This window comes from Peromyscus maniculatus, chromosome 17, assembly GCF_049852395.1.
Source record: "Peromyscus maniculatus bairdii isolate BWxNUB_F1_BW_parent chromosome 17, HU_Pman_BW_mat_3.1, whole genome shotgun sequence".
Taxonomy (NCBI): domain Eukaryota; kingdom Metazoa; phylum Chordata; class Mammalia; order Rodentia; family Cricetidae; genus Peromyscus; species Peromyscus maniculatus.
In genome coordinates, this window is record NC_134868.1 from 62,147,585 (window position 1) to 62,211,171 (window position 63,587).

At 44.5% G+C, this 63,587-nt stretch overlaps 1 protein-coding gene, 1 long non-coding RNA gene and 1 pseudogene across 4 annotated transcripts; 1 reads left to right on the top strand and 2 right to left on the bottom strand.

The window, feature by feature from the left end:
* Nucleotides 1–6,360: 6,360 nt before the first annotated feature.
* Nucleotides 6,361–12,057, bottom strand: LOC102921182 (zinc finger protein Pegasus pseudogene; annotated as a pseudogene). The gene has a single exon (XR_013045436.1). The product of XR_013045436.1 is annotated as a zinc finger protein Pegasus pseudogene (transcript).
* Nucleotides 12,058–26,042: 13,985 nt separating this feature from the next.
* On the bottom strand, nt 26,043–28,605 carry LOC143269126 (uncharacterized). Its single transcript, XR_013045492.1, has 2 exons — nt 27,102–28,605; nt 26,043–26,429 (listed from the first exon to the last, which is right to left on the bottom strand). It is a non-coding gene; the product is annotated as an uncharacterized LOC143269126 (long non-coding RNA).
* Nucleotides 28,606–35,821: 7,216 nt separating this feature from the next.
* Arglu1 (arginine and glutamate rich 1) lies at nt 35,822–58,350 on the top strand. 2 transcript variants are annotated; one of them, XR_013045437.1, is made up of 4 exons: nt 35,822–36,217; nt 42,345–42,570; nt 44,366–44,933; nt 57,535–58,350. XR_013045437.1 is itself a non-coding variant. In XM_076553763.1 (4 exons), exons 1-4 carry the CDS (start codon nt 35,877–35,879, stop codon nt 57,697–57,699), a joined length of 816 nt encoding a protein of 271 aa, XP_076409878.1. In that variant the 5' UTR covers nt 35,831–35,876; the 3' UTR covers nt 57,700–58,350. The 2 variants fall into 2 exon arrangements, 1 of the variants encoding a protein (XP_076409878.1); XM_076553763.1 differs by having other exon boundaries at nt 35,831–36,217; nt 44,850–44,933.
* Nucleotides 58,351–63,587: the final 5,237 nt, after the last annotated feature.

The window sequence follows — 63,587 nt, forward strand, 5'->3', positions numbered from 1 at the left end:
AGGGCTTCTTACAGAATGTGGGAGACAAGTAAAGAGACATGAAAAATATGTTAACAAAATTCATGTCTGTTTAATTACCACTTTAAAACTAATGCATAAAGAATGTAATGAGCAAGCAATATTGGTGTTAATAGCAAGAATTTTCCACAAAGATGTGAGTACATATATTAAGGTAAGCAATGAATTCCAACCAGGATAAATAAGGAGAAATGCATGCCTGGGTATATCATAGCAACCTCAAGAACCCCAATAACAAAAAATAGATTTAACAAAAAGAACCAGATTTAAAAAAAAAACAAAAAACTTAATTTCGAGCTTTTGATTTACAACTTATGAATAAAAATTATGTATATTTACAGTGTATATATATTGTGTTGCTTTAATAGATGTATAGACTGTGGGATCATTACAGCAATAAAATGATTAAATACCCATTGGCTTACAATTATATGAGCATGTGTGGTTGACAAGAACGTTCAACCTATTTTTTTTAACTCGATTTGTAGACCAGGCTGGCCTCGAATTCTGCCTGCCTCTGCCTCCCGAATGCTGGTGCCACCACTGCCCGGCCAATCTAGGATTTTTAGAAAACAATTTCATGTATACAGTGCAGTGTCAGCTATAGACTTCAGACATTAGATATTGAAATTTCAACTCATTTCCTCCTTGGAAACCACGGTCACACTCTGCCTCTATAAAGTATCTCTTTTTTTTTTCCTTCAAGTTCACAGAATCCTAAGTCACCTGTGAAGAGGGACTCTCAATTGAAGACTCACCTTGATCAGAGTGGCCTGTGGACATGTCTGTGAGAGGCTGTCTGGATTGATGATTGATATGAATAACCCAGTCCACTATGGGAAGCACCAAACCTAGGAAGGAGGGCGTGGGCTCTATCAGAAAGCTAGCTGGGCAGCAGGCAGAGAGTGGGCCAACAAACTGCATTCCTTCGTGGTTTCTGCCTCAAGTGCCTGCCCTGCTGGAGTTCCTGCCTTGACATCCCTCAACAACGGACTGTGACCAGGAAGGCTGAGCTGGTGAAAACCCTTCCCTTCCTAAGGTGCTTTCCGAGTATTAATCACAGCAACAGAATAAAATAGGCTAACATATATCATATCGTGCAGTGTTTGTCCTTCTGTGCCTTAATCACCTCACTTAGAACTGTATCCTCCAAGGTTGCCTATATTGTCATAGATGAGATTATTTTCCAAGGCCGAGTAACATTCCACTGTGTATGAATTATATTGTATACATACACACATTTCCTTCGTCCACTAATCTGTGGGTGAACAAAGGTTGATTTCTATATCTTAGCTATTATCAGAGTACAGCTATCTCCTCAACACACAAACTTCATTTCTTTAGGGTCTACACCCAGGAGTGCTGTGGCTGGTTCACAGAGCAGCTCCATTTTTAATGACTTGAAATACCTTACCATTCTCCATAATTGCTGTGCCAATTTGTATTCCCCCGATAACTGTACAGCAGTTCCCTTATTATTACATTCTCACCAACGGTTACCTTTAACATTTTTTAATAACAGGTGTGAGGCAATATCTCATAGTGGTTTTCATTCTAACTTCCATAATGATTAAAGATGTCAAAAATGTTTATATATGTGAGCCATTTATATTCTCCCCCTTCCTGGGTCTCCCCTTTCTCTTCTGCCTCTTTTATTGAGTGAACCCAGGGATTCACAATTGCAAACCCTCTACCACTTAGTTACATCCCTGGACCTCTGTGTTATCTTTTGGAAAACATCTCTTTTTTTAATTGTATTATTTTCTCACTGCTGTAATATTTAAATTTAACCTATATTCTAAATATTAATCCCATATAGGCTTTGCCCATTTTTTCTCTTTTTGTCTGCATGTTATCTCCACTCTCTTCGTAGTGCGGGAGAATTTTAGTGTGATGCAATCTCATTTGTCTGTTTGTTCTGAGTTTGTGGGTTCATATCCCCCCAAAATAATGATTGCCTAGGGACTAGAGAGATAGCTCGGTGGTTAAGAGGACTGGCTGCTCTTCCAGAGGACCTGAGTTCAATCCCCAGTGCCCACATGACAGCTTGTGTGTAGCTCCCTATTCCAGGGGATCTGGCACCCTCACAGACATACATGCACTAAAATAAAAAGATTGCCCAGACCAATGTCAAAAAGCATTTTTCATAAATTAGCTTTCAATAGGATTTCAGCTCAAACATTTTAACTTTATCCATTGTAATACTTGAAATTTTTACACAGTATGAGGAAAAACTCCAATTTTGTTCTTCTACATGTGTATATCAAATTTTTTCAGTAAACTTAATTGAAGAGAATATTTCTCCACTGATTCTGCTCAGTTACTTATTTAAAATTAGTTGACTCTAGCCGGGCGGTGGTGGCGCACGCCTTTAATCCCAGCACTCGGGAGGCAGAGGCAGGCGGATCTCTGTGAGTTCGAGGCCAGCCTGGGCTACCAAGTGAGTCCCAGGAAAGGCGCAAAGCTACACAGAGAAACCCTGTCTCGAAAAAAACCAAAAAAAAAAAAAAAAAAAAAAAATTAGTTGACTCTAGTCCAAGTATTTAATTCCAACACTTGGGAGGCTGAGGCAGGCAGATCTCTATGAATTTGAGGCCATCCTGATCTACATAGTGAATTCCAAGCCATCCAGGGTTACACAGTAAGACTCTATTTCAAAAAGAAAGAAAAAGAAAATTTAATAATGACTGCTTTGGGGCCTGGATAATTGGCACAGTGGTTAAGAGCACTTGTTCTTGTAAAGGACCCAGGTTCAAATCCCAGCAGGCACATGGAAGCTCCCTGCTTCCTCAGGTACCAGGCTTTCACATGTACACAGACATATATGCAGGCAAAACACTCATACACACAACATAATAAAGTAAATTTTAAAAAATTATTGCTTTGAATCTATGGATCCTTTTGGGTAGTATAGACAATCCAATTCCAACCCAATTCATATGTCATTTGTTTGTGACTTACTTTCTGTCTTCAGGTTTTAGGTTACCAATCAAGCCTTTATCTGGACCAGGGATGGAGCTCACTTATGTGATAGAGCTTCAAACACACAAGGCCTTAGACCAACCCCCAGCCCTGGGAAAGAACTCTCTTGTCTTTTTGGTTAAATTTATTTCTACAATTATTTTAATATATTACTGTGAATGGAATTTTTTTCTTGATTTCTCTTTCTGATAATTCATTGTTGTTGTAGAGTTTACAATGATTTGAGTATGTTTGTTTACTACAACTTTAGAGAACTTAATCATTAGTTCTAACAGGTTTGGGAAAGACAGCCTGGATGTAAAGTGTTGTTGCAGGCAGTGGCTCTTAGAATTTCAGGAGATTTCTCAGTAGCAACAATGGAGTCCGGGTGGCAGAATCAAATATTTCAATGATAACTGCAATAACTATCAACCTAAAAATACCTTTCAAGAACAAAAGCAAAATAAGAATATTTCTAGGCAAAGCCTGACAGTTTACCACTGGCAGATCCTCTGTGGAGCCTAAAGACAGCAAAAGGTGACTCAGAATGTGAAATTTGGTTAAAGCTGTGGTGGCACACACCTTTTCTCTCAGCACTCAGGAAGCTCTCTGTGAGACCAGCCTGGTCTACATAGTGAGTTCCAGATAGTCAGGGCTATGTAGAACTCCACCCTCTCTCTCTCTCTCTCTCTCTCTCTCTCTCACACACACACACACACACACACACACACACACACACACACAAAAAAAAAAAAAAAAAAAAGAAAAAGAAACTGGAAACGTAAGAAAACACCACGCAATTAAAAGAACTGAAAGCAGTTCCCTTTCTATGGCTGAGTCCTCCACTCCCTCCACTTTACTGCCAAGTCACAGATTGACTTGGGACTTTGGTAATCTAAGAACATGCAACCAAACTTCTGAAATTAATCTTTATCCCTTTAACTGGTTTATCTTTCCCTGTTCATATTTACTTGCTAAATTAAAGCTTTAATGTGAAAGGCAAGGTTTCAAAACATTAAATCTGGAAGTTGTTCATGACCTTGAGGTTAGGAAATGTTCTTTAAAATAAAGACGGTGATGAACAAGTGTTGTCAACTGTCACTTGGGCATACCTGTGAGGGGTTGTCTAGACTAAAGTTAGCCTCTGAGACCCATCTTAACCGTGACTGCGGACAATTCCCAGGAGAGGGGAGCTTGTGCTGTGTAGGTAGAGCAGTTGGGCTGAGAACTAGCATGCATGTACTCATTGTTCTGTCTGAAGGCAGTAGTGTGACCAGCTCCCCATCCCTCTTACCAGCTAGTCCCTCTTCTATTCTCATCCCTCCCTTCTTTCTCCCTCCTTTCCCCTCTTCTTTCATTTATGGTCCAGTGAGTGTTAAGACTGTTTACATGAGCGTGGATGAGGTTATTTCCAACAGCATAGGTAATTCACCAGTGGCTATACCAGTGAAGAACATTTCTCTCTTTCTGCTGATCAGGAGCTAGCCTAGAGATCCTCAGAGAGAAGTGAGGCCTTGTGAGCCTCTCCCCCAGCAACTGTTAACTGCCTCATCCTCAGGGAAGGGTGAGGCCTCATGAGTCCCTTCTTCCCTCCACGATAGAAGGTGATAGACCCGATCTTGTGCAGGTCTAGTACAGATAATCAGCTACTGTGAGTTCATGTGGGCAACGGCCATGCCATACCAGGTAGAGAGCACTCCAGAAGTTGTTCTCTGACTTAGACACTTACACACACACACACACACACACACACACACACACACACACACACACACGTATATGCACACACATAATTTTTACTAACAGAAAAAACTTAAAAATCTAAAAATAATACAAATGTTCTTCAATGGTAAAATTATAATACCGATATATTCAAACAATGTTATCTTATACCCCGAACATAATACAGCTATATAAATCAACACAACAAAATCTCAGGATTCTCTACTCAGGAAAAAAAAAAAAAACTAGTCCTATAATACACACAATAATAGTACGTTTTGTTAAGCAAACTAAAAATGTGTAGTTTGTAGGATGACACACAAATGTGGGGAAACATCTATGAAAGCATGGAGACGATTTTGTCACACTAAATTTAGAAACGTGTTTGTAACTGTAGACGCAGGCAAAGTGGCACATAAGGACTGCTAAGATGTTAACACCGTATTTTTGACATGACTTTGTTATGATTTAGACCTCGAAATGTTCATGTGTTGAAAGATTGGTACCCTGCTATTGGGAGATGGTGGAAACTTCAGGAAGACGGGGTCAACTAGGAGGAAACACAGTGGGGTGTACATGTAAGGGGATATTGGAGCCCTGGCTCCTTCTTGTCTCTTAATCAATTTTTAATAAACTGTTACCTATTCTTGTAGTTGCTTGGAAGGGCTCAAGAGTTGTAGTGGTAGAGGAGCCCAAAGAGGCTTAGCAGGAGGGCTGCCAAGAAGACAGAGTCAAAGGTGAACAGTGGGAGCCAAGGACAGATTCCCTGGGAGGTTGCCTGAAGCTCTGAGTCAGACATCTCTAGGAGTCCTACTGAGAGCAGCCGCTGAGTAAACACACAAGAATAGACAGCAGCAGCAAGATAGGGACGGATCAGGAGACAAAGAGCTTTGGGCAGGGAAGGGGCCAGACACCTGTCTCTACAACACGGCCCTAGCTTTTCAGTGTAAAAGCAGATTCCCAGGAAGCCACAGAGTGCAACCTCAAGACCCCCACATGTTAGAGTCAGGTTCACCTAGAGCCTTGTGGTACCACTCCAAACTGTGCAAAAGAAAAGTATGAGTGAGTTGTTTAGTGAAAGGTCAGGACATATATAGCAAGAAAAGAGAGCAGTCAGTCTACAAAATCCCTGAAGCCTTCAGGAATGGGCAATTGTACCTGGTAAGTAAAAATCCCAGTGTTGGGGCTGTAGAGATAGCTCAGCAGTTAAAAGAGAGCTGACTGGTCTTGCCAAGGACCTGGGTGAGTTCCCAGCATCCACATGATGGCTCCTAGCCATCTGTAACTCCAGTTGGACACAATCCAATGCCTCTTCTGACCTCCAAGAGCTTCTGAACAAATGTGGTGCACATACACACACTCAGACACACATATATGCACATAAAATATGTAGTTTTTGGTGTGCAGCTTTGGCGTGCAGCAATAGTCCAGCATTTACAAGGTCCTAGGTTCAGTCTCCAGCACTACAGGAAAGAGCTCAGGACCCATAAGAACCCCAGTACCTTAAATAAATGAATGAATGAATGAATGAATGAATGAATGAATGAATAAATAAATAAATAAATAAATAAATAAATAAATAAATAAATAAATAAATAAATAAATAAATAAATAAATAAATAAATAAAGTTAGTGCCTCCCTGTTTGTGTTAGGAGAAAGAATGAGCAAATACAGAAGATGCACAAAAAGAATTTATTCTCTACGAGATCACCTCCCTTTTCCAGCTGGTCTTGCATATTTATATCAAGTGTGTTCATCATCTACACACTGTTTCACAACCTTTCTTTGCATGCAAAATACAAGTGGGTTTTACTGGAGCTGGTAAACACACACCTTGCATAAGCATTAGAGGTGCCAAAACTTACAGTTTAACATAGTGCATTAAACAAACCCCTCACTTTAGGCTGTTTGGGACTGATGATATTTATGGTCTTTTAGTGTTTATGAAAACCTAGTAAACCAAAATGGAAACAGTTGTATTTCTCAACTTACTTTACTCGGGCAAATTTCTAAAAGATAGGTTACTTAGTTAAAAGAGATGCATTTTTAAGACTTGCTGGGGTCCTTTGCCAGTTGCCCAGCACAAGCTTTACTTTCCAGCCAGCTGCCTACAAATGTGTTTACTTGCTCTGACTTTCAACCATGTCTTTGTCACGTTTCACACTGTTTTCTGTTGATTTACATGTCTTAGCACTAGGGAAACAAACTACATTTGTGAGTATTCTGAATTTTCAATATGAAAGAAGTAAAATGAATAAGCCTTGCTGAGTGGCAAGATGTGAGGTGGAAGAAAGCAGAGCATGGGATTCACGCCCTGGGGTGAGCTGGTCTCTGGCAATTGGCATCTGAAAGAGGCAGTAATGGGCTGGATGTGGTGGTTCATGCCTGTAATTCCAGCACGATGAGGTAATTGCAGACTGAAGTAGGATTACCCTCAGTTCCTGGTCAGCCTGGGCTACAGTTTAAGACCTTGTTTTAAAAATCAAAGAGGGGTGGAAAGAGGGAGAGGAAGGAAGAGAATAAACATCAGGAGTGGGAAAATGTACAAGCAAGTTTAGGCAATGATGCTCTGGACAAGGGAGGCTTGAGGCATTAGAAGGAATATGGTGGGGATGTTCAGTGAACAATTTCATACCCAGGGGCTGGGAAGTCAGGCTCACGTGAACTCAGGGCTGGAGGCAGGTCTGTAACTCAGCACACAATCCGCTAAAGAGCCTGGTGAGCTGCATAGGGGTCATGAGTGGAGGAGCAGTGGGTCTCACAGACCAACCCACAGAGCAGAAAGACTAGGAGGGAATCAGCCTTCAAACGCAAATGTCATCCATTACAGTTAGCAGGAGCTTTTTATTTTTAATTTAAATTTTTTTTTCATTTTACATACCAACCACAATGTCCTCTTGTTCAGCTCCTCCCCCATCTCACCCCCCATCCATTCCTCAGAGATGGTAAGGCTCCCATGGGAGTCAACAACATCTGGCACATCAAGTTGAGGCAGAACCAAGCCCCTCCCCGCTGCATCAAGGCTGAGCTAGGTGTCCCTCCATAGGGAATGGGCTCCAAAAAGCCAGATCATGCACCAGGGATAAATGATGGTCCAACTGCCAGGGGCCCCACAAACTGCCCAAGCCACACAACTGTCACCCACATTCAGAGGGCCTAGTTCGGATCAGTTCTCTACCCTGAAGTATAAATAGTAGTGAAAGGGGATTCTTTGACTTAATTATTTTTTACTATGGTAGATAAATTTCAGTATAAAAATAAGAGACTTTAATGCTTTAAATGTGACTCAATTTCCTAAATGTCACTTTCCTCATTTTAATGACCTCAGTGCTAAGGACCAACAGTGGGGTTATGTGGGTGAAGAAATTCAGCATCCCTCAACAACCTGTTCTAGTTTGTGAGTCCATTCAATCTTACTCAATAGCTTATTTTGGCACTGATCACGTAATACATCACCAAAGCAGCTAAGGAAAACGTACAAAGTACTATCAGGTAGGTAGCAATCTACCATGTATGTAAAGTAGATGCTGTGCTGCATTCCAAAGGAAGTACAAATAAACAAATCCCAATACATGAAGAACTAGGTAAGCACAGGAAATCACTCTTGAACTGTACCGAGCTATAAAACACAGGGTCCTGGAACTCGTGTTTCATTCTCCTCTGTGCCTCTGCCTCCTTAGGAAGTTTTCTTCCTTAAAAAAGAAAACAGTACACACCTTTAATCCCCATACTAGGAAGACAAAGGCAAAGGGATCTCTATGAGCTACAGGGCAAGCAGGTGTGCACAGTGAGTTCCAGGCCAGCCAAGGCTACATAGTAAGACCTGACTCAAAACAAACAAAACCAAACATGAAACAAAGACAGACACTGGTAGACTTCATAAGCTTGCTGGGCTCCCTTAGCAATTTACTGCTATAGCCCAGGATGCTTTAACTCAGACATGTACTTCTTCACAGTTCTGGGGACTAGAAATCTGACAACACAATGCAGGGAAGCCCAGTCCCTTCCAAGGCCTTTGCCTTTGGCTTACAGGTGTTAGTCAGCCTCTCCCTTTCTTCCCTGGCCAAGCATCTCTGCAGATCTGTGTCCCTATCTCCTTCTCACAGGGATATCAGTCATATCAGATTAGAACTCATCCATGTGACCTCATCTGACCTGGGTCCTCTAAAGACTTTATGTCCAAATACAGCCACGTTCTTAAGCTCAGGGAATTTCAACATAAGAATTTGAGTGAGACACCATTCAGTCCCATAACATGTGTTAAGAATTCAATGAAAAATTCAAAAGAAATCAGTAGCTCTTAACTCCACAGTTCCCGTTAGAGGGCTCCTTGAAGGCCCTGGAGACTAAGGAGCTTGAAATGGGCCAGGCTTCTGTCAGGTCATAAAAGGGGCACAGATGTGGCCCTTAAACACTGAAGTCAGAGCTCACAGAAGCCCGCCTGAGGTGGAAAAGCGGCCGGAAAGAAGCCATTCCTAGCCTGGCTCTGGGCGGTGAAAGGAGTGGGGCAGCAGGTGCCTACTGTGCTGTACCTGGAGTTGAGGGCTGCCAATACGAATGTGGTCTGTGGAATATGAGGCAGGACTACCAGCTCATCTCTTCTGTGAGTACTCCCTGGAATAAGCTCTGCTGCTGCTACAAGACAGGAGAACCTACCTGATGTCTCCACACTAGGGAGCCTCCTCCAGTCAAGGTGGTGCCTGCAATAGAGAAATGATTATCATGGATTCTATGGGCCCTCGGTGCCCAGGCAGTGTAATCCAGGGCTGGGGCTCATCCTGTGCCTTCAGTTTGTCAGCAGCATTCGTAAAGGCCCAAACGAGGAACACCCAGGAAGCAGGTCAGCTTAGCTTTAGTGTGCCTGCTCAGAAGAGTCTCATTCTCAGTAAGAAACACAGAAAGTAGAAAATCAGATGTTCCCAGAAGCCTGCAGGAAGCTTTTGTGGCTGCTGTATCAAAGCAGCACACACATGGCAGCAGTGGTAACTTAATCTACACTGTCCTAAAGGCCTGAAGTTCATAGTTCAGGCAATGCTAAGGTCACTCACTGCCTTGAAAGGGCCTGGAGAATGGCTACAATTTAAAATGCATGAGTTCCATTGTACCTCTTTTTTGGTCATCAAAACAATGGGAAACACAGAGTCTCACTACAGTTAACAATCTCAACAAACACCAGTCATGTCTCAATGAAGAATTTAACTGAGAAACTGAAATTGCACACACTGTACAAAAATACTGTTACCTTTTCCTCTGGTTTTAAAAAATAAACAAAGCATAAGCAGCTCAATGGGTTATTAACGTATCTCAATTAGACACTGACTTCACAGGTATTTTAAAATGAGACATTGACTCCATAGGTATTATAAATAGTAAACAATTTAGGCTAAAGGAAACTTGGTCCTGTGTTTCATTTCTTTTCAGAACTTTCACCTATCTTTATAACTTAAAAAAAATAATTCCTTATGTAGAAAAAAAACAAAAACAGTTACTACACTGAGACAACCTTACTGTTTCCATTTGAAAGGAAACTACTACTCCAATTTAAGTATAGGAACTAATCAATACTTCAACTAATGGCAACTTCAAACTTATTATCAGGATAGAAATAGGGTCTAACAGCTTTATAGAAGCAAAATTATTCTACTATTTTGAAATACGACAGAAATAATATCTAAGTGCAATGAATATTAGAAATACCAAGAGTATGAACAATCTTTAAAGCCTAAATGGTCATAAATAGGGAAAAAATTAAACACCTGGTAAGATTGATTGGACTTCAATTCTCACACGACTTGTTGAAAGAAAAGAGGTAAATATTCTAGTGTCTAAATAACCTTGATCAGATCAAATTTTATAAAAAAAAAGGGGGGGAGGGGATGGGGAAGAGAGGGTGAATGCAGGAGGGCAGCGGTTTCCACCATCAAATTTGTATCTCACAATATATAATAAATTTTAAATTAGAAAATGCCCTACCAGGAGTAACCAAAAGCAAACTACGATCACCCCCAAAGGCTAAACTGGGTAAAGAGAAAGTTGGTTGTTCTCATTTCTAGTTATGTTGGCCTCTTGCAAAATGACAGGCAAAATCGTACTTGTTTTTACAATTGTGTCCACATGTGTTACACTGAAAAGGATTGTCATACACGTGGCATCCCATGTGAATAGTGTAAAGGACATTGTCTGCAAAGTACGTGTCACAGTGCTGGCAATGGTAAAGAAGCTGAGAGTCCTCCATCGGCAAGGTTAGGGCCGGAGTGCTTGGCTGGCTGCTTCCAAAGATGGAGGCGCTGGTGCGGCCACTTGGCTGGCTGCTGGGCCCTGCAAATGGACTGAGGTCCCTCTGACTAAATGGTAGGAGAGGAGGCTCCAGGGCTATGGGGGAGCTCTGTGGGGCACTCCCGTGGGCAGAGGGCTCTTGAATCATGAAAAGATTTTCCTCTAGGCTCGAGTCTCCGTCAGGGGAGGCCAGGTTTTGGTTTTCAGGTGGCAACCTAGACAAGCGTCCTGCGAGAGCAGACATCTGATTCAAAGGACTGTCCACAAGCAAGAGTTCTTCGGGGTCCCTCGGCAGTCCGCAGACTGAGGCTTTATCCATAGTGTCGTAGAGGTCGTTCCGAATGTGCGGGGCCTTGCGCGTAAAATCACCGGGGTAGTCCGGTTTCTGAAGGACCACAGAAGGCGGACCGAAGGCGATGAGCAGCCCTCGTTTGCCATCCTCCGCGTTGCTTTTACCCTGCAGGCCCCCCCACGTTTTCATGCCGGTGAAGGGGGAGGCCCGGGGCCCGGTCAGCGGCAAGAGCTTGTGCCTGCGCCTTCGATGGTGGGACAGGTTGCTCCTGTAGCTGCAGCGATAGGCGCACAGCTCGCACTTGTACGGCTTCTCCCCGGTGTGCGAGCGCACGTGGGCCTCGAGATAGCGCTTGTAGGCGGAGGCGAAGGGGCAGAGGCGGCAGCGGTGCGGCTTCTCGCCCGTGTGCACGCGGGTGTGCTCCACCAGCCGCTCCGCCCTCTCGCTGGCGTAGCTGCAGCACGGGCACTGCAGCTTCCCGTCCCGGGTCCTTTCCAGGTCGCCCAGCATCAGCACCGGGGTCGCGTCCGGGGCCTCCCCGGGGTCTCCGGGGTCTCGGGCCGGGCCCGCCAGGTCCCAGGCCAGCACAGGCACCTGCCCCGCGGGGTGGCCCGCTCAGGGGCTCCCTCCACCTGCTGCCCGCGCTGCTTCCGCTCCTCCCGGTGGAGGGAAGTCACTTCCTCCCGGGCCTACTTCCGCTCCTCCCCGAGGCCGGCCTTCGCGGTGACGACGACAGACGACGGCCCCGGGCTGCCCACCCCGGGTCGCTGCACCCTTCTCTCCGCCCTCACCCCACCTCCGGGACAGCGTCGGGAGCCCCGGGGGATCCTCCGGAGACACGCGGAGAAGGAGCTCCAAAGGCCTGGCCCCTGCTCAGCCTGCGCCCACCATGTTGGCTTCTTCCCAGCTCGGGCAGACCCAAGTCTCGCGAGAGTCAGAGCTGCCCCGGGAACTGGGCAGGAGGAGGAGGAGCCGGGAGGAGGGGGCGGGGTCGGATGATGACGATGCCGCCGCTCCACACCTATTTATTGCAGGCCACGTGCAGTGCCCGTGTGTGTGCGGGCGTGGGGGTGGCTGGCTCCACGGGGAAATGTGACGGTCGGGCTCACTGTGTTGGTCAGCGCTGGACTTTATCCGCCTTTCCAGCCCAGATCACTTAGTTCCCTCGCCTTCCACGGCTCCCAGCAGCATCCTAGACTCTGGGTGCTGGGTGCAGAGCCCGGTCATGCCCGCGGTGGACCTGCGTGGGGCTTGGTGGGGTGGTGGGGATCACCGATGCAGAGAGAGGACAGCCGGGGTGGACCGTGCTGCGCACCAGCTTTGAACCAACCCCTCCTGTTCCTGACCTTGCCTGTCTGCTGCCTTCTCCCACCTCTACCCACACACCCACCCCTGGACACTCATGGTCTCGCTTCTTGATCCTCCATCCAGAAATGTTTATGGACTTCTGAGTCCTCTCTCCAATTCTCTAACTCAGCCCGCTCCCATTTTGCTTACAGCCTCTAAAAGTGCCGTGAATGTGCCCAATGCCCCTCTATTCTTTTTGTTTTTGTGTTCGTTGTTTACACCTTTTGTTAAAATTACTTTCCATCATCTCCCGGGGGCTTGGGGAGGGAATGGAAACTGTTAATTGTGTATTTGTGCCTGTGTAAATGGAAGTCCCTATAATAAGCTTTAGTGGAGGGGGGGGATGGAGGAGAGATCTAAAAAACAGTAATGATTAAACTTTATTCCCTCTCATAAGAAAAAAAAAGCTTTGTTTTAAATCCAGTCATTAAGTTTTGCTAAATAAAAGAACTCAATCAAGAGCATTCATGACCACATTTGTATTTCATCCACCCACATACATGCAGGGACTCAGAAACTAACCAAAGGACCCCGGCATAAAATAAAATGAGCTCTGACTCCTAGCGTTTGAGTGCACACCATGATGTGTAGGTTGCTCAGGCACAAATGTTAACTTTACATAGGAACATAAACTGACAAGATGAATGCATGACTTTCTGTCTCCAGTCCATCACTCTGGAGTGGGGCCGCCTCTCCTGAAGTAATCTTTAGCAATGGAGGCATCCCACATTTTTAAAATGCATCGAAGTCTCTATTCATCTAAAACAAAGAAAATCGCAAGCTTGAACTTCGAGATCTCATGCTTTTTTCCAGGCCTCAGAAACATGCATCATCCACTAAAGTACTGGTTCTCAACTTTCCTAATGCTGCCACACTTCAATACAGCCCCTCAACAGTGACCCCAACCATAACATTATTTAGTTGCTACCTCATAAATGTAATTTTGCTACTATTATGAATTGTAATATAAATATCTGATAGGTGGGATATCTGACATGCAACCCCTGTGAAAGGATCATTCAACCCCCAAAGGGGTTGTGACCCACAGGTTGAGAACTATGGTCTTAAAGGACTATTCCCTATCTCAGATTAGACATTCAGGGAATGAGAGGACCATCAGTTCTCAAAGACTGGTACACCTGTGGCTGGTGGGATGAACTGGGCTTTGTCCCTTACCTCTGGTCCTCACCATCCCATTTCCTGAAGCAGAAGAGTGTGTGTGTGTGAGCCCCTGCCTGCTTCTGCTCAGAACCGGCTTTGGTGTTTGTGGTGTTTTGAATGAAAATGGCCCCCATTGGCCTATAGGGAGCAGATCTATTAGGTCCTCTGGGTATATATTATAAACTTCAGCTTAGTATTTTTATGAAACTCCTGAGTGTGTGAACGAGTGGGTCTCTGATTCTCATGCCTATTGCTCATATCTTAGATGGTCTTTTAATAAAAAAAAAAAAAACAAAAAAAAAAACCAGGGCCAGATAGCAGGGTGAAAGCTGAAAGATCAGAGAAGCAGAACAGCCAGCCACTAGATCTTACCTCTATGAAACCTTCAGCCTGTTTCCTCCCACCCTATATATTCTTCTCTGCCCTTCCATATAACTTCTTGGGATTAAAGGCATGTGTGCTTCCCAAGCAAAGGCATGAGATCTCAAGTGCTGGGGTTAATGGTGTGTGCTACCACTGCCTGACCTCTATGTCTAATCCAGTGGCTGGCTCTGTCCTCTGGTCCTCAGGCAAGTTTATTAGGGTACACAGTATATCACCACATGTGCCTTCTCTTGGGACTCTTTTCCTTCTGTTGGGTTGCCTTGCCCAGCCTGGATGTGATGGGTTTTGTTTTATTATATTTATCATAAACATGACAAAATGAACTATAATAAGATAAAGAAGCTGTGATAAAGTATTATGACTAAGGTAACTCACAGAAAGAAGGGTTTATTTGGGCCTATGGTTTCAGAGGTTAGAGTTCATGATGGTGGTTGTAGATTAGGCAATAGGAGCAGGAGGCTGAGGGCTTATGTCTTGAACCACAAGAGCAAAGCAAAGAGAATGAACTGGAAATGGTGTGAGTCTTTTCCACCTCTAGTGACATATTTCCCCCAGTAAGGCCACACCTCCTCATCCTTCCTAAAATAGTTCCACCAACTGGGAACCTGGTGTTATAGTCTCAACTGCCTGAGACTATAAGGAACTTCTCACACCCAAACCACCGCATTCCATGCTCTGGCCCTCATCGGCCTGGTGACTATATCACAGTGCAGAACACATAGTCCAACTTCAAAGTCATCGTCAGCCTTTCACAGTCACAACACTGGTTTTAAATCCAAACTCCTTTCTGAGACTCAAAGCAATCTCTTAATTATCACCCCCTGTGAAATCAAGAGGCAAATTACATACTTCCAACAGGAAGTGGCACAGAATCTACACTATTGTTCCAAAAGGGAGGGATAGGGGCATAAGGAGGAAACACTGGACCAAAGCAAGGCAGAAACCCAGCAGTCAAATCCCAAATCCCATAGCTCCATGTCTGAAGTCAAAAGGCTTAGAGCGCTCTCCCTCAGGCTAGTTCCTTAACAGACATCCCACAGCTCTCCAGGGCATCACAGGTTTCACTTTCACAGCCTCATGCAATGGCCTCTCAGGACCTCTTGCTCTCAGGTTTTCACACAAGGACACCACTGCCTGATATGTCTTGTCATCGGCAGCCCTCTGAAGCCATGGGGAAAGATCCCATGACCCCTTCTCTTTTATGACTCTAAAACTAGCACCATGTGGACAAAACGGCTGGGTTCAGCTACCAACTTGGGATGGACCCAGGCTCCTTTGAATCATATTAGCATCAAAATGCCTTCTGCTGTCTTTCAGGAGCTCAGCTAGGTAGGATCTTCCCCTGAGGGTGCCTTCCCTTCTATTCTTATGTAGATCAGTACTTTGTTTATGGGTGACAATATTCTCACAGTCAGTCTCTCCTCCAGTGGAAGCTTCCCTGTAACACCAAGCTTGCTGGTGTGCTGTTCTTTTCTTTCAAAACTGTCTATAGTTTTTCATTTCTTTCTGCCCTACCTGTTCTTTTTCATTGGAGACCTGCATAAGAGCGATCACTAATAAACACATGACAGAGTCCCTATTACGGCATCTTAGACTCTCTTCTGCCAAAGATATTAGTCCATTACTTTTAATTTTTTAAGAAAGGGTTTATTTTATTCTAGGAGTATGGGTGTTTTGCATGTATGTGTGTATATGTGTGCGCCTCTTGCCAGCCGGAGGTCAGAGGAAGGTGTTGAGTTGTGGTGGTATTGTGTTCCCCAAAATATTGTGTACCCTAATAAACTTATCTGGGGTCAGAGAACAGAAAAGCCACTAAATACTTAAGATAGGCAGTGGTAGCACATGCCTTTAATCCTAGCATTCCAGAGGCAGAAACCCATGTGTTCAAGGATACAGCCAAGCATGGTGACTCACGCCTTTAATCCCAGAAAGCGAGCCTTTAATCCCAGGGAGTGGTGGTAGAAAGCAGAAAGGTATATAAGGCATGAGGACCAGAAACTAGCAGCATTTGGCTGGTTAAGCTTTTGGCTGGTTAAACTTTTAGGCTTTCGAGCAGCACAGTTCAGCTGCAATTCATTCTGGATGAGGACTCAGAGGTATCCAGTCGGAGGAAACAGGATCAGCTGAGAAGCTGGCCAGGTGAGGTTAGCTGTGGCTTGTTCTGTCTCTCTGATCTTCCAGTTCACCCCAATACTTGGCTTGAGATTTGTTTTTATTAATAAGAACTTTTAAGATTCCTGCTACATTGAGTCCCCTAGAACTGGAATTACGGTTCCCATGTAGGTGCTGGGAACTGAACCCAGTTTTGAATCTCTGCAGAGACAAGTGCTTTTAAGTGCGGAGCCATCTCCCCAGCCCCAAGCTAATTGTCATTACATTTAGCCTCAGGTAAGTTCTTAGGACATGAGTGGAAAGCAGCCACAATCTTTGTCAAAAATACCACAGAACGGGTCTCTAACTCAGTTGCTAGCCAATATTGCTTCTCTCTGAACCCTCTTGAGCGGAGTCTCCACAGTCAAAATTGTCCTAGGCACTGACTCCCAGGCTTCCATTAGGATGTCCCATTAAGTCCTGCTTTCTGAGTCCAAAGACCCAAAGTCTTCCCCATCCCCAGGTCAAAAGCAGCACAGCCAGGGCTGTCACCACGGTAGTTCCACTCCTGCTACCAACTTCTTCTGTCTTAGTTACTTTTTGTTGATCCACGACCAAGGCGACTTAGAGAAGGAAAGGCTTATTTGGGATGCAGCTGCAGAGGATCAGAGTCTACAAATGGTGGAACGAGACATGGCAGCGGGAACGGGCTAAGCTGAGGGCTCACCCCTTGAACCACAGGCAGGAGAGTGAACTGGGAATGGTGCATGTCTCTAAACTCTCAAGGTCCAGTGACACACTGCCTTCAGCAAGGCCACACCTCTTACGACTTCCCATGCAAGAGCACCAACTATGGACCAAATGTTTACATGCCCAAGACTATGAGCACATTTTGAAAATAATGCTCAAATTTACCCTCAGCGAGAAAATATACAACTAGGCTGAGCCATCCGATGTCTCACTCATCTACTCAGGGGAAAAAAAATCCAAGTTGGACAACTTGCTGCTCAGACCAGCTGTGGGAAGGGTGGTATGGTCTTGGACTGGCTGGAGTGTCTAACCGTATTCCAAAGTGAAGTTGCCAGCTTGCACATCTACCAGATCTGCTACAGCTACATCACCTGTCAGTGGGTCCCAGCTGTCCACAAGCACAAGGACTGCTTTGACAGAAGAAAGCAAGACAGATACGCAGTTAGCGTTGGGAGATTGAACAAACAAAGCCGCAGGATTCCTAGTTAGAGTTTCAGATAAATAACACAATGTTTTGGTATAAATATGTCTCATATATTGTGTAGACTCAATACAGTATTTGCAACATGATTATGCTAGAAATAAATCATTGTTAATCTGGAGTCAAAATTGAGTGTTCTATAGTTTACCTTCGAAGTCTGTAAATGCCTAGAGCTGCCAAGAAGCATGGAGTCATGGAGCGGAGCATTATCATCCTGACAGCTTGATTTCAGGAACCCCATTACTTAGCAACCACACACTTTGTTTTTTTTCTTTATGTGATTCTGTGCACACTACCTGGAAAGTCCAGCTCTTTGTGAAGAATAAATGGAAGAATTAAATGTCAGATTTTCCTTCCTGGACTTTGTTTACACAAGTGGGTGTGTCTGCACTCACAGATTCTCACATGACTTGTCGCCTTCTGTGAATGCAGTGGTCTGGGTGACTTCTCTATAACCAAGCCCCAGGTCAGCAGAAGCCCAGAGGAATAATAACAGGCCTTGTTTGTCCCGGCTGGTGAGATCCTTGATCACGGTCACCAGATTATAGAAAGATCGAGCTTTGGTGGGGTCAAGAGCCCCCAAGCTTCCCCTGAGCCCAACCAAGGAGGTTGCCTTACTTAGGTTTTAAATCCTATGTTGAAAAATCTGCTTTGTGGTGGACATGGTGGCTTCCAGCCGAAAGCAGGCTCTGTCTTTGTGGTTTCTGTGGTTTTCTTCTCCTTTATTTGTCTATTTGGGCACATGTGAGTCAGACTAGACTCAGCCCTGGTTCAAACGCTGGTGAACTGTGAGCAAAACCTGTCTGTTCTATGTTGAGCTTTAATATACTATGCACGCTTCTATTGGATGGAAAAAATACCATTCACTTACATGAGCAGAGTAAGGCAGGCATGATGGCAGTCTTGTGATGGGTGTAGTGACCCCAGGCAGTAGGGTCTGCAGCAGAGAGGGAGGGAGGGCTTAACTTCAGAGGCAGCAAGGAAAGTGGGGGGACTATGAGTCAAGAAGATAGGCATAGGAAGAAAGTAGAAAACGCTGGAGCAAAACCTCCTAAAGTGGGGGGCAATATGAGCAAGGTGCAAAATATGCACACGAAAATGTAACAATCAAACCTCTCTTTTGTGTAATTTCTATAAAAACGAACAACAAACAAACCTCAAGGGAGCTCAGGCTCTCCTTTGCCACATGTGGAGGCCACAGCCTGAAATCACCATCTTTGACGCAGGTTCTCAAGAGACACTGCATCTGCGGGTCCCTTGATCTTGGACTCCTCAGCCCCCACAACAGTGAGCAAAACACTTTTTTTTTTTTTTTTTTTTAAAGATTTATTTATTTATTATGTATAGTGTTCTGCTGCCATGTATCCCTGCCCACCAGAAGAGGGCACCAGATCTCATCGTAGATGGTTGTGAGCCACCATGTGGTTGCTGGGAATTGAACTCAGGACCTTTGGAAGAGCAGCCAGTGCTCTTAACCGCTGAGCCATCTCTCCAGCCCGAGCAAAACACTTTTAATCCTGATAATTCCTGTTTGAGGCAGGGCGCACTGTGTAGCCCTGACTAGCCTGGAACTCACTGTGGAGACCACACATGCCTCAAACCCAGAGATCTGTCTGCTTCTACCTCCCAATCACTGGAGTAAAGATGTGAACCATCACACTTGGCAGATAAGTGTGTCAAAGGACAGAGATCTGTCCCTAAGGAGCAGAGTAAAGGTTAATGGGGAGAAAACGACAATGACAAGGCTTGAGAGGCAGACGGATGCAGCTCGATCTGTATGACAGGATTCATGCTAAAGGCAGGCTACCTGGGCTATAGTCCAAGGGGAGAACTGTATCTCTTCAAATGCTCTCTTAGTTAGGGTTTCTATTGCTGTGAAGAGACACCATGACCACAATAACTCTTACAAAGGAAAACATTTAACTGGAGCTGGCTTATAGTTCAGAGTTTAGTCCATTATCATCATGTCAAGAAGCATGGTGGCATGAAGCATTTATCTAAATTTTTTTTTCTAAATTTTTTATTATTAATAAAAATGTGAGAGTCAAATATCGGGGTAAAAGCCTGATTGACCAGAGAAGTGGCAGAGCAGTGACCACTGACCTCTTCTCACCTTCCTTGATCCAAAAGGGCCCAAAAATCTTTCTAAACTCCTCCCTACTACTTCCTGTGTCTCTCTACACATATCCTGGGTCCTCCAAAATCTCTATGGCTAGTTCTGACCTACTAATTGCCAATGCTACCCCCTGACTGTGGTGGTTTGAAAGGAAACGGCCTCCCAAGGGAGTGGCACTATTAGGAGGTGTGGCCTTGTTGGAGGAAGTGTGTCACTGCAGGGGCCGGCTGTGAGCTTTCTTTTTCTCAAGCCTTCCTCAGGGTGATTGTCAGTCGACTTCCTGTTGCCTCTGAGTCAAGATGCAAGGACTCTCAGCTCCAGCACCACATCTGCTTGCACGCTGCCATGCTCCCCGCCATGATGATAACTGACTGAACCTCTGAAACTGTAAGCAAGCCACGTAGATGAAATTCTAAACGGTCTTATTAACTAAGAAACACAGAGCCAAATGCAGAGTTAAAAGCCCAAGAGATCAGAGCACTAGGGAAGCCTTTAGCTTACCACTCACTACCGTCCTTCCCCTCAGAGAGAGACCTTCTCTTGTGTGACCTGTCTTTTTATTGCCTTTCTGTTCTACCTTCTCATTGGCTCTAAACCCAACCACATGATTTCCTTGTCACTGCCTGTCTATACAGACCTCCAGGTCTCTATGGTTTGTACTGAGATTAAAGGTTCGAGTCACCACTTGGCTGTGTCCTTGACCACACAGAGACTCTGCCAGCCATGTGATCGGGGATTAAGGGCATGTGCCACCACCAACCCGGACTTCTGCTATGGCTTGCTTTTTAGCTCTAACCCCCAGGCAACTTTATTTATTAACATACAAATAAAATCACATTTCAGCACAAATAAATTATCACCATATTTCCCCCTTCTATTCTAATAAAAAGAAAAAAGGAAAAAAGTTATAAGAAAAACTATATACAAAAGTACAATAACTATATACAATATATACAAGCAATAAATACTTAAACAATGTCTAGTCCATTTGCATTTGACAAACTCAGAGAAAATAATTCCATTATCTATCCTATTTTGGTGAGTCCAGAATGTACCTGATTTACTTTCTATCCTAACTTATATTACTAACAGAAAACTATCTTATGATGTCTTTCAAATTTATACATTTATACCTCTTTAGTGAGTTTCTTTTCTGAAATTCTTAACAAGGAAAACTATAACTATCTAATCTTTAACTGTAACTATCTAATCTTTAACTATAACTATCTAATCTTCAACTCCCTCAGAGACCCAAGAAGGAAATAATATTACCTAAAAAACCAGGAAGTGCATGCAAACAGCATCCAAAAAAAATGTGAGTTGACAGAAATAGCCAGGTGCCTGGACAGTCACGGGGGTTTCTCCACAACATTGGGGCATCATCTTCAGCTTATAGGTTTGGCATATCTGACAGACTCATTTGTGAAGTAGGATGTACACAAGGCCAACAGTTCGACCTCACATTTGGTGAAAGTAGTCCAGAAACACCTGAATTCCACTAGTGTCCTGTCATGATTCAGGGTTTTATTTTATTTTGTTTATTTATTTATTTTCATTTATTTATTTTGGTTTTTCAAGACAGGGTTTCTCTGTGTAGCTTTGCGCCTTTCCTGGAACTCACTCTGTAGCCCAGGCTGGCCTTGAACTCACAGAGATCTGCCTGCCTCTGCCTCCCAAGTGCTGGGATTAAAGGTGTGTGCCACCACCGCCCGGCCAGGGTTTTAAATTCTGGAAATTGTTATTTTGGTTTCAACAATTCTCACTCATATAAACTCTCCTCTTTCTCGCTAATTAGACTCCTGGCCTTGATCTGGAAGTGGTGGGAATGGGGGGTGGTCTGAGGAGAAGGGGAGGGGGCAGGAAGGGGGAGAACAAGGGAATCTGTGGCTATTATGTAGAACTAAATAGTATTGTAAAATAAATAAATAAATAAATAAATAAATAAATAAATAAATAAATAAATAAATAAATAAAAATAAAATAAAATAAAAAAATAAATTCTGGAAATTGTTGATGTTTTTTAATCCAGCTGTCCATTCTTCTTGGCTTGTGTGTGTGTGGCTTCATCTCTGGCATTCCATTCTTCTCGGCTTGTAGGTGGCTTCATCTCTTTTATTAAATGCCAGTCTACCACTGACAGGTTAGACTCTGTCAGCTTAGTTACTCTTTCAAAAATAACTGTTTCAGCTGCTGTTCAGTTGAGATAACCCTAACTACAAAGCCACCTCAATGAAATGTTTAATTTATAAGAGTTGCTGTGGTCATGGTGTCTCCTCATAGCAATAGTAAACCCTAACTATGACATTAATTCAAGGTTAAACTTTATTAACAGTCTCACAGTGTCACTGTGCCATCAAATATCCTGCAACTGTGGCATGCAGGCAGCCCTGGTGCTGGAGAGGGAGCTGAGAGTTCTACATCCAGATCACCAGGCAGCAGGAAGAGAGAGACATTGGGCCTGGCTTGAGCATCTGAAACCTCAGAGTCCACCCCTAGTTGCACACTTCCTCCCACAAGGTCACACCTCCTAATAGAGCTACTCCCTGTTGGGCTCCCTCCCACCCCCTCCCCACCCCCCCACCCCTCCACCACCACCACCCCCGAGACAGGGTTTCGCTGTGTAGGTTTGGTGCCTGTCCTGGATCTCGCTCTGAAGACCAGGCTGGCCTTGAACTCACAGAGATCTGCCTGGCTCTGCCTCCCGAGTGCTGGAATTAAAGGCATGTGCCACTGCCACCTGGCTGGGGAATATTATTTTAAGGTGTGTTACTTTTGCTTATGTTGCATTTGTTTAACTCTGTGAAGCTGTGTTACTGTGCCTGTCTAGAACATCTGATGGTCTAATAAAGAGCTGAATAGTATCGAGGCAGGAGAAGGGATGGGCAGGGCTGCCTAGAAAGAATTAGTAGAAGGAAAAATCTGGGAAAAGAGAGATCTAAGAGCAAGAGGAGGAGGATATCAGGGGCCAGGCACTCAGCTACACAGCAAGCCATGAAGTAAGAAACAAAGAAAGATATACAGGAATAGAAAGAGATAAGAGCCCAGAGGCCAAAGATAAATGGGATAATTTAAGGAAAGCTGGCTAGAAATAAGCCAAGCTAAGGCTGGACATTTATAATTAAGAATAAGCCTCTGTGTGTGATATATTTGGGAGCTGGGTGGACCCCACCCAAAAGAGTAATAAATAACAACAACAACAACAACTCCCTATGGGCCTGTGGGGGCCATTTTCACTCAAACTACCACAGATACCCAGGGTGATGGAATGATAAAGGGTGGGGCTCCTAGGGCTAAGCTGACTTGTCAGCATTGGAAAATGCAGAAAATAACACAAAGGCCTGTAGCTAGAGTTTTCCTTTGTCACCCGCCAGTCCCACAGCTGCTCAGACCCAACCAAGAAATCACAGAGACTTTCATTGCATACAAACTGTATGGCCGTGGCAGGCTTCTTGCTAACTGTTCTTATAGCTTAAATTAATCCATTTCCATAAATCTATACCTTACCACGTGGCTGGTGGCTTCCCGGCGTCTTCACATGCTGCTTGTTCTGGCAGCGGCTGGCAGTGTCTCCCTCTGTCTACCTGTTCCCTCCTTTCTTCTCTCTGTTAGTCCTGCCTATACTTCCTGCCTGGCCACTGGCCAATCAGTGCTTTATTTATTGACCAATCAGAGCATTTGACATACAGACCATCCCACAACAAAGGCCCCAAAATCAAGTCCCCAGTATGAAAGAAAAGTCCAGAAGAGCTTGTTGAAGTTGGCTTAGGCTAGGAAAGGATCTTTATCCACACACTCATCCCATTCGGAGGTCCTTACAAAGGCAGATCTTCCTTCAGTTTAGTGTTTGATTGATTAATTGGTTAAGACAACAGTTCCTTATAGAGCCCAGACTGGCTCCTCACTTGCCATTCTCCTGACTCACGATAAGGTATGTTTGTGTTGAGACTGTCCTACCCACATCATCTTTGCTGTGAGGAACATATCTGAACTCAGTCACAAAGCACGTAAACACACAAAACAAGGTCCGGAGACTCAGATTCAAGGACAAGCTGTTAAGAGTCTGGTAGGGAAATGGAAGGTTGTAATGGGAAGAGAGAGCAGGCAATAACCACAAATCACCAAACCACTACCTTTGTGGGCAGCTGAGACCTCATCCTGCAAGAGGGACTAGGAAGGAACAAAACTTGCCTGGGAGTCACCCACCCGGGGGAGGCAGGGAAGAGCAACGAGCTTGGAGCTTAGCATGCTTGTAGGACAGGGCTCCTCCCAAGCTGAGGATGTCATCCTGGCAGGATAGTAGAGTGTGGACTGAGATACAGAGGCGGTATTTAGAGACCACTGGACCTCAGTGGAGAACCTTGGATTAAAGAGAGCTGGCCGCTCGGGAGGGCTTCATAAATAAGGAATAATGTACCACTCTAGGATGGAAAGAAAGAGCATAGGGAGAAATCAAGGAGAAAAATCAGTTTAAAGAAAGAGCAAATAGGGCCACTTAGGAGTACAGATTTTGGTTGAAAATAACCAAAGACATGACTCAAAATGTTCATATGGCACACATATGCACAGACATTTGTCATAAGGTCTCAGGGTTATGGCAGCATTTATGTTCACACAGTGGCTGCATCAGTGGTTCAGCCATCAGAGATGAAGGGGCAGGGGCAGGGGCAGGCCCATGGAACCTTGGGTTCGAAAGGCCGGCACTTGTCTTAAATTAAGCTCATGTGCTCATCCAAGCTTAGTGACACATTCCTTTAATTACAGCACTCAGGAGGCAGAGTCAGACAGATCCCTGTGAATTTAAGGGCAGCCTGGTCTACATAGTGAGTTCCAGGCTGGCCAAGGCTGCACAGTGAGACCCTGTCTCAAACACTGCATGTGCTTCCCTCCTGACATTGTTCTTTGGGAGTGGGGTGGGGGTAGGGGGACAACAAAACAGCATTTCTCTGTGTGGCCCTGGCTATCCTGGAATTACCTTTGTAGTTCACGTCGGCCTTGAACTCAGAGCCCACCTCTGCTTCCTGGGATTGGGGGGGGGGGGGGCAGAGGCAGAAGGACCCATTGTTCATGATCAGCCAGGATCACAACGGCAAGATGCCTGAACACCATCACCACCGTACAAGTTAGCCCTGCGAGCACGGACAGCAGAGGAGACTCAGAAATGGCACCAGTGTTCTTAGTGAATGACAGCTAGGTAGCGTTGTAATAATAATGAGACGGAACAGAATCTAAGGATTGAGACTGCATGTTTTTACTTCACTCTGTCCTAGATGGCTGTGTGTGCCACAAAAACTTCCTCTCAGATACCTGTTGGTTGTAAATCTAGTCTAGAATCCCTAAGGTTTTGATTGGCACATTTGCAGGAAGAAACAAAAAACATAGTTCTGTAAAGGCCTTGGGGAGCCTGCCGAGGACAGCCCCTCATCCTGCAGTTGAGGAAATGAAGGGCTCCAGAGGTGTGACACCTCAGTCAGCACCCCGGGCTGGGTGCTGCCAGGCCTGTCTGTCATCTCCGTGTTCAGGAGACACATGCAGGATGGTTCCGCTTTTGAGGCCAGCCGACACAGCAAGTTTGAGGTCAGTCTAGGTGCCATCCAGGGCTCCACAGTGACACCCTGTCTCAAAAAAGAAAAAACAACAACAAGAAAAAAAAACACAAAACAAAAACAGGGCTGGAGAGGCAGCTTAGCAGTTAAGAGCACTGGCTACTTTCCCGAAGACCTGAGTTTGATTCCAAAAACCACCCTCTCTAAGTCCTGGTCTCTCAGCGTATGTGGGGCACAGACTTACCTGCAAGCAGACTCTTACACATAAAATAAGAATAAATGAATGCTTTAGTCAGCGTTCTGTTTCTGTGAAGAGACACCATGACCACGGCAACTCTTATAAAGAAAAACATTTCACTGGGACTGGCTTACAGTTCAGAGGGTTTTGTTGTTGTTTTTATTAACTAATTATCCCCGCCCCCCCAATCACAGTTTCTCCTTCCTCCCTCCTCTCTTCTCAGTACCTCTCCCTAGCAGTCCCCCTTCCACCCTACCCTATCCACTCCTTCTCCTTTCTCTTCAGAAAAAAGCAGCCCTCCCATGGATATCAGACCGCCACGGCAGGTCAAGTTGCAGTAAGACCAGGCACCTCCTCTCCTAAGGCTGGAAGAGGCAACCCAGCAGGAGAAAGGGTCCCCAAAGCAGGTAACAGTCTGAGACAGCCCCTGCTCTCTCTGTTCAGTCCCACAAGAGGACCGAGCTTCACAACTACAACATATGTGCAGAGGGCCGACCTAGGTCAGTCCCATGCAAGGTCTCTGGCAGAGTCTCTGTGAGCCCAGGTTGGTTGATTCTGTGGGTTTTCTTGTGGTGTCCTTGGTCCCTCTGTCTCTACAATCCTTCCCCCTGTCTTGGTTAGGGTTTCTAATGCTGTGAAGAGATACCATGACCCCGGCAACTCTTACAAAGGAAAACATTTAATTGAAGCGGCAGATTACAGTTCAAGTTTCAGTCCATTATCATCATGACAGGGAGCATGGTGGTTGCAGGCAGACTTGCTTCTGGCTACATCTTGGTCAGAAGGCAACAGGAAGCAGACTGTCTCAATGGGAGTAGCTTCAGCACAGGAGACCTCAAAGCCCACGCCCACAATGACACACTTCCTCCAACAAAGCCACACCTCCTAATAGTGCCCCTCCCCTTAGGGGGCATTTTCTTTCAAACTTGCCCTGTTCCACAGGATTCCCTGGGGTCCACCTATTGCCTGGCTGTGGGTCTCTGTGTCTGTTTCCATCAGTTGCTAGGTGAAGCCTCTCTGATGACCATTGATTGGGCTAGGCAACCATCTGTGAGTATAGCAGAATATCGTTAGTAATCATTTAATTAACTTTTTTCTTTTTTATCAGTCATGTTTGGTTCTATTCTAGGTCTCCAGGCTGTCCAGCCTCTGGGTCCTGGCCCTCCAGGCAGTGTCAGGGACGGGCTCCTTCTCATGGTCTGGGTCTCAAGCTGGACCAGTCATTGGTTGGCCACTCCCGTAATTTCTCTGCTACCTTTGTTCCAGCATTTCTTGTAGGCAGGGCAAATTGTACGTCTGAAGTTTTGTGGCTAGGTTGGAGTCCCAATCCCTCTTTTAGAAGCCTTGCCAAGTTACAAGAGATGGCCTTTTCAGGCTCCATATCCCTCATTGCTAGGAGTGTTACTAAGGTCACCCTCATTGATTCCTGGGAGTTTCCATTGCATTAGAGCTCATCCCAGAGATTCCCCCATTCCAGTTGTCTTTCCCAGGACCCTCCCTCCATCCTCCTGCTACCTGATCCCTCCTGTTCCCATGCCCACCCCTCAATCCAGACCTCTCCTCTCATCTGCCTGTAATGTCCATTCTATTTTTACCTTCACGGTGAGATCCATGTGTCCCCCCTTGAGCCCTCCTGTTACTTAGCTTCCCTGGGTCTGTGGATTGTAGCCTGGTTATCCTTTACTATACGGCTAATATCCACCTATAAGTGAGTACATACCATTTTATCTTTCTGGGTCTGGGTGACTTTGCTCAGGATGATCTTTTCTAGTTCCATCCATTTGCTGGCAAGTTTCATGATGTCATTGTTTTCAACAGATGAGTAATACTCCATTGTGTATACAGTTCAGAGTTTTAGTCCATTATTGTCATGACAGGAGGCATGGTGGCCTGCAGGCAGACGTGGTGGTGGAGAGAAGCTGAGAGTTCTACATCTTGGTCCTCTGGCAGCAGGAAGTGAACTGTGAGGCACTAGGCATGGCTTGAGCATTTTAGACCTCAAAGCCTAGTGATACGCTTCCTCCAACAAAACCACACCTACTCCAACAAGGCCTTGCCTAATAAGTGTCACTCCCTACGGACCAAGTATTCAAACACATGAGTCTATGGGGGACATTCCTTTTCACACCACCACAATAAACAAAGTTAAAGGCCACATGCAGGTACAGCTGGTAGACACAGCTGGGATTTTAGACGGTGTAGACTGCCAGACACATGGCTGAAAACACCAGCAACTGGTCAAGGCACCCTGCCCCTTCTGCCTCCTGCCACCTGGTTTCCCCAGCTGAGCCCCAGACACTGTAGGGCAGAAACCAGCCCCTCAAACTGTGATCTGCCTGAGTACCTGCCCCACATCCTGCATAATGAAATGACTGTTCTCTGCCAATCAGTTTTGTGATGACTTTCAATTCCAAGTAGGAAGAGGAAGTGGTTTGTATTTCTTCCTATTACAGACTTTTGGATGGTGAGCTAGGAAGAAAAATCCATTCCCAGTCTTATTTTATCCTCACTCAAGGCTGAGGAGTGCCCAAATTCTGTGTTTGATTTGAAAAAAAAAAAAAAAGAAAGAAAGAAACGAAATAAAACCCGGTTCTGAATTTTAAACGGCTGCAGCACAGACTCTTTGAGCAGAAATATTTGGCAATCTCGGCAATCTCGGGAGGATTTGTTAAATGTCATAAAATTTCAGAGGACGATAAACACTTGCTTAGTAATACAGTTCCTCAGTGAAAATCTCGGTAATTAATCACACTCCTCTCTTCTTTCTGCCTCATATACAACATTTTCCCCCTTAGAGGACAATTTTTTTATTGTTGTTAAAAATTCAAATATGGGGGGGGCAGGAGGGGGGAGAACAAGGGAATCTGTGGCTGATATGTAAAATTAAATTAAATTATAAAATAAAAAAAAACAAAAAAATTCAAATATGACCAAAAAGTGTTATGTATAAAAATGCTAATATTTTTAAGTTCTTTTAAAAATAAAAGTAAGTCATGTGTTTCTCTAAAGACCAACATGGTTAGTTCACTTTCAGGGTGTCTTTGCTCTGCACTACACCCCCAGCCTTAGAGTTTAGATGTAGAATGTCCCCCAAGGGCCCTTGTGTTGAAGGCTTCCTCCCAAGATTGATGTACCTAAGAGATGGTGGAAACTTTCGGAGGTGGGGTCTAGCAGAAGGCGTTAGGATCATTAGGGAGTGCACCCTGGGGGGGGGTATGAGACCCCTGCACCTCCTCCTCCTCCTCACTGTAGTTAGGATCATTAGTGAGTGCACCCTGGGGGCGGGGGTATGAGACCCCTGCACCTCCTCCTCCTCACTGTATGGTCCTAAGTTGAGCAGTTTCTCTGTCGTGGACCCTGCACTGACATTTGGGAGTCCCATCTTACCCAAGCAACAGGACTGATGACCGAGGGCTACAACCTCTAACGCACATTTTCTCTGCAAACGGATTCTCTCGGGTACTTGCTATGACCATGGGAAGCTCGCTGTCATAGCTAGGGTGACTACTGCTGCGATGAAACACCATGATCAAAATCACAGTTCCATACAAGAGTTCATCATCAAAAAGCAGCAAGTTCATAAACTCACACAGGGCAGAACCTGGAGGTGGGAGCTGGTGCAGAGGCCATGGAGGGGTGCTGCTTACTGGCTTGCTCCTCGTGGCTTGCTCAGCCTGCTTTCTTATAGAACCCAGGACCACCAACCCAGCAGAGGTACCACCCACATGGGCTGGGCCCTCCCCTGGCAATCACTAATTAAGAAAATGCCCTGCAGGCTTGCCTACAGCCCAGTTTTATGGAGACCTTTTCTTTTCTTTCTTTCTCTTTCTTTTTACTGGAACTCACTTTGTAGACCAGGCTTGTGGTGATATTGTGTTCCCCAAAATATTGTGCACCCTAATAAACTTATCTGGGGTCAGAGAACAGAATAGCTACCAGATACAGAAGCCAAAAAATGGTGGCACACACGCCTTTCATTCTAGGATTCCAGAGGCAGAATCTGTCTGGATCTCTGTGAGTTCAAGGCCACACTGGAAACAGCCAGGCATGGTGACTTACACCTTTAATCCCAGGAAGTAAGCCTTTAATCCCAAGAAGTGATGGCAGGAAGCAGAAAGGAATTTAAGGCATGAGGACGAGGAACTAGAGGCTGGTTAAGCTTTTAAACTTTTGAGCAACAGTTCAGCTGAGATTCCTTCTGGATGAAGACTCAGAGGCTTCCGGTCTGAGGAAACAGGATCAGCTGAGGAATTGGCTGTGGCTTGTTCTTGTCCTCTGATCTTCCAGAGTTGACCCCAGTACCTGGCTCTGCGTTTGTTTTTATTAATAAGAACTTCTAAGATATGTGCTACACAGGCTGGCCTTGAACTCACAGAGCTCTGCCTGCCTACTGGTATTACCAGTGTGAACCACAACCGCCAGGCTTGGAGACATTTTCTTAATTGAGGTTCGCTCTTCTCAGATGACTTTAGCTAGTGTCAAGTTGACATAAACTAACATAGTAAACATTACTGCTACTTTTAAAAACTTGTTTTGTGTACGGGTGTTTTACCTGCATGTATGTCTGTCTGTACAGCATATGCATGCTTGGTGCCCAAAGAAGCCAGAAGGCACTGGATCTCCTGGAACTGGAGTTACGGACAGTTGTGAGCTGCCATGTAGGTGCTGGGAATTGAACTCGGGTCCTCTGGAAGAGCAGCCAGTGCTCTTAACCACGGAGCCATCTATCTCTCCAGGCCTGCTGTTATTATCATCATTATTATTTTATCTGATGGCTCATAAGCCAAACAGCAAGGTGGGATGAAGGCTGGCTTTAACCTGAAGTGATCTGGTCTATTAATACGTGGGCAGACCTCACAAACAGAAACAGACAAAACCTCTCCCTGGGGTTCCGTGTTAAATGGCTTTATTCATTTATTCCTGGCATTTCTATGACATGTTTCCTCAAATTCAAAACAAATGTAATTTATTACATGTATCATTGCAGCCATTGATGGTAGAAATCCTAACCCCAGGTGCCTGTGGAGTCAGGCTTTCTCCCATGGTTCCTGCCTCCTTCATTGTCCTGGCCAGCAGTCTCGGGGGGCTTTATCTGGCTTGCAGCTGATTCACCCCAGTCCACCTCAGTCCTCACGTGGTACTCCCCTCCACATGTGTCCGTGTCTCTTTCGTATATGGATGCCTGCCATGTTGGAGAAGAATCTCTATTCAGTTATGACTCCAGTTTAACCTGACAGGATCTCTATCTCGAAAGATTTTGTTTCCATATAAGAATGCTTTCATGAAGGCCGGGCGGTGGTGGCGCACGCCTTTAATCCCAGCACTCGGGAGGCAGAGGCAGGCGGATCTCTGTGAGTTCGAGGCCAGCCTGGGCTACCAAGTGAGTTCCAGGAAAGGCGCAAAGCTATACAGAGAAACCCTGTCTCGAAAAACCAAAAAAAAAAAAAAAAAAAAAAAAAAAGAATGCTTTCATGAATACCAAAGGCTAGCACATCTTTCTGGGAGGCAAAAGTCACAAGATGATAAACAGAGGTCTAAAGTAAAGTTTATGATTTGGGAGAGGAGACAGTGAGCATCCCCAGAGCATGCTCTCTGCTTCCTCCTGTGTAATCTCCAAAGTGTGGATTTCACTAGTGACTAACTGGGACTCGGGGTCAGCCTCTTCTGTAGATGAAATTCTAAACGGTCTTATTAAATAAGAAACACAGAGCCAAATGCAGAGTTAAAAGCTGAAGAGATCAGAGCACTAGTGAATAGCCTTTAGCTTACCACTCGCTGCCACCCTTCCCCTCAGAGAGAGACCTTTGTAGCAGGAATCTTAGAAGGTCTTATTGATAAAATCAAACCTGAGGCCAGGTATTGGGGTGAACCCTGGAAGATCAGAGAGACAGAACAAGCCACAGCTACCTCACCTCGCCGGATCCTCAGCTGGTCTTGTTTCCTCAGACTGGAAGCCTCTGAGTCCTCATCCAGAATGACTCTCAGCTGAACTGTGCTGCTCAAAGCCTAAAAGCTTATGTTAGTTATTTAGCGGCGCTCTTACCCTGTGAGGAAATGTCACTACAGAATCCACTAACAAGAGTTTTATTAAGATGAAAGGACAGATGAGTGCTCAGGCCAGCGGAGAGACACGTGTGTGGGGAAGAAGAGAAGAAGGAAGCCGGGAATATGGTGCCGGCTTATAAAGGCTGGGTGGCGCATGCGTACACAGGTCGATGTGGCTGCTCCACGCATGCGCAGATCACATGGTTGTGTTGTGTGCTCTTACACAACCATGCAAAGCCACGGGGTCCTGGTCACACGAGACGCCTTGACCCGGAAATGGCTATTTTGACCTACAACTGGCTAAGCGGAAGTGTCTAGGTTCACCGGGCATGCACAAACATGCTTAACCGTGGGGGCGTGTTGTGAATCAGCTTAACCAGCCAAATGCTTCTCGTTTCTGGTCCTCACACCTTATATATCTTTCTGTTTTTGCCATCACTCCTTGGGATTAAAGGATCACTTCTAGGGATTAAAGGCGTGTGTCACTATGCCTGGCTATTTCCAATGTGGCCTTGAACTCACAGAGATCGAGGGATTTCTGTTTCTGGAATGCTGGGATTAAAGGCGTGAGTGTCACCATTTTCTAGCCTCTTTCTAGTGGCTGTTCTGTTCTTTGACCCCAGATAAGTTTATTAGGGTGCACAATATTTTGGGGAACACAATACCACCACAGACCTTCTCCTGTGTGACTTGTCTTTTTATTGCCTTTCTATTCTACCTTCTCATTGGCTCTAAACCCAACCACATGATTTCCTCGTCACTGCCTGTCTATACAGACCTTCAGGTCTCTATGGTTTGCACTGGGATTAAAGGTTCCGGTCACCCTTGCCTGTGTCCTTGACCACACAGAGACTCTGCCTGCCATGCGATTGGATTAAGGGTGTGTGCCACCACTGATGCCAGACTTCTGCTAAATGGCTTGCTTTTAGCTCTGACCCCTAGGCAACTTTATTTATTAACATACAAATAAAATCACATTTCAGCACACAAATAAAACATCACCATAGGACACGGTTAATAAGACAAAACAACAGCCTACAGAATGGGAAAAGATCTTCACCAACCCCACATCTGACAGAGGGCTCATCTCCAAAGTATATAAAGAACTCAAGAAACTAGACATCAAAATACTGAACAATCCAATTAAAAAATGGGCTACAGAGCTAAACAGAGAATTCTCAACAGAAGAATCTCAAATGGCTGAAAGACATTTAAAGAAATACTCAACATCCTTAGTCATCAGAGAAATGCAAATGAAAATGACACTTAGATACCATCTTACACTTGTCAGAACGGCTAAGATCAAAAACACTAATGACAGTCAATGTTGGAGAGGATATGGAGCAAGGTGAACACTCCTTCACTGTTGGTGGGAGTGCAAACTTATACAATCACTGTAGAAATCAGAAAATTGGGAATCGATCAACCTCAAGACCCAGCCATACTCCTCTTGGGCATATATCCAAGGAATGCTCAATCATACCACAAAGATACATGCTCAACTATGTTCATAGCAGCATTATTTGTAATAGTCAGAACTTGGAAACAACCTAGATGCCCATCAACTGAAGAATGGATTAAGAAAGACAATGTGGTACATATACACAATGGCGTACTATTCAGCAGAGAAAAATAATAACATCATGAAATTTGCAGGCAAATGGATGGAACTAGAAAATATCACCCTGAGTGAGGTAACCCAGACTCAGAAGGACAAACATGGAATGTACTGATTCATAAGTGGATATTAGGTATAAAGCAAAGGACAATCAGACTGCAAACCACAGATCCAGGGAGGCTATATAGCAGGGGAGACCCTAGGATGACTGTGGCTTATAATAAGTTTTGGTTTTACCTAATCACTGGGCAAGCTTTAGTGAAACATTTCACTATTAGGATAAGAATTTTTACCGTATGAAGCTGATGAAAGAAAATGCTGGCTGTATTTACAAGAGGGGAGGCTAAAATCTTTTTAGATTATGGATTAGCCTATAGAAAAATGTCTGCCCTAAATCAAACAGTGAAGGGGAAGATTGAATCTCACTTACATAACTTAAGAAGTAAAATATAGCTCTCGGAACAGATGAAGATAGGTTTCTTCTGTAACCCAGAATCTAACCAATATTTATATGTATAATTCAGCTGTCATTTCGCTTAAAAGGGCTTATTGGGAAGTGTCATTTTTACTATTTTCTACAGAGAAAATATTTTCCAGTTTCAAATAACTCCGGACTTTCGAATTATAACCTGTTTTTATGTTTAAAAAAATTAAGTGGAAAATGCTGAACGATCACTGAACTTGATACTGTATTCACATATCTGTATCTGTATAAAACAATGATTGTAAATGTTTGTTTAAAAAGGGGAAGTGCAAATGTGAATTTAACAAGAAGTTGTAAAGTTTCTACACTGTACACAAACTCCTTTGTTACAATATTTATGCTTCATTAAAAAAAAGAGAGAGAAAGAAAAAGGTGGTCCTTTGGAGACGGCTCAGTGGGTTAAAAAAAGAAGTGGGACCTTAGCCCACTCCAGTCCCAGCACTCAGGAGGCAGAGGCAGGCAGATCTCTGAGTTGGAGGTCAGCCTGGAGTTCAGAACAGCCAGGACTGTTTCGGAGAGAAACTGTGTCTCAAAAATCCAAAAGAAGGAGGAGGGCCAGGGTGGCTTTTCAGAAGAGATTAAGCCCCGGGGGCTCTGGCTTCAAGAATGGGATTCGTTCTTAAGGTGCTGCTGGGGAGTCCCTGTCTTTAAAGTCCTTTCTCTCCTCCTAAGGCTGCAGCACTGTGGGCTCCGGCTGGAAGCCCAAGCAGACCACTACTCCACAGAGTACTTCTCAGCCTCCCGAGTGTGGGAAACAGCTTATAACTGGGTATAAACTAGCGAGTTATTGATATCTTGGTGAAGAGCTAAAAGGCTAAAAGACCCTCATGAGACAAGTCTTTACCTCCCCTTGTCTTTCCCTAGGCCCCTGGGGCTAGGCCTGGAGCTCACTAAGGCACCCTGGCTGGCCTGAGGTTTTTGAAAATCCACAGTGAGGTAACCTTTTAAATAAAACTTTAAAGTATTTAATTAGCTCTAACACATACATACATCCCGAGGATAATTTGGGACCTCCTCCGGGAATTGCTCTAATTTTGTGGTTGGCATATATATGCTATGCATATATGCATGGTCTTTATGCGTGTGTGTATAAATACATGTATTAAGTATGTATCCCCAGCTGGCCTCCAATTTTCTACATAGACAAGGCTGACCTTGAACTGCTGATCGTCAGGCCTCCACCTTCCGAGGGGAAGGATTATGTGCTCCTACCAAGCACCACATTGGGTAGCAAAGGGTACGTTCTCAATGTTGACTAAGGAAACAACATGCATGTCCCACTTACACTGGCCTTATTCTGCCTTTCAGGCAAGGCTCGTCGTAAATATTTTCTTTCTTTCTTTCTTTTTTTTTTTTTTTTTTTTTGAGACAGGGTTTCTCTGTGTAGTTTTGGTGGCTGTCCTGGAACTCACTCTGTAGACCAGGCTGGCCTTGAACTCACAGAGATCCTCCTGCCTTTGCCTCCCGAGTGCCGGGGTATAAGGCGTGCACCACCACTGCCACCCGGGATACAAGGCGTGCACACCACGGTCCAGGATACAAGGCGTGCACACCACCGTCCGGGGATAAAAGGCGTGCATCACCACCGTCCGGCGTGCACACCACCGTCCGGGGATATAAGGCGTGCACACCACCGTCCGGGATATAAGGCGTGCACACCACCGTCCGGGGATATAAGGCGTGCACACCACCGTCCGGGATATAAAGCGTGCACACCACCATCGGGGATATAAGGCGTGCACACCACCATCGGGGATATAAGGCGTGCATCACCACCGTCCGGGATAAAAGGCGTGCACACCACCGTCCGGGGATAAAAGGCGTGCAAGGTGTGCACACCACCGTCCGGGATAAAAGGCGTGCACACCACCGCCCGGGATAAAAGGCGTGCTCCGCCACCGCCCACTCTTCACTTCCGTTGCGAGTCTTGCTGAGGTGGCTGGTGGTCGTCGAGGAAAAAAAAAAAAAAACTGAGGGTGGCCCCGGGAACTCCAGGCTCCTCTTGCTGACCGCGCAGTGGCGGAAGGAGCCGAGCGCGCTCGGCAGCCCTCGCAGGCCCGCCTCGGCGACGTCGCCGCGGGAGGGGCGGGGCTCACGCAGGCACGCTCAGCGCAGGGCATTGTGGGGAGGGCGGCCGGTGCTTGCCGCAGCTGCCATCTTAGGGACTCCGGGGCCGGGCCTGCTAGGCCTTTCCGGCGGCGGGCGGCCGTGTGCGCGGCGGGTGCGCTCGGGGGCCGAGGCGGCGGGGGGATCCGTGGGCGGGGAGGCCCGAGCTTCCCGGCGGCGGCGGCGGCGGCGGCGGGCGGCCGGCGGCGGGTGACCGGCGGCGGGCGCCGCGCGGCGCGAGGATGGGCCGGTCGCGGAGCCGGAGCTCGTCCCGCTCCAAGCACGCCAAGAGCTCCAAGCACAACAAGAAGCGCAGCCGCTCGCGCTCGCGCTCGCGCGACAAGGAGCGGGTGCGGAAGCGCTCCAAGTCCCGGGAGAGCAAACGGAACCGGCGGCGGGAGTCGCGCTCGCGCTCGCGCTCCACCAACGCGGCGGCGTCCCGGCGCGAGCGGGAGCGCGCCTCGTCCCCGCCCGACCGCATCGACATCTTCGGGCGCACGGTGAGCAAGCGCAGCAGCCTGGACGAGAAGCAGAAGCGGGAGGAGGAGGAGAAGAAGGCGGAGTTCGAGCGGCAGCGAAAAATGTGAGCGGCCTGGGGGGGGAGGAGGAAGGGGGGACCCTGGGGGGGAATCCGGTGCGCGCGCGCGGCCGGCCGGCGGCGCGGGAACGCGCGCGGGAGCGGGAGGGGGGGAAGAAGCGGTGTCGGGGCGAAGCGGGGCGGGAAGAGAAGCCCGCGGGGCGGGAGCGCCGGCCCGGAAGTCGGAGCGGAGGGCGCGAGGCGGGAGGGTTGGCGGGGCCGCGCATCGCCGGGGCCCCGAGGCGTTGGAGCGGAGGGCACCTGAGTGTGTGTGAGTGTGTGTGTGTGGGTTCGGTCCTTCCGCCTCCGTGACCGAGTCGTAGGAAGACGGACGGGCGCACCGACCTTCCCGCCAGCACCCCGGTCCCCGCGGTCCCCTCTCTTCTCCTTTTTGTTTTGTTTTGCCCTGGCCCCAGCCCCTCCGAGTTGAGCATGCTCTTCTTCCCCGCCTCAATGCTGGGCTCTTCCAGGCTCAAGAGTTCTCCGGGCCGAATCTTCACGCCGCGTGGAGTCGGTTACCGTCGGGGGACCCTGACTTGAAATCGGGCAGGGATCATGTGATTTTGGAGGCAGGCGTCTTTCGATGTAAAAAAAAAAAAAAAAAAAAAAGCAGGTGTGGGTCATCCAGCCAGGGTGAACGTTCTGCCCGTCGCGTGTACTTTTTAAAAGGTGTGCTCACCCCCCACCCCACCCCCCCAACCACGTGGAACAATAGTGCTGAGCATACGCGTGTGTGCTCCGAGTTTAGGCAGCCGTCTTTTCAGAGTTCTTCGTGAAGACTGGAGACATGTGTTAGGAAGCAGGAACTTCAGGTAGTTTTTGTATGCGGGCTTCTGTCGGGGTTTCTGTTTCCTGCGTTTGAGTTCGTGATAGGCAGATTTTTCCAGAAGCGGTCCTGTAGGTGGAACTGCCTTGGGGCTGTCAGCTTGTTTCTCAGTAGGCCTTGGCCACGTGGACTCCTGTTAGGGTGTGGAACCAGCAGGTAGCCTTGAAGATGTAGCTCTGACAACTCACAGTAGGACATAGGAAAGTTGCCCGGGACAATTGAGGTAACTCTCCATGTGAAAGCAAAGGAAGCTTGATATGCTAATTAAAATCATCAGTGCTCTCCACATGGGCAACACAGGGTGAAATGATGGGCATAGAGCTGGGTTGAGAGCAGGCAAAGTGCCATTGGCATTTGAGAAGGGAGAGGGCTGGCAGCCACTTTATATTAAATTCTGTGTGTATTAGACAGTCCTCTAGTGTGTTCTAATGTCTTGCAGAGAGTACACCGAACATAGGTGATGAGCCTTGGAGTGAGGGAAGTAGTTGGTCTGTTTACAGGTGCCTGTTAGCTTGTTTATTGAGCCTTTAATACATGCCAGGAGCTGTGGTAGGTGCTGTTGATAGAAAGATGATGGATTGGCTTCTTCTGAGATCTCGATCTAGCTCAGACACATGATAGGTAATCATATAGTAGTGTATCACCAGGAGTGGAGGGTAGGAGATGGTAAGGCAGTCAGGCTCCATATAGGGTGTATGTGGACCAAAGGAGTAAGCTGTCTTCCTGAATCCCCAAGAGAACAGAATGGAAAGGAGTCTTAAAGTAAATTCACGGTGGTGTTGGCTCTAGGAGTGACTAGAGAGGTGACAGGCTGGGGATTGTAGATGGGCTCTTGTATGCATATGATTTAATTCATTTAGGATCGGGAAGTTCTGAGAAGGGAAGTGCAATGGCACCCTTTGGAAGACCACTTATTGTTGAAAAGGATGCTTTGTAGGATGGACACTAAGCAGTAGATAGGTCAGGAGAGGGCGTGGAAGAGGAGCTGATAGCAGCTGTGTCCGGGTGCACACAACTGAGAGTAGGACATAGGAAAGGCGGCGTTGGCTGTTGTGTCTGTAGTGCCGTCACTACAGCGTGGCACTCTAGGTCTGGTTGTGTATAACTCAGCTCAGCTCACTAAGGTTGGTGGTAGGGCTTCACTGTGCTTCTAAAACCTGGGGAATGGAAAGAATGCCCTGGGGACTGTGTAAAGAGAGAAGAGCAGTTGGTTCCAGGGCTTGAACAAAACTTTAGGGAATGTGTATTTGCAGTAAAAGCCCAGGGTGGGAACAAGATGCTACTAAAGTACATGGGTGTGTAGTGTGTTTTCAGAGTCTAGGGTTAGGTGAGTGCAGACATGGTGAAGCAGGAATCTCTGTTGGGTTTAGCCAGGTAAGTCTCTGATAATTGAGACCCATTGCTTTGCTCTTTAAAAATCTGAGGCCTTAAGTCATCTGTGCATGTGAAATGGAGGTCCATTTTATTGTGAAGATTGGAGATGCTATCAAGTACATAGTGTTTGGCCATAGAGTGTGTCAGTAAATGTTACTGAGTATAACTTAACATGCTTCCAGGCACAGCCTGCTGAATAACTTAGAAAGGAATCCAGTAATTATTTTAATTCATTACAGTAATTCAAAAATGATGGAAAGGTAGGCCTTTACATTTATTCACATTTTTAAAGAGCTAATTTACATGGCTCCTTGTGCTTGGGTCCCAGCCATGTCATGTGATTCCTCATCCCTGAATTGTACCAATATTAACACTCCTTAGGTATTCTTTTAAGTTGTATTAACTGCTGAAAAAGAAAACAGGTAACTGGAACAACCTGTAGCAAGTACTATCATTGGCCTAGTAACTTCCTCCAGGCAGTGGCATCCGAGAGTTTATATCTCAGTGTTACCTGCATTACAAATCAGGAGCCTAAGAGTATCCAATATGAACTGGAATTCATATAAGTGATTCGTAGAAAAATAGAGCTCATATTGAGGGTAAAGAGCTTCATGACTGAATTTGCTCTGCAGAGCTGTGTATCCCTGGAGCTTTAAGACAGTGGTGGAGCGAGCGCAGACCTGCAGTTGCTGAGAGTGCTCTCTGCCTCACTGTGGCACTGGTTCTGTCCCCCCCAGCCTCACCTTTTTCCTGGAGAAACTGCAGAGTAGCAGGAGGTTTAAGGCCTTTAGCCTCAGGTCTGTCAAAGGGTCATTCCTTCACTGTACCCTTCATTGTGGCCCAGTGTTTAGCACTTGATTAGGTATAGAGTAATTAGTGTTGACTAGTAATTACTAAGCAATTCCTAGAAGTTCCAAGAAGTGAGTCCCTTGTTTTAAGGATGGATGTTTTAAAATATGGCATCAGCTTTGTATAGTAAGCCGTGTCCTCACTGCCCAGTACTGTGCCCTCCCTGGTTTGTTTAACCAGTTACGTGGGCTCAGCAGAGAAAATGAGACAAGCGAGATAGAGCCATGTGCCGCGCCCCCCACCCCCACCCCCGTATTTAGGCTCAGATTTAAGAAGCTAGAGCCTGTTATCCCAGGATGGCTCAGGAACCTGTCAGCAGGACATCCTGGTACTCACCCAAGAGAGAATTCTGTGGGATTCTTAAGATGATGACTAGAAGTGATTGGGTTCCCTCTTGAAGAAAGTTCATTGTTTTTAATGGAAGGGTTGGCCATGGTGTTACTGGTTTCCTGTTAACTTTGTCCATCAGGGAAGATGTACTGGTGCTTAAATCAGTTGTCTATGTGCCTGTTGGTTTTCTGAATTGTATGTGGAAAGGGGACAAGATGATATGGTTAGGCCTTAAGGTTTTTGCCACAGATTGTAGAAACAGATTAAAAAATTGTCCCTGGATCCTGAAGATACCTTTTTAATGGTATTGAGAATAACAACCAAAATGATGTTCCTGTAAGGCTTGTAATAGTACAGCCGTGTGCCCAGACCCTCCTGCCCCTCACTTAGGACGCATAAATACGGCTGTTGGAGGCCTCCTGGGCTGCCCTGCTGTTTCTCCAGGAACAGAGGGAGATGACACGGGCCAGGCCGGGTCTTGTCCTGGAATCTCTGCCTCCGCTGTGCCTGGGACTTGGCATTTGCTCTTCTCCCTTTAGACTGTAAACCCTGAGCTGCAGTTAGACAGACTTGATCCCTAATTCAGCAGCTTACTCCCGTCATCTTCCACTGGGGTGAAGACTGCCAGAGCGGACAGTTGAGGCTGGTTTCTCTTTGCCTGTAGTAAGTAGAAAGCTGCATTGGTTTGGCTCATTTCCCCTCACTGAGTCTGTGGGTGACACTGCTGACTAGCTGTTGCTATATTGATGGTTCGACTGCCTGACCCAAATCCATTCTGAATACTGAGTCTCTTTCACTTTACCAGATACCTCAGGTGAGAGCTCTGCTGCTGACTGATGAGCTTTCCTAGGGTCTTTACTTTCTACTCACAGGAAGTCTCATTATCTCTTTTGTACTTAATACTTTGTTCCGTCTGACACTGATAATTAAGAGTTAAGTTTTTGAAGATGTAAATGCTGAGTTTCTTGGGTGTTGCTGTATCTGATTTTTTCTTAAAAAAAAAAAAAGCTGAAAATTTCCCTTTGGGTGGATAGAAAACCATTCTGTATATAATTGCCATTGAATGGAGCTGTCTGTTCAGTGTTGTCATGTTCATGGTAGGTAGTTCATCACTTTGGAGGTATCTGCTGTGTCTTACTAAGTGGCTGTTGACAAAGGCCTGCTCTTTATTTGATGGGAATTTGGAAAGAAAGGGATATGTTGAGTCTTAAGCTCTCATATACTGTTGGAACATTGTAGTTGGGAAAGAAGTATTAAAGATGCAGACAAGTCCTCACAGCGTTGGAAATAGCTAGAACCTTGAGAAAAACCAAATTTACTGTCCTGTCTTTTGCCGTTTTGGTAGAAAGAGGTCAAGGATAAGTGTAGAAACAGAAACAAAGGATTGAGCTGAAAGCCCTTGGGTGGGAATTGAGTTGACATGTCTTAGAGTGCTTAAAGGTCACACCAAACTAGAAGGTCTTTACTAAGCAAATCAGTTGATTGACCATCTCATACATGTGCATGTCAAATAGATTCTAAAGATAAAAGTTGCAAGTTTTGTTAATTTGATAGTTTGGGAGGAAGTGTTAATAAATTGGCCTCTTTGGATTTAAATACATCATTAAGAACCTTTGAATTCATTCATTCTGCAGAAAATAATGCTTGTCCTGCTGCTAGGTAGAAACGTAATATGAGTGAAATGTACATCAATACTTTCTAGTACCAGTATTTAAAGACCAGTGTAGTCTATCCAAAATACTGTCATTTAACATTTAACCAAATAAAATGGAAGAACATTTTAGGTTTTCCCTCCTGCCAACTTGAAAATAGATGTATGAGACCAGTGACTGTCATTGCTGTAAAATGTACAAGGTTTTTGTGGTAGTAGCACTTTTTTTTTTTAAAGATTTATTTATTATGTATAAAGAAGAGGGCACCAGATCTCATTACAGATGGTTGTAAGCCACCATGCAGGTGCTGGGAATTGAACTCAGGACCTCTGGAAGAGTAGTCAGTGCTCTTAACTTCTGAGCCATCTCCAGCCCTCTGTGGTAGCACTTTGATAAATGTTCTTAGACAAAATTTTGTTTCCAGTCAACAAGCTAATTGTGTCAATGAGATTAAAATGAGAACAGTAATGTGCTTCGTTCAGCCTTGATAATACAATACAGTTTTAAGGGAGGGAAAGGGGGAGCTGGAGAGATGGCTCAGCAGTTAAGGCCACTGGCTGTCCTCCAGTGGACCCAGGTTCAATTCCCAGTACCCACATGACTGCTCACAACTTTCTGTAACTCCAAGATCTGGCACACCAATGCATATAAAATAGAAATAAATTATTAAAAAAATAAGAGGAAAAGGCACAACAGGATAAGTTCAGAACCCAGAGTAAAGCCAACAGTGCCGTTGTCTGTTCTTTGAGGGGGGAGGAGGTGAATGCACTTGTGCACCTCAGCCTTGGACCGCGTGACTAAGTGCTCACCAACTGGATGACAGAAGTAGATTCCTGTTCATATTGACAGTTCCTAAATAAACCTAGTGAATTAGGTTCTTGTTACACACCAGCTGTGTGTGTTGAGAGTGCGTGTGCCCCCCTTAAGATTTATTTCATATTCATTTGAATTTCTGTATTATTATCCTGACTGCTGTTCTTTGCTGAATGTGAAGTGAGAATACGCTATAAAATTATTAACGGATATAAGGAATCATACTAAGTAGGCTTAAAATTAATTTTAATTCTTAGCTTAAAATGTCTTTTCTACTTTTACTTGCTAGTCGGCAGCAGGAAATAGAAGAAAAACTCATTGAGGAAGAAACAGCACGAAGAGTGGAAGAGCTGGTAGCAAAGAGGGTCGAAGAAGAACTGGAGAAGAGGAAGGATGAGATTGAGCGAGAAGTCCTCCGCAGGGTGGAAGAGGCCAAGCGCATCATGGAAAAGCAGTTGCTCGAAGAACTCGAGCGACAGAGACAAGCTGAGCTTGCAGCACAAAAAGCCAGAGAGGTAACGCTCGGTCGTTTGGAAAGTAGAGACAGTCCATGGCAAAACTTTCAGTGTGGGTGTGCCTCCTGCTCAGTCCAGAACGGGATGGAATGCGACTGCCTAGTCCTTTCTCATCCAAACATACGTGGCTGTGAAAGATAATTGTTTTAGCCAGAAGTGCTGACTGGTACTTAAAAGTTACTTTCTTAAAACTTATTCAAGGATATTTTTTTTGATCTAACGGAACTGGCTTTCGTATTTGAGAAGTGTTTGAAACTTTTGCCATGGCTGCAGGACTACATTCTTTTTTGGGAGGGTAGGGGGAAGCCAGGGAGTGGAAGAGGGAAAAGGCTAAAATCACCCGCGGTTGCATCTTCTCTCCTGTTACCTCTCTGTTACCTAGACTGTGAGAGGCTTCGCCTTCAGTCAGATCAAAGAGCAGGGCCTGGCTTGAGTGACAGCGCCTGCTTTTGATACATAGGTTCTCTCTCTCTTCTTCTTTTTTTCCTTCTGTTCTCCCTCATCCCCTCCCTAAATCCTTTCAACACAGTGGACTAATTCTAGCATTTTGATTATAAGGCCCTCCATTTTCGTAATGTGTTTCAAGGAATCTTTTAAGGAAAAAAATGTCCAGATTGTTCATCCTTTTTTTTTTCTTTTTTTTTCTTTTTTAAAGTACCTACTAACAACTCCTTTTTTTCTCTAGAGAGTTATGAAGGAACAGGTTGTCCTTGTCTGGAGTCAAGCTAAACACATGATTTGTTTTATCAGCAGCTGGAGCAGAAGTTGAAAATGTCTTTCTGTGAGACAGTAATTTGCTACTGAAGCTTTATGGCTTGTTTGCACTGATTACTCCAGGATCGTAAAGTGTGGCCAAAGTCACAGAAACACTCAAGGCAAACTGCTGCACAGCACTGAGTGTCCATCCACAGTTTGATAATGAACAAATGAATCCCGTTGTGTGACACAGGAATCTGTAGTTACATTTTCTTGAACATAAATTCCTAACTATTCGGCTTCAATCATGACTTGCTGTCATTCCTCATCCTGGCGTTACTGTGGACAAGTTGACGTTGTGTTAAGTCTGCTTTCTAGTGAGCTTTGCTTGTACGGTGCACTCCCCTTGTCCTGTCCTAACGACATAGGCCATCTGTTGGTAGTTGGTTCACAGACTAAAATTCAGTGTATGGTATTTTTATTTATATCAGTGCCTTTAATAATGGAGATATTTTGGAGTAATTGTGCTATCTTGTAGCGAGTTATTAATCATAGCAAGATTTTTTTCTCTTCATTTGCTTTTTGTTTCATATTAACATTTTTTTTTTTAACACGGACACAATCCTCTGACAGTCTTTCCAAATACTAAAATCATTTGAGTATGTGTGCTGTGATCTGAACACTGCCCAAACCCATCAAGCAATCTTCATATAGTTTGCATTTTAAACTTCATTAAATTCTCCAAGAAAAAAATGACAGAACTTTATTTCCTGACTGTGCATCCCCCGGATTCCTGAATTTCAGTGCAGATTGTAGATGACAATATAAGCTGCCTTTAGTGATTGTCAACATCTGATGTTAAGTCCATGCCCCATGGAAGCAGTCCTTAGTATGGATTACCATTTGTATTTTTCACTAACAGTAAATGTATTTTTCTTATTAATTGTTTGCCTTAGGAATGATGAATTACATTTTTTGTTCCTTCTTACCATAAACATCTGCATTCCTCAGCTCAGCCTTCCTTGTATGTTGTTTCTTTATAAATGGTTGAGCTGCTGATGCAGGTATTGCCAAGCTAACAGTACAAATCATTTTAAAGAGGAAGCTGGCGCGTATGGCAGCCGAGGAGCACACTCTGCAGGACACTGGACAAGACAGTAAATACTCAACTTTTAATGCTGATTAAAGGAGTATAGGTAAAGAATACGTAGGTATCCATAATTGGTGAGACAAATATTCACTTTATTTATATTTTATATATATATTTAATTTGGTAAATACTATCCAGTTTTGTAGTTGTCCTTGTTGATTTGTGTGATATTAAAGTATTAGTAATAATTGCCAGGAGACTATTAGGGAGGGTTTAGTCGGTTGCTGTTTTGGACTGGGAGGGATGATTTAAATCTAGTGTTAGAAACCAATTTTTTAGTGGCTGCACAGTTTATCATTTGTCAGACAGAAAGGTAGCTGTACAGCTGCCCTGTAAGTCAGATCCAACAAAGTTGAGAGGAAGATTAGTAAATATTTGCTGGTAGAGCTAAACACTTTATTTTCCTAACGTCGTAACATGTCCTCCCCTTTAGGAGGAAGAGCGAGCAAAGCGTGAGGAGCTGGAGCGGATATTAGAAGAAAATAACCGGAAAATCGCAGAAGCACAGGCCAAACTGGTGAGTGCTGTGTATTTGGGAGGCATCATGCAGGGTCTTCCAGATTGTGTGGATTTGTGCTGAGTAATTGGACTTTGAAGGAGATTCTCAAGGCTCCTTCAAGGACCTTGAGGTTGAGGTAAAAGTGGTAGAATTATAAAATTTTCAGTGGTTTAAAACATTTCCTAGGGGAGGTATACTTTGTCCTGTGTGCTGTGTCTTTAGTCTTGACCGTACTCACATTTCTTAGGCCTGGAAACAACACCAGGGGAAAGGCAGAACAGCCAACTTCTTGAGATAGCTGACACAGCAGCACCCCGTTCCTAGACAGAAGGAAGACTCTACATTTGAGCAGTCTCCCGGAGCCCCTCCCCACTACCACCATAGATCTCGTGTAACCGAGGCTGGCCTTGAATTCCTGATCCTCCTGCCTCTACTTTCTCTATGCTGGAATTGCAGGTGTACTCCATGGCAACTCACACATTTTATCTCTTATTTCTAACTCATAATCTAAACAGAAGTACAGAGACTAAACTAATTATATCATAGAGCTGTAAAAGGTATAGGTCAATTTAAAATATAACCAGCCAATATAAGGAGAGACTATGACTATAAGTAGTTCAAAACCCCAAGACAGTAACCCATGCGTGTAGACACAACCGGGAGAGATTCTAAGAAAGTCTGATGTGATTGCAGTAGCAGTATCAAGACCAAGAAAAGTATTTGCTGCTAAGACTTGCTGTTTAGGGGGAAGAGCAAGTTGTGTCACTTAATTCCTCCTTAAAAACTGACTACTCAGAAGAACACAAAGGTAGTTGGTCTTAGAGCATGGGTGGGTTAAGTGTATGTCCCACTGCAGGTAGAAGAAAGACAATCTAATTCAGGTTCGGAGGATTGAACTTTGAAAGGTAAATACAGTTTGTGATAGACAAACATTTCAGAAGAGAATATGATTGTGAACTAGGTCTATGAGGACACGGTAAAAGGATCGGATGGATGGGTGGCTGCGTCAGGTTTGACTTGTCGCTCCACCCATATCAGTTACTAGTTGACCCATAGGAAGAATACAGTTTTCTGTTTTTGTGGGGGTGGGAGGCGGAAAGATGGTGATCACAATATAGAGGAACATTTCTCAAGCAGTGGTTAATGGCCAGCTTTTGTTTTTTATCCTGTTTCCTCACACCTCTACTTTGTAAAATGCTATTACACCAATTATAAGAAAATGAGGTCAGTTTTTTGTAAGCCCTCTAGTGCTTTGTTTTTTTTAAAAAAAGCCTGGATATGTTTCCCATTTTTGGTCACTGCAGTAAAGTTGGGATTTTAAGAAATGGCTGGTATTGAAGAAAATGTTGTTTTTGGAAAGTGGAATGTCCTTTATGAGGGAGCCAGAAGATTAATTGTATATGCAGACGATGGCTCTTTTGATGATGTTGTTCCTGTCCCTTGCTCTTTGGTTTGAGTGCTGCTCTTCAGTCAGATTAAGGACTAGTACAAGGGAAAGAGAAGCGATAGTATATTGTAGACACCACAGTTTGCCCAGGTGCTGTGGTGCTTGCCTGGCTGAACCAGCAGTTGTATGTGCTGGATATTGTAATGAATATGTTTGTTCATAAGCTGTAGAAAACAAGAAATAGGAAACATTATTCTACCTGAGGAGTGGCCAAAGGTAACCATGCACCAAAATCTGTGTTGACAAAAGTCATTTGTAAAGTAGATAAAGAATTATATTCTTGTAAATAATTTAAAGTATTTATTGTAGGGACGTGGATGATTCCAAAAAAAAGTTAATAATACAGGAATGTTGAAGTGGTGTGGATGTTAGGGGTATAATTGACCTAATTGTGATTGAGTGGGTACAAAGGCCTTCTAAGAGATGGCTCTTTGAATTAGGCCTCAGATAGAAGGCACATGAGAGTATGAAGAAATGAAATGGCCAAGGCCTTGAGGTGAGTTAGGGAACGGAGTGCATGTGGAATGGAGCCTCTGGGGCCCTGGGGAAATAAATACTAGTGGTGAGCCAACCTGGTGTATGGCAAGAAGGATGTGTTCGAGAGCAGAGACAGGCCAGGAGAGGAGATGCCCTGAGGACATGGTGTGCCTGCTCCTTACAGTTCTCAAAGAATAACAACAGAAAGTTGATAAATACCAACTTCCAGGTAAGAGCCCCGAGCCATACGGAATTATCGACATATGGCATGATAAATAGCTACTGTAATATAATGGAAAATAGGTCCTAACATCTGTAGAAATCATTTTTCCCTCCCTTTGAGGTCCAGTTCCAGTTAGTTTTCCGTTCTTCAGGAAGTCCCTGTGTTGAGAAAGACAGTGTGATGAAAGCACTCCCGTGGGGTCCTGCGGAGTCAGACGGGAGCAGCGAGTTCAGAAACTGCTTAACTGTCTGCATGAACCCCGTGCCTTACATTCTGCTTCTGCAGACGTATTTTATGCAGTCGACGCATGTGAAGTTGCATCTGCACAGTGTACTTTCTCTACAGTCACTTAAGAGTGACAGCTGTCCAGCCAGGGGAGTTTTTTGCAAACCAAGAACAGGAGACATGATGAACAAAATAGCCAGATAAAGACTGTTGTCCACTAGAGATGGACATTTACTCACCTTATAGTCAGTGTGTTAAAAATAGTGATCTTCAGTTAGTATTTCCAAGTATAACTTTACACCTTTCTTGAGTTTATACGTGGTTTGTAAGGGATGGTGTGTTCTGTTTTTGTGGCCATGTAAAGAAAGCTAGCAGAGAAAGTGCACTGAAGTCGTCCTTTGGTTAACTCACTTACAAGGCCTGTTAGGATAACAGCTGATAAAGAGCTGCGTGGGGACTGAAAGGAATACGCTAGATTTGGTCAGCTAGAATGTGTGAAGGTCACTGTCGACTCTGTGCATGGCTCTTGCTCATATCTGTTCCAAATGATGTGTCAAGATAAGTTTCTCTGTAAGATGACCAAACAGCTAACACATACATATTTGATTGTAAAATCACATAAGCCACATGTGGCCTGGCTTCATTGAGAAGATACACTCCTAGTTTTTAAACTTGAATTGACAACCAAGTGCCTTAAAATAGTTGAAGAATTACTAATGCAGAATTTTAGTTTCTCTTTGTTGTGTTTGTGATGTGTATGCACATGTGCTGGCCTATGTGTGCACATACATGGGGGAGCCCCAAGTTGCTGTCAGTGTTTCCCTCAGTCACTTTAACTCTTTTTTCTTTTTTTTTTTTTTTTTTTTTTCTTTTCTTTTTTTTTTTTTTTTTTTTTTTTTGAGATGTGGTTTCACTGAACCCAGAGCTTAGCATTTCAGCAGACTGACTGGCCAAAACTCTTGGGATCCACCTGTCTCCGCCCTCACTCTGAGTTCACAAGTTGTAGGTGCATCCCAACAGGACCCACTTTTACATGGATGCTAGAGATCTGGACTACATTCCTAATGCTGCCAGCCAGTACCTTAGTTACCACACTGAGCCCAGCCCATTTACTTTTTTAAAGAAGCACTTAATTTTTGAGGGTGTTTTCTCCAGGTTTTGTATGCTGTGCCTTTGAAAATGTTAGGTATTGTGCAGAAGTATATGAATCATGAAAAGGAAGCAGAATTTTGAGTTTCGGTTTTGGTCGTTTTGAGTTGGGTCTGGGCTTTGTAGTCCAGGCTTCCTTAGTACTCCTGGTGACCCTTCTACTCTACCTCCCAGATGCAGTGTTACAGGCATGTTGCCACCAGTAGAGTTTAGATACTGCTGCGGAGGGATGTGTTCTGACTAGTTACCAGTAAAAAGCACAGCCTCCATCTATGTCCTGCCTAGTGTCCATGCAGTGTAGAGATTCACCTGAGCCATCTCCAGATCACTGGAACCAGGAGTCATTACTAGGAGGAGGATGGGTTTTGAGTAGGTGGGTGTTGAAGGTGTGAAGTCGGTGCAAAGTGCAAGTTGACAGACACGTCTAATACTGAAATAGGTCGCCACTTACGTGTGAGTTTTATCGCTGACAGATTAAAAATGCCCTGTGTGAAAGTTAAAAGATGCATACTTATGTACAAATCAGTGGACAGTTTGCAGTGAAGAGATAGTTCTGAAGAGAGTGCTGAGGAAGCTGTGGGGTCTTGTTGTTTTTAGTGCACTTGTGTAGTAGACTGGGCAGTTCACTCCCCTGCCCCCAGTTCCTAGAATTTTCTGATGTTGCTTATATGGTCAAAAAAGTGAGGAGTGCTCTTTTGCAGGTATGATTGAGTTTATCTCATTTATCTCTTGTGTGTCATCACATGTGTCCTTTTAAGAGTAAGATAGAGGGAGATTTTTCTTAACTTCCTAACATAAATCAGAGAAGCTCAAGTAAGAACAGAGCAGAATGAGATTTCAAAATGTTTGTTTCCCCAGGCATGGGGGTGTTCATCTTTAATCCTAGCACAGGTGGAGGCTAGCCTGGTGTACATAGCACATTCCAGGACAGCCAGAACTGCGTATTAGAGAGACCTTGTCTCAAAGGAAAGATTGATTGTGGTCAGAAGATGCACTCCGGAGGCACCTGAAGCCAGCAGTATTCAAGGGAGCCGAGCCCTGCTGCTGCGCTGAGTTCAGACTTTTAGGCTCCAGAATAAAGTTCTGCTTTGAGCTTCCTTTGTGATCATGGGCTTGGAATTGGGCAGAAACTGGAAGATGTTGAGGCACGTGACAGAAAATACATTGTTAAATACATAATTAAAACTGCAGGAATGTGGATTATTTTCAGGTGCTTCTTTAGCATTCAGAAGCACATTAAAACATGCTATTTGAATGTGTAGGGAAGATGATCCATAGCTAGCCAAGTTCTGCCCTGCATCTGTGTGAAAGGTAGGACTCAGGGATTCTAAATCAAGTGTAGGATTTCTCAGTCTCTGTAATGAAACAGCAAAGAGGCTGAAGAATAAAATCAATTTAAAAGGAGCTAGCATACTTGGTTATTTAGATTGCAGAAGATAATCACAGAAGGGCCTGGAAGAGTTGGCTTGGTGCTTAAGAGCCCTTGCATTTGCAGAGATCTAGGTTCAGTTCCGGGCAGCTTCCAGTTCCCCGTCACTGCAATCTTAGGAGATCCCTCTCCGAGCTCTGGGTACCAAATACTTATGGCGCACATAAATTCGTGCTAACCAAACATTCATAGACATAAAATATTGCATTTTGCAAAGACGCAGGAGAACTTGATCTAAAATGAAGGTGTGGCATCTCGACAGCTTTTTGCATGTAACGCACAGGTCCCTGGCTGTCTCAGCATTGCTCAGGAATGAAGATTGTCTAGAAAAGGTGATGATGGGGAGGGTCCCAGTATGGTGATTTACGTTGGAGACTATTGTTTGAATGCCTCTTTTCAGTGAAGCACTGTTCACATTGGCTCTGGTCTTGACAGGTAGGAACTCTTAAGAAGTACTTAACGCCTTGAGGGCTCCCGCTTTGTACCACTTGTGAAAGGCTTGAGGTTGAGTTCATCTTATTCTCTCATAGTAAATGCTACCATGCTGTGTAGTGTATCCTTTGCTATTATGTAGTTGGGGCCACTCACTAGATGACCAGCATCTTGAATTGAGAAGTAAAATCCTTTTCTACGTGTACCCAGTCTTCATTGTCCTGCAGGAAGGGACTAAGACATTCATAGCTGAGGGAGGCCTGGACTGAAAAGGAAGATGAACAGAGATTTGATGATACTGGCCTTAAAGTCAGTGTTGTGTCCACAAGCCAGCCCTGGCAGCTCTGGAGTGGAACACTCTCACTCTTGCCAGTCCAGCAGTCTTGATTTTGCCCAGGTGGTGCTGACTGAAGACCTGCCTTCACAGTATACTTCTTTAAACATACAGTCTGCGGTAGTTTTTTTTTTTTCCTTTCAAAAGTTTTCTTTATAGTAGGCACATGAAATTACAGTTGGAAAGAACCCAGGGCACCTTTTAAGGAGTGAGTATATATAGGTTAAAATGTTCCAGTACTTAGAATAGGTAATAGTGCTGTAATACACATCTCAGGAGGTGACACCAGATGTGTAAGTAATTGAATGTGAAGTGACTAGGAAATCAGCACGAGGGATGGGTTTCCTGTGAGGGGTTGGTTGTTCCTTGTATGTTAGGGAAGAAAACACCGATCTGTGACCTTAGGTTACTGTGTTTGGGAACGGTGTAAAAAGCAGATGTCTGTCTATTGCTCTGTGCTGACACTGCAGAGTGGCTTGAGAAGATGGGCTTATGTCCAAAAGTAGCAGTTAGACGCTGGAGAGGGTTGATGAGCTTGCTGAGGGGGCACAGAGGGGCCGAGAAGGGGAGACGACCTTCTCAGTATGATTGCACCAGGGAACCAGTGCCTGGGGGCTCTAGGCACTGAAGGAAACTGCAGCCATTCAGAGGGAAATGAATGAACAATACTCACAAAAATGTCCCCCCAAAAGAAAGAATTTGGGGCATAGAAGATAAAAAGGCTCGTGTGTGTGTGTGTGTGTGTGTGTGTGTGTGTGTGTGTGTGTGTGTAGTATAGTTTTTTTCTTTTTAAATGAAATTGTATCTTTTAATCTTTATTTAGATTTGTTCATCTTTTGTATGCATGTGTCTGTGTGTACATGTGTGCTTGGTGTCTGGAGTCAGAAGAGGGTTTTAGATTCCCTCCCCAGAACTGACTTACATTTATAAAGGGTTGAGAACCACCATGTGGGTGCTGGGAATCAAACCTGGTCCTCTACAAGAGTAACAAGCAAGTGCTCTTAACTGCTGAGCCATTTCTCCAGCCCTTAATTTGAAATTTTAGAACATAAAATCAAAAGGAAACCCTGAAGCTGTGAAACAGTGTTCCTTAAATCCCACACCTAACCCTCAAAATATCCTCAAGTACCTAAAATTGAAGTTTGAAAATGATTTAGGAGTTTATAAATAATTAAAATTGAGAAGAAAAGGTAGTAAAAGCAATGGACATAAAATTCTCTTTAGGTGATAGTAAGTGATACTCTGGTAGATTTGGTACATGTTTTCCTCAGGAAGATAAAGTAAGCATAACTGGGATGCTTGTGTCTTCGTACCCTGTATGCAGGCTGGCTTTGAGCTTGCAATTCTGTAGTTTTACCTCAGCTTCCTAAATACTGGGATTACAAGTATGTGTCACCCAATACTCACCTGTGTTTTTTGTTTTGTCTTTTTTTTCCTTTAAATTTTGTACATGAACACAAGAGAAAAGTATAATAAAGTTTGACCAACACATTGAATTTAAAACATCTTTAGTTTGTATGTTTTTGAGGCAGGGTCTAGTAGCTGAGGATGACCTTGCATTCATGATTCTCTTGTCTACCTCATAAGTGCTAGGTGTGCCCTACTGTGCATGGCACTAATTACTTTTAAAACATTTCCTCCTTGTCAAAAATAAGGTCTGCATTAGTATATACGTTTCAGGAAGGAAAATAAATTAAGTCATTAGAATTGCAGGTGGTGGCAGAGCCAGTCAAAGCTTTGTGCCTTAGAGGGCTTAAAGTGGAGTCCACGTCTGAGCAGTGGCGTGGCATCTGTCGGTGCAGTTCTCCATTTCCCCTGTCCTTTCAGTCGCTGCCGTAAAGTGTTTTCTTCCTCTCGATTGTTAGCCTTCAGACAAGAAGGAGAATGCTAATGTTGCAGTGGGCTCTGGTAAACTAGATGGAGCAGCCAGGCCCTACACTGAGAAAGACCTTGTGGTTTTCTGATTCCTTTTCACCAGCCACTCTAGGCATGAGATGCTAAGTTCTAGACATAATGGCCAGAAGCAGTGGTCTTAATGACCTCACTGCAGTAGACACTGATCTTGTTGGCCTCTCAGGTGTCCACACAATAACCGTTATGGATAAGGTGACTGGTGCTTTTCTCTTCCCCATGCAGATACTGCAGTTCTCATTACAGGGGCACAAGAAAAGGAGGGGACAAGTGGCCTCAACTGGGGAGGGAAGTCAGGGCTTAGGAAAGTACCTAGTAAGTAAGGGATTGGCATGGCACCAGGTTCAGATACACTAGATGACAAACTGACGTCATCACTGGGGAGCCTGGGTATTAAAAGTGAGAGGTCACTGAAGTTTGTGTTTGAGGATTCCACTTGTGAAGAAGTGTGAAGCGAGCTGCACTAGCATAAAGAACAGATATGGATGCATGGGTAGGGCCTTTGCCTGTTTGGCTTATGTGCTGATTCACTGAAAAGTGAAGGCTTGTCACTGTCTGCTTCTAGCACTAGAGGTTAATCCCGTTACTAGGTTAGAGCAGAGACAGGGCAGCCCTTGTAGTGCAGCAGGTCCTAAGTGCGGCTTATATATACTGTGGGTGAGCTGCAGCTGAGACTTGAGCTCAGTGCAGCATTTGAAGCAGACTTTTGCTCCTGGATTTAAAGTCTTGTTTTGTTTGGTTATTAAACAGAGCTAGTTTCCGGTCTTACCTCATTTGTCTGCTTCCCATCCTCCACCTTCAAAGGAGACAATTTGGTTATGGTTTTGTTTTTCCAGAGTTCTTGAGTTGCATGTTCAAGCATATATAAATATGTTGTATTTCTGTTCTCCCCTGATCACACAGAAGTAAGACCCTCTGCTTACTATTTGCTAGTTTGCCTTTCCCCCTAATATATATTGAAGAGTTCTGCTTCAGAATGTACTGGCCCCTTTTTTTTCTTTCTCTGGATATTGTTTTGGGGGTGGGGAGCACACATGGAAGCCAGAGGTAGACACTGGGTGTAGGTAATTCTTTCCTATCATTTTGAGACAAAGTCACTTGGTAAATCTGGTGCTAACTAGTTCAGATAGTCTGTGACTGCCCAGTGAGCTTCAGAGATCTTTTAGCTCCTCTTCACGGTGCAGCTTTTTAGAGGCATGTTGGTGATCTGAGCTCCGACCCTGTGTTTGCCCAGCAAGCACATTGCCCCAGAGCCTCCTCCTCAGCTGCTTGTTGTTGTTGTGTGAGAGTATTTAATGCACGTCTGCACCACATGGGTTGAGTGCTCAAGGAGAACAGAAGACTTATAGGTGGTTGTGAGTCACCATGTAGGTGCTGGGAATTGAACCTGGGTCCTCTGAAAAGTAGCCACTGCTCTAAACTAAGCCACCTCTCCAGCCACCTGTTTTGTTTTTTCATAAGTATGCAGTATTGTTTTACAGATCTTTATAGACTCTTTAGCCTTCATCACTTCCTTTTCCACACTGTTAGAGTAAATAGCCCTGTAGAACTATGAATCTGGGAGTCCAGGAAGATGGCTTAGTCAAACAGGAGCTTGCTGTGTAAGTGTGAAGACCTGAGTATCATCTGAAGCACCGTGTTCTGTAGCACAAGCTTGTAATCCCAGCCAGGGTGGGTGGGGATAACGAGTGTCCTTGGGTCTGTTGGCTAGCCCAGGTACAGTGAGAGGCAGTTCCAAAAGCAAGGTGAAGAAGCAGTTGAGGAGAGGATCATGGCTTACCTGGCTTGTACATACAGTAATTATACATTTTGCATGTTTACAGTTGTATTTATAAAGGAAATTCCAGAAACTGAAATTGTTGAGTAAATTTATTTTATTTTTTTTTTTTTTTGGTTTTTCGAGACAGGCTTTCTCTGTGTAGCTTTGCGCCTTTCCTAGAACTCACTTGGTAGCCCAGGCTGGCCTTAACTCACAGAGATCCGCCTGGCTCTGCCTCCCGAGTACTGGGATTAGAGGCGTGCGCCACCACCGCCCGGCGAGTAAATTTATTATAAAGGTAGTTTTGATGAATTAAGCTGCTCTTCAGTAAGTATCTGAGTCAGACATTAATGGTATTGAAAATTATATCTGACTTGAATGACTTTTCATGTATGGGAGGCTGTCCTTTTGACTCTCACTCAGAAGATCCCAGTGGTTTACTGGGGTCAAGTTAGGGTAGGATAAGGTTTCCCAAGTGTGTGTGCACTTTGGTTCAGTATCTAGTGCTGGCACCCCAACTCTGTGATTTGATGTAGGTAGTTGGCATAAAGGGGTTTTTTTTTTTGTCTGTTTGGTTTTTTTGTTTGTTTGTTTTCGAGATAGGGTTTCTCTTCGTAGCCCTGGCTGCCCTGAGAGACTCATTTTGGTAGACCAGGCTGGCCTCAAACTTAAGAATCCACCTGCCTCTGCCTCACTAATGCTGGGATTAAAGGCATGTACTACTGCCACATGGCTGGCTTATGGTTTTAAAGGTGATCAGTGTGTGTGTGTATGCATGCTTGTACACATGTAAAGGTCAAGTTAACATGGGATGTCCTCTCAATCTCTTGACTTCACTCAGTGAACCAGCAGCTCACCAATTTTCACCTATTCAAGCTAGGCAGATTGCAGCAGCGGTTGCCTCCACACCTGCTTGGCATTTATGTGTGGCTTCAGATGATCTGAATTGCAGTCCTTATCAAGGGGTTTTAATCCGTGGAGCCTCTCACCAGCCCCGGGCACATCATTCTGTCTGTGTTGTGATCATTAGTAAAGCTAGAGGAGATGGCAGTTGGAATGAATTGCTTGTGTAGGTAGGATTTTAGTGGCAGTCTCACTGCTTGCAGGGCACAGTCATTTTGGAAGTTCAGCTGGAATTTTCTTTTTCTGTAGAAATAATGGAAATTTGAAGGCAAAGGAGAGGTGTCTTAGTACAGTGTACAGTGGGAAACAGTCTACCAGTTTAGGTGCACATGACGTGTGTAACCTTTACCAGGTGTGGTGACAGCAGACTTGAAAATATTCCAAAAGCTGAAGAGAGAATAAAAGACCAGACAGCGTGGTTGTGAGCAGCTGATAGACTGTTTCAGGGGGAGAATAGGGCGGGACAGAGCTTAGGAGTGCTCCCAGCAGACTACCTGAGTTTGAGGTCAGGCTTTGCTATGGTGTGAGACTCTCAAGTAAATAGGGAAAAAAAAAGTGGCCAGAAGACGGCTCAGTGGGTAAAGGTGTTTGCCTCAAGACTGCTGACCTGAGTTTTTCCATCTCCAGAACCGACATGATGGAAAGAAAAAACTGACTCCTTTAAGTTGTCTTCTGGCTTCTACAATCATGCTGTGGTGTTCCTCCATTCACTAAATAAATAAATAAATGATTTTAAGATTAGAAAAGGGAACAAAAGAACTTGGCCCTTAGAAAGGATGTACTTATTTTCAGAAAGGGGAGAATAATTTAAATCTAAAACCTGTAGAGTTTGGGGTGCTGTTGGATCTCGTTAGTGCATTTTTACCAGGCTGCTGCAGAGGTTGCTTAGAAAGAAGACAGAGAATGGGTGGCCATCAGTGCTCTGGGGTTTACCTGGCCCACTGCCAGGGTGCTACTCAGTTTCTTCCACTTTCCTCTCGGAGCCGGGCTTGCAGGGCTCTGTCTGTGCCACCACCTCTCTGCCTTCCTGTCCCGAGAGTTTCTGTCCATTTGACACTCACATGACATAATTTCACATTTTGTGTCCTGTAACATTAATAATAGTCCATTACCTTTCTCATCTTTGCCAAAGGCCTCCAGCCTAGCCACATTGCATTTTACTTTAAAAAACAATGAAAGGAGACCAGAGACAGGATGATGGGTAGAGTGTTCACTGTTTGTGTGAATATGTGGAAGAGGACGTTAGAGACAGGAGGAAACAAAGTGGTATTCAAAAAAAACAGGGTATCACTGGATTTATTGTTGATTACCATCTTAAAAAGGTTTAAGTAAAATAAGGCAGAAGCAGTGACTTCAAATGTAACGTTGAATGGAGGGCAGCTCTTAGGACAAAGTCGGAGCACACATGGGAAGACAAGCAGCCTCTCTTACTCCTGACACTGGAGGTTGAGGGTGGATGGTTCTCTGCTGTCATGCATTGCCCTGTCTTCTACCCTCTGGGTGCTATTCCCATTCTCATGTCCAGAGTCATCAGCTAATTGATGACTGATGTCCTTTAGGAGAAGGACAAAGATTACCCATGAGAATTGAGGTGGTGAAAGTGGCCTTTGGGGAGTTAGGAGGAAAGTCCTGGTGAAGGAGTTGTGAGAATAGCTTTACTTTTCATGGTACCAAGGGCTGTCTGTCTCTTCTGGAGAGGAAGTTAGTTGCTTAAGATTGAAGGTGTTAAAGGCACCTCAGGCCTTGACACTGTAGCTGATGTGAATTTAGATAGCATTTTATAATCAGTTAGGTCAAAACATTTGCTACTTTTTTCTCTCCAAGAAATTGGGTCTTAGAAAAATTGATTTTTAATTATCTGAGACAGAGTTTTTCTGTGTATCCCTGGCTATCCTGGTACTCACTCTGTAGACCAGGCTCACCTTGAACTCAGAGGTCCACCTGCCTTTGCCTCCTGAGTACTGGGATCACAGACGTGCGCCACTACACCCGGGTAAATTCTTGGTTACTTATTGAGTATACAGTATAGAGGCACAGTGGGAATGTTTAACTATAAGGCTTGTGTATGTCTAGTTATAAGTACAGTAATTGGGTAGATGAGATACTCTGGGACTAAGTCTGTGTCTTTGCTGTAGATAACTCAAGTCCATAAAATTCATTTTTTCATAAACTTGAAATAGAGAAAATATGTAGGGATAATTATAAATAGAGTCCTTTTCCCAATTATTTTTCCTCTACTGATGTCTGTATGTTTTGTAGGTTATCACTTGGTAGCCACAGATCCTGAGAGCAGGGGATAATGACGGATCTCATTCTTATTTGACTTTCAGGCTGAAGAACAGTTGAGAATTGTTGAAGAACAAAGAAAGATTCATGAGGAAAGGATGAAACTAGAACAAGAGCGACAGCGTCAACAAAAAGAAGAACAAAAAATTATCCTGGGCAAGGGGAAGTCCAGGCCAAAGCTGTCCTTCTCATTAAAGACCCAGGATTGAATGGCAAACTGAACTTTTTACAAAGAAAAATGAAAAACTTTGTATTGTAGCTTCATGTTGAAGTGGTTTTTTGTTTTTGTTTGTTTTTTTCTTTTTTTTTTTTAATTTGGAAAATCTGGAAAGTTAGCTTGTTCTAATAGGGGCTATGCTCTGCAATCCCTTTATTTTCCCCCTTCCTTTTCCTCCATGACATCGAATCCTTATCAGATCATTGCTGTCTTCTAGAAGTGGTGTATTTTTCACCTTTGGGATTCTGTACTGTTTGGTGGTCTGCTAAGAGCAGGTCACTTGGTGACTAGCTGGTCTGGTAAGGTGTTCACTGACCACTGTTTACTACGTCATAATGCTGGTTTTGCTGACTTTTTGTTTTTTTATACATTTATAAAAAAAGAAAAAGTTGGTGATTGCATTACAAAATTCCCAGGGTTTGCTGGCCTGTGTGTGGTGTGTTGTCACAGCAGTGTCCTTGTGGCACTGTGGCCCTTGGTGTTCCCGAGAACAGGTAAGGATAACAGGTGGTCGCCTGCTACAGAAGCACCTGCAGTGCAGTATTGTCTCTGTTGGACTTTTGTTTCTTTATTGACGAAATCAAACCAGCATTCCCCACTGTAAATAAATGATTTTGCTGAATAAAGTAAAGTCTTAAATTCATATGTTTAAGCAATTTTTTTTTAAAGTTCTGTTAAATCTGAAGTGTGGTTTACTTTTAGAAGCCTTAGAACTGTACTAGATTTCCTCCGGTTTATATTTTCACAGGGTTTCTATGTACATTAACTCTACTTGTGAATTAGTACTACTAGCTATTTTTACAGACACTATGCTGATAAGAGTTAAAACATCAAGTATTATCTTTGAAAAAATTCTAAACCTGTGCCTCTGTTATAGAAAATAAGGATTATTGCCACAAATTATACTTACTAAACACTAGAAAGTATGTTTTTAAAATTTATGGAATATTAAGTCACTTTCAGAGAGGGTGGACCATCAGATAGAACTTGGCTTTGTTCAAAATGGCTAAAATAATCTTCATCCTTGCATGTTTATTTTTGGGATAAACATTTAAATTCACTTAGTCTTTGGTTTGGGGTTTTTGTTTGGGTATTTTTGCATGTGGAAACTTAGAGATAACCCTGGATTTTATACAGTAGAATCTGCCTCATTTAATCTTTTTATTTGTTGACGTTTACTAATGTTAAAACACTCCAGGAAAGGCTATAAAATGATATCGAAAGTGCATAGGCATGGTGTAGTGGAGAACCCGGTCCCTGGCGACAGAACAGTCATATCATTGTTTAACATTGAAAATGTTACTTGAAGATTAAATGATAGATTATTTTGTGTTTGCATGCTATGGAAAATGCTGCTGCCTTAGTTTCAACTCTTCGGTATGATGAAGAATGATCGAATTTTAAGTAGGCATGAGGTCTATATAGTGAGGTTTTAGTAAACAGGATAACCTAACACTCTGAATACACATTCACTTCTACCTGAATAGATATAATACTTAATCTCATAAGTTAGCTCAAATTATTTCCTGATTCCTATACTTTATTCCTTTGATGTAATTTTTCCATTCAGATTCATTGTCCTCGGTTGTATATAAAGGTTTTGGAAGTGTTCATTAAAAGTTGCTTTTGCTCTGCTGGTGTTCTAAGCACTGTGTCTGAAGAGTAACCTGGGCTTCTAATACTTGAGATCAGCCTTTTCGTGCCTTTTATTCCGTCATTGAGTTTCTTCTGCTACATGATCAATTGCTAAATGACACATCTCAGTGTCTGCTGTTGGAGACTCCTAGATATTAAATTGTTCCTGTGCTTAGTAACTCATTACTGTTGTCCACTAGGCCACAGGAAAGAGGATGTCATTGTTAATAATATGCACCCACCTTTTACTGTGCTACAACAGTGTAGTAACTTTTTTTTTTCATTTGTTCCACTGCTTTTGTGTACGTACTGTAAGAGCTAAGAAATTTTTTCACAATCTATTAGCAGTTCAGATGTTCCCCAAATTTACTAAATATGCCTTTAATTCCCAGTTTTGTTTTCTTGAGTTATTTGAAATTTTTGATGCATTATAGAATTAACTATTGACTGTTTATTTTTATTATAGTATTTAAACTTTGTAGTTATTGCCATTAATATTGTGGAGTTTGCAGAATTCTCGACTGTATAAACTAAACCTTTGAAGTAGCTTGGTGTGAGGACTCTTTAATGCTTCAAGGAGGGGAAGGGAACCCTAGGCCAGGACTGTAGTTTCCCTTAGGACGCAGCAAATGGGCCTGTTGCTGTGCCGAGTAATGACTCAGCCACTTAACTGTACAAGTGTACGTCCCCAGCATGCCTGTGTGTGTGTGTGTGTGTGTGTGTGTGTGTGTGTGTGTGTCTGTCTGTCTGTCTGTCTGTCTGTCTACCTGCATGTACACATGGGCTGTCCTGCCTGTGTCTGTGTGGTCACCTTTCCTAGATAAAGTAGGATCCTCAGTTTGTCACTTAATGAACATTTTCCATGCTGCAATTAGTTTGAGCTTCTGGTGTTCAGTTGTGTCAAACCGTGCTGCTTCTACCCAGAGCATCTGCACTCTGCATTACTGGCCACAAGACTGCTGAAGGTGGGAGTTACCCCTGCTACAGGAGTCACGCGAATACTTGATACTAGGTTTACTAACTGGAAAGGACCTGAAGGTGTTGCTGAAGGGCAAAGACAGAGACATGGATAACGGTGTTCACCAATGGTAGACAGCTTAGCTCTCCACTTGTTGGACTGCCATTTAACTGTTCTTGATTCCCTTGCCGTCTGTGACGTGTGTTGATGGCTTTAGAAGTGAGCTGTCCTGGGGAGGGGCACCAGCACCCTAATGTCCGTTGCATTGGCTGATGCACAGCACCATACGTTTTGTAGCTAGTTGCCATTTGCTTGGCATGGTTGGGATGCTTCTCCTTCTGGAAACCAGTGAGGGTATGGTTCCTGGAGTAAGTGGTTTGTGAAACAGCAGAGCCGGGCAGAGTCCAGGGGATTCAAGGTATGGGGAGAGCCCCTCCCTCCATTCTTTCTGAAGCAAATCCCAGAGTCTGTTTTCTGTGTTCGAGTGCTCTGCAAATTAGAGATCCATCTAGGCTCCAGTCCTTGTTGAACTGACAGACCCTGTTTGAAAAGAGCATTGCTCTTTCCCCAATCCTCAGATCATTGGTTGGATGATGTGGGAATGGTTTAAAAAACAAAAAACTCTTGGGATTGAAACCAGTGAATTGAAGAACGATGCATGTTGATGATCCTCAGTTTCACACAGCCAGATTGTTTACTTAAAAATGTCAGTTTAGTACCTGCCAGATTGGAATGAAAGATGTTCTCTCATACATGTGACTGGTTATGGTTTCCATTTAGCAAATGGAATTAAGAACTATGGGACTGGTTTGTTGTAGGTCTAGAGTTTTTTGTAACATGTAAGAGGGCAAAAAGGATTTGTGAGCTAAAAGTAGAAGCTCCTTTTATTACCTTGTCTCAGTGATTCCACTTGTCCATTTGACTGTTGATGTTCTTAACCAAATGTCTAATCAGTTTATAAAGCAGAGACCTTGTCTAGAGTAAGGCCAGCTGTGTATTTCCTTGCCTGTCATAATACCTAGCCAGTTGGATGGATGGACCTCCACAGGTCCATCAGGAAACAGGGCTGCTGACTGCCACCTCGTGTTTCCCTCCATATTGACCCTTCAGTCAAGGATCAGGTTGCAGAAGAGTCTGAAGACCTAACTGCTCAGCATGGGGTATAAGGCTTGGTATGAGGTGCATTTTTGCTGGCTAATGGATTGGTCACTGAAACTCAGCTTTACTGCCTCCCTCTAAGGAATCATTTATATTCACTTTTATAATAGATTGCACTTTTAAAATCCCCAGGTCTTGATTGACTTTGAGAAACTTCCTTAGCTATGGAGACCAGTAACTTCCTCTGCTGAAGTACCTGTCCTTTGGCATACATAGAGTTGTCATATTTTCAAAACAAACCAAGAGTTTATTTGTAAAATGAGGTCCCCTGGCAGAGGCATTACACTGATTGGTATGGCCATGCTTTAGAATTTCTTTTGTATACAGTCCTATGGCATTTTTTGCCTGGGATTATGATAGATGTACCTACCATGGCTTAAGGTTATGTTTTAATTTCCAAAATGACTAGATAAGCAGTTGAGGACCAGAATGTTAAGTTTGCAAATGCCTGGGTCTTTGTGACCACAGGTATCTATCTGCTCACCAAAGTTAAGTCCAAACCCTTGAAACGTCACACAGTAGGACTGTTTCATGTGTGACAAAAGTGTATTTACATTGTTCTCAAGGTGAAATGCTTTGGGTGTCAGAATATGTGGCTTACTGAAAATGGTATTTTTGGAAACTGGTTTATTTTTAGACATTACAAATTTCCTTTCTTTAGTTTACCCGAGAGAGGATGTAAGGGGAGCTAAGAGGTCACAACTTAAATTTCATAACACATACTGAACATCCGTTCAGACCATGACTTACAGCGTTAACTTCACACTAATTTCTATGAATTCCTTAAGTAAAATCTTGAAAACAAGTGCTTTTTATCTCAAAGTTCAAATAGCAGCGCCTGCCAGTTTCTCAGTCTTGGGAATCATCAGGAAGTTCACCAATTACTCCCAGGGCGCTGTGTGTGTGGTGGGTGAGTCCCTTGCCCAGCGTGAGTCCCTGGCTTCAGACCTCAGTACCTCACCCCCAATCATTTTGCAGGCTTACTTAAAAGTAGTAATTACAAAAAAAAAAAAAAAAAAAAAAAAAAAAAAAAAAAAAAAAAAGGCTTTCTTAAAGCTGTATTTGGGAGAGTGAGCCCATTCCATACTTTGGGTGCTTTAATGTTAGACCAGTCTTTCCAAACCAACTCCAGTTTCGGTACACATCTGTTAAGATTTTTGAAAGCACTCTTTTTAAGTTTCCAATTTGTAATGAAGGATGATGTGTTTGGGGGGGGGCGGGGGGTAGACAGTAACAAAACCAAGTATATGTAACTGAGTGGGAATTGTGTTAAACAGGTGTGAAAACTGGTTCCGTTTGCAGGGATTCTGGTATTGACAGCATTTAAAAACACGAGGGACTGTGCCTTCTGCCTACCGTGGTGTCCCTGCGGCGGGGCACCTTAAGCAAGTGTTTTGAGTTGGGAAGTATCAATCCATTCCTTAGACGCTGATCGGTAGCGGGTAGGCTTGTTAAATACAGAGAGACAAAAGTGAGCGCTAGTGGGCGCTGTGGCTCCGTGGAAGTCACCGGCGTGCAGGTTCTCAAACCGGTCTTGGGCAAGCACCCGAGTCTCAAGAACTGCTGCCACTTCTGCTCTGACTGGTAGTCTTCTGGGTCACCCCTAACTTCCCAGCCACTGTGGGGTCGCGGGGTCTCCCGGGAGCTAGTGAAGGAAATGCACTTAGACATCAGCAGCGGAGCTTTGGAGGCGCTGTTCAAGTGGGTGGTGGGCGGGAAGCGGGAAAGGGGAGCTGCAGGGAGAGAGGACCCGAAATGGGGAGCAGGCAAACGAAGATAGGCGCGGGGCGCACACAGTAGGGCGCGGGGTCGGGATGGGCGGCAGACGGGCTCGCACTGCCGATGGGCTGCGAAGGTTCGCGCTGCCTCGGGAGAGAGATCTGACTTGTGTCGGGCCGGGCCCGACCACTTGGTGCCAGAATCAAGCGAGAAGGCTTTCTCCAAGGGCCTCGGCGCCGCACTCGCGGGGCAGCGCCGCACGGAGGAACGCTGCGTTCGCGGACCCTCGCTCTACCCCAGCTAGAGCAGGAAGACAGAACCTCGCCCGCCAGCCCAGGCGCGCTGCGGGGCGAGGCGACCCTGCGGGCGCGGGCACGGCTGACTCGGAGGCGGCTGACCCTGCGCCCTGC

What these genes read in the sequence shown, in the direction of transcription:
- Arglu1 (XM_076553763.1), top strand. Translation starts at nt 35,877, where the DNA reads ATGGGCCGGTCGCGGAGCCGGAGCTCGTCCCGCTCCAAGCACGCCAAG. An exon ending in TTCGAGCGGCAGCGAAAAAT is followed by an intron (nt 36,218 to 42,344) that starts GTGAGCGGCCTG and finishes TTTACTTGCTAG; the next exon opens with TCGGCAGCAGGAAATAGAAG. An exon ending in CAGCACAAAAAGCCAGAGAG is followed by an intron (nt 42,571 to 44,849) that starts GTAACGCTCGGT and finishes CCTCCCCTTTAG; the next exon opens with GAGGAAGAGCGAGCAAAGCG.